This window comes from Dipteris shenzhenensis, chromosome 28, assembly GCF_047967505.1.
Source record: "Dipteris shenzhenensis isolate YYH24624 ecotype China chromosome 28, Dip_SZ_1.0, whole genome shotgun sequence".
Lineage (NCBI taxonomy): Eukaryota > Viridiplantae > Streptophyta > Polypodiopsida > Gleicheniales > Dipteridaceae > Dipteris > Dipteris shenzhenensis.
In genome coordinates this window covers 33,089,859-33,161,947 of record NC_141623.1, presented here as the reverse complement: position 1 = coordinate 33,161,947, position 72,089 = coordinate 33,089,859, and the positions used below count along the sequence as shown (strand labels likewise).

General features: G+C 43.6%; 2 protein-coding genes across 2 annotated transcripts in view; one reads left to right on the top strand and one right to left on the bottom strand.

Moving 5' to 3' along the window:
- Positions 1 to 24,970: 24,970 nt before the first annotated feature.
- On the top strand, positions 24,971 to 55,209 carry LOC147883472 (nucleoid-associated protein At4g30620, chloroplastic-like). The gene is made up of 7 exons (XM_087399710.1): positions 24,971 to 25,223; positions 25,490 to 25,632; positions 44,406 to 44,506; positions 44,663 to 44,702; positions 44,954 to 45,025; positions 51,088 to 51,144; positions 54,502 to 55,209. Exons 1-7 carry the CDS (start codon positions 25,163 to 25,165, stop codon positions 54,574 to 54,576), a joined length of 549 nt encoding a protein of 182 aa, XP_087255836.1. The 5' UTR covers positions 24,971 to 25,162; the 3' UTR covers positions 54,577 to 55,209.
- A 9,168-nt stretch (positions 55,210 to 64,377) lies between these two features.
- LDL3 (LSD1-like 3) overlaps positions 64,378 to 72,089 on the bottom strand; it is an 11,399-nt gene continuing 3,687 nt past the window's right edge. The window contains exons 3-9 of the mRNA XM_087399218.1: positions 71,446 to 71,587; positions 68,590 to 71,280; positions 67,836 to 67,929; positions 67,124 to 67,665; positions 66,108 to 66,875; positions 65,745 to 65,819; positions 64,378 to 65,599 (exon numbers count right to left, since the gene is read on the bottom strand). Coding sequence (XP_087255344.1) covers positions 65,552 to 65,599; positions 65,745 to 65,819; positions 66,108 to 66,875; positions 67,124 to 67,665; positions 67,836 to 67,929; positions 68,590 to 71,280; positions 71,446 to 71,587 — 4,360 coding nt within the window. The 3' untranslated portion in view covers positions 64,378 to 65,551. The remainder of the gene's footprint in view (positions 65,600 to 65,744; positions 65,820 to 66,107; positions 66,876 to 67,123; positions 67,666 to 67,835; positions 67,930 to 68,589; positions 71,281 to 71,445; positions 71,588 to 72,089) is intronic.

Here is a 72,089-nt window from a genome sequence, read left to right as displayed (position 1 = left end):
ACATAGTAGGAAGTTTGATTTATATGACTATTACCAGGCCAAATTTGAGCTATGCTATTGGGTTGGTAAGTCAGTTTATGCAGGCTCCAAGGAAATCGCATTTGGATGCGGCTAGACGCATACTGAGGTATGTGAAGTCCACATTGTAGTATGGACTATTTTATGAGACTGGGGTTCAGATACAGTTGCATGGATACACTGATGCTGATTGGGCTGGTGGTATTTCTGATAGACGATCTACCAGTGGATATGTGTTTTCTTTTGGGAGTACTGCAATCACTTGGAGTAGCAAGAAATAGCCTATAGTTGCCTTGTCAAGCACAGAGGCTGAATACAGGGGTGTAGCAATGGCTGCATGTGAGGCAGCTTGGTTGCATAAGCTGCTTTATGATATGCATTAGTCTGGGCCAGTTGTCATTTATTGTGAGAACATGAGCAGTATACACTTGGGAAATAACCCAGTCTATCATGCTAGAACAAAGCACATTGAGGTACATTACCACTATGTGCGAGAGAAGGTTCTAGTAGGTTTTATTGATCTAATTTATGTCAACATAGAGGATCAGGTAGCTGACATATTCACGAAGGCATTGGGCACAAAGAAGATGTGCAAGTTCAGAGACATGCTTGGTGTGCAGGAATTGGGATTGAGCTCAAGGGGGAGTGTTGAGATATCGAGCTCCACTCATGATATGCTAGGGTGACCGTTGTGCATTTATGTCACCGACTTGTTAGCTGCAGATGCGGTTGGTACACCACCCATGAATAATAGCTGGATGACAACTATCTTTATGTACTCTAGTTAGTGGCTCAATTAGTATGCCACCTAGGTCAGCTGAGTTTGGTTTGAGACCCACATATAGGGTTCATCTATTCCTTTTGTACGAAGAGAGAGAGTTCTTTTGGCTTTCACAACTAAGAAGAGGAAAACTTTTTTCAGCCACCACCTTTGCGTGTATTCCCCCATTGTGTATGTGAGAAAGCTGCAAGTGAGACTCCTTACCTCTCTCCCACTCTCTTCACAAACACCATGCTACGAGGTATTTTTCCAGCCCATTTCACACCATTTTGACATCCCTAGCACTCGCTCATTTGCCTCCTCATGTGGGCCTAGTTTCACACAAATTCGCTTGTATCTCACGTTGTGACCTCCAATTAATGATCTGTCTACACCGGCACAATTCGCTACACACGTAGGACAATCTTAGTCACATTATTAACACGACAGTCCCTACACAAACTAACACCACTCTAACCCTCCCAACAAAACTACATCGACACCCGCACTTGCAACAGAGACACCCTTTGCAAATCTCAACCAATCTTCATGCAGCTACATTTCGACCAACGCCTCTGACTCCAACGCTCACCAAATACGCATACAACTCCACTACAACCACCGCCTCCGACAATCCTCTACCCCGAATCCCCCCCTAAAATTCAATCACTCCCTTTGACTCCTCCATGCCACAACATGGCTGGATGCCGTCGCGACAATGATGGGGATATCGACCTCGATGCAGAGGCTGACAATTTCTTTAATCAAAGAAATAATAACACTCAAGGCAGGCACCCCTTGGAAAAATTGGAACTTCCTAAATATAATGGTAGGAGAGATCCAGCCTGATTCCTCCAACATTTTGTGGAGATCAATCCCATGAAACCAAAGTGGCTTGGTTTCCCATGGCCTTAACTGATGAAGCGTCTGAATGGTACCTAGACCTTCTAGTGGAAGAGCGTGCCACATGGGACCTACTTCAAAAAGAATCTAAACGATGCTTTCAAATGGAGAGGCTACAAGATGATCCCGCTCTCCAACTAAGCAAGATCGAACAAGGCCATCGTGAAGATGTACGCACGTACCTGGGTAAGATGAAAAGATTAATTGCCAAATGTGACCCATGCCCCGATGCAAATTACCTCACAACCTGGTTCATTGCTAGACTAAGAAAGAAAATCTGAAAGGATATGAAAAAGATAAGCAGCTATGAAACATTTAGTGTTGTTCATGCGGCAACCATTGATATCGAGGATGGCATGGTCTACTCAAACACTAGCAGTGATGACAGCAGATCTAGTGCACGAGATAAGTGCACGAAAAAGGGCAAATCAAAGTCCACTGCCAAAACATCAAATGAAAATCACTTAGAGGCCATGACCATGAAGCTGAAAGAAGACATGATGCAGGCCATGGAACAAAAACTTCACTTGTCTCAGTCGCCAACTCAGACATATCCATGGCGAGAAAATGTCTGGTATCCACACTGCATGCAACAAATGAGTGCCCGGTCCTAAGAGCCAGGATCACTGAACAAGCAAATCCACTGCCAAGGTTGTGGTGCCATATCTGCATCATCAGCGACCATGATGAAAACAGTTGCATCTTCAACATGCGCAACAACCTGCCTCGACCTCAACAATACCAAGTGGCACCCATGCCAGTGTACAGGCAACCAACACTTGCACAAGCACCCCCAGCTCCAAGGCTAAATCCTATTCTCGTTCGAACACAAGTCCCACAACTACTCAGGAATCCAAATCCAAGACTATGGATATCCAAGAGCACCAAATCCAGCTCCTCAGACAGTTCCAATCCATCAATTACAAGCCGAGGAAGTAGACTCATCATTTGAGTATGAAATAGATACCCAGTGTACTATGTAGAAGGTGCAGAGGGTCTAATACCAGTTAATGCAAATCAAGTACGTCCCAACACATATCGAGCACCTATCAAGTGCTACGGTTGTTGAGAAAATCACCAGATCACAGAGTGCCCTCATCGTGGTAGCCTTACTACATTCCAACCACTCTGCAGAGATTATGGCATAGGACATGCTTGTATGGATTGTCCCATGAAAAATAAAGTCCCACAACAAACAGAGGTTAAGCCTGCTGACATCCCAATCGGCATCATTGGGGTAGACCATCAAAGTTTGGGTTCGGCAAGTGTAATATCACAACCTGTAAATGTAATTACACGCCAACAAAAGGATGCCACCAAGGACCCTAACATTCCAATCCAACCAAAGCGACTTCTTAAAAAGAAAGCACAAGTGCCTCCACCTCCACCAAGCAATGAGCAGTCGAGCTCATCCACATCAACTCCCGAGCCTCAAATAAAAGATGCTCCATACCCAAATGCAGAGGTGGAGAAGGCTCGTTTTCAGGCACTTCAACAATGGGTACTAAAGGAACAAGCTCAATCTGATGCTGAGAAACAAGCTCAATTTAAGGCTGAGAAACAAGCTCAAGACCCAATCCATGACTTGGCCCCACAAAGTATTGATACTGTACTCGAGCCTCTGTTCCAACAACAGACTCCACAACATAATGTACTGCCACATCAACTTGAAGGAGTCGCACTCTCTAGCATCTTGAGTTGCCCTATGTCAATTCCCATCGAAATCCTCCTACGAAATCATCCCAATCTCTAGGAGAGTTTCAAAGGATGGATTGAACTCACAAATCCCCCTCCACCTATGAACGACATCGAAATAATCCCTGTGCGGATGGGTGAGAGAGATGACATACGCAACATTACTATGCCTTTGATCCACAAAGCATATAATGAAGTCCAAGCCATAGTGGATCATGGAGCAGGTGTAAATGTCCTATCAAAGGAGCTCTACGAAGAATGGGGTCTCCCACCAATGCAAAAGGCTAATTTCAACATATGCCTTGTCGATGATTCACAAGCTAAACCCTTGGGAATAGTAAATGGCATGTCCACAAAGATCATAGGAGTCCACTTTTTCCTTCAATTCACAATTTTGGATCCCCCCAAAAAATCCTATCAAATCTTACTGGGACGTCCTTGGTTATGGGAAGCATCAAGTCCTCCATGACTAGGGAACTGATAGACTGACAATCCAAAATTGTGACACTACAGTCAGGGTGAATGTGGGGACAAGAGCTACCAATTGTGCCTAGAGCATTGGATGACACATCTTCAACAACAATATCAAGCAAATCATCTCCCTTGTAACAGCATGCCATAGCGGGCTATTCACAAAGCAATGTCAATAACTGGATGCAAACATTGGCAACCATCAACAACTGCCATTCATTAGACCCCATCTTCTCACAGATAGATGCTAAGGTGCTACAAGTAGATCCTCCACTCACACATGAAGAACCAATCGATCTAGAGATGCCATTCTTTATGGCTAACCTCGAGTGGAATAATGAACCTAAAGAAGGTACCCATACCAATGATGACTCAGATTTTCCTTGGGACCTTGAAACAGAGGTTGAGAATGCTGAATTGAAGATCAAATCTTTGATAATGACTTAGCCATTCTGCATGCCGTAATGGTAGTCAAACTCCCAAAAGTTGAACCTCCAAAGTTGAATAACAGCAGAAGATCCCGCAAGAAAGCTAAAGGAGGAAATCGCAGAAAAGCCAAGGTCGAACACTTCAATGAATTTGAACGATTCCAAACAAGGATTGTCGAATTGTACCTTGCAAAGACAGCTCCCTCAAGAACCACTGCCTCTTGAATGGTCCCCTGAGGGACTAGAAGGAGTATGCACAGCCAATAAACCCTTACTTGGAAACACCTTACCACCGGAAAAGTTACCCCACAATTCCCAATGTAAGAAGCTTTGAAAATATAAGCCACATGTGAGGATGAAGCTCAATCAAGAGACTTCAGAAAAACAAAGTCAAAAAGAAACTAACAAATTGGTAAATACAACTATGCCACCCAGTACACATGGCATATGTCAGGCTAGTTCAACACCATCAGAGGCCGATCTTCGAGAAGTGCTAGAATACTTCAAGAATTACACAAGTGGCAGTGCGCCAATAGCAATGCCAAAACCACTAAGGGAATCTAAAGTTCAAGAAATCGATAGCATTGGAGAAACTCCAATCTATGAGGGACCGGCAAAAACATGCACAATAAACCTCGCCCTTGAAGGGGAGGAAGAAAAACTGGTTTTCATTCGGAAATAGCTTCGATAAGAAGACGAAACTAAACTCAAAGCACTCCTAATGGAATACCATGACTGTCTAGCATGGTCATACAAAGAGATGAAAGGAATTTCACCAGTCATGGCAGTACCTTTCACCAGACGTGGCAGTACACACGATACCTCTATAAGGGAAGGTGCTCACCCTAAGGTATGTGGACCAGGTATGTGGACCTTATTGCACAAATCCTAAATATGGCACCATGGTTTATGAGAAGAGCTGAAAAAACTCCTAGATGCCGAATTCATCTATGAGATAGAGCACACTGATTGGGTTTCACCCATCGTCATTGTGCCTAAATACAACAAGAAGCTCAGAATATGCATAAACTTAAAAAATGTGAATGCCGCCACAATTAGGGATCACTATCCCCTACCCTTAATAGAAACAGTGTTGGAAAATGTGGCAGGCTCTGAAATATATAGCTTCTTGGATGGCTTCAGTGGCTATAACCAAGTGCAAATTGCTCCTAAAGACCAATCAAAAACAGCATTTGCTACAGAATGGGGTATTTTTGCATATAGAATCATGCCATTCGGCCTTTGTGATACCCCGACCACATTCCAGTGAGTCATGTTCACATCTTTCAAGTCATTTCTAAATAAGTTTTTACAGGTATTCTTGGATGATTTGTGCATCCATTCAAACAAAAAAGACCACTTCAAATGTCTTGAAGTAGTACTAGTCAAATGCAGGGAGTATGGCATCTCCCTAAATCCAACAAAATGCCAGTTCATGGTCACCCATGGAGTTGTTTTGGGACACATCGTCTCTCAACATGGGATTGCAAAAAACTGACATGGACAAAATCAAAATCATCATGGAATTGCCTCCTCCTACAAATTCCAAAGGTGTACAGGTCTTTATGGGGCATGTCGGCTATTATAGAAGATTTAGATTGCAGTATGCCATGATAGCTAGACCACTTTACAAATTATTAGTGGAATTCTTATGGACCGAAGAGTGCGACCAAGCCTTTGAGCTTTTAAAGTGGTGCCTAATCACAGCACCCATCCCTATATCTCCCAATTGGGATATTGATTTTCATGTTCATACTGATGGATCCAAGTATGCAATTGGGAGTGTGCTTTGTCAACTCGGTGAACATAAGACTACCCATTCTACTTCACCAATCGACAACTCAATGATGCAGAGATCAACTGTACCACCACAGAAAGAGAAGCGCTAGCAATGGTGTATAGTGTAAAGAAATTTCGGCACTGTCTACTAGCAAATGATTTTGTCTTCTACACCGGCCATCAAGCATTGCTTTATCATGTGAACCGTCCTTGTACAATAGGAAGAATAACTAGATGGCTCCTCTTGATTCAAGAATTCAACTTCAAAATAGTGGTCTGCAAAGGTGCCCAACACTACATTGCTGATCACATGTCTCATGTCAAGTCGAGAGAAGAAGCCAGTGGAGTAGAAGACGACTTACTAGATGCCACACTATTTCAAATAGATGATGTTCCAAAGTGGTATAGAGATATCATTGGGTACTTAATGGCAGGAAGACCACCCCCTAAAATGAAAGCAGTAGATGCCAGAAAACTAATTCTAAAGGCTGCACCCTATCAACTCATTTTGCAAGACAACTGTACAAGATGGGCAAGGACCAGATATTAAGAAGATGTGTAATGCCTCATGAGATCATGCCAATCGTGAGTGAAGTCCATGATGGCATTGCAGGAGGACACTTCCAAGGGTAAGCCACAACAAGAAAAGTTCTCCTCGTAGGCTACTGGTGGCCAACACTGTGGGCAGATGCCTATGAATATGTAAAAGGTTGTGATGTATGCCAACAGACTGCTAAACCACAACACAAAGACTTCAATCCCCTAACAACAGTTGTTGCACCAAAACCATTTGAAAAATGGGGGATTGACTATGTGGGTCCCATACATCACCAGCTGCAAAAGGAACACAGGCATGCTACATCATTGTGGCCACTAATTACTTTACAAAATGGGCTAAAGCTAAAGCAGTTAGAAAGGTAGATGCCAAAAGCATAGCAAGATTCTTATATGAAAATGTGATCACCCGATTCGGATGCCCCATTGAAATTGTGTCAGATAGAGGCACACATTTTCTCAATGAGGTAATCCAAGAACTCTTGTCTGGCTTCATGGTAATCCATAGAAAAAGCACACCCTACTACCCCCAAGGGAATGGACGGGCTGAATCCACCAACAAAATAATATGCATTATCCTCACCAAGGTAGTAGAACCACAACGTTTTGATTGGGCAGAGAAATTGAATGCAACCTTATGGGCATATAGAACCACACTCAAGGTCAGTACAGGGAACACACCTTTTCAATTGGTGTACAGCCTTGAAGCTATGGTCCCACTAGAATTTGTGATACCAAGCCTATGCATCGCAATACCGGAACACATGGGAGACCATGAATCCTTGAAAGAAAGGCTCTATCAGTTGGAGAAACATACGGAGACAAGACTAGTCACTTACCATGCCATGACAATAGAAAAACGCAGAAGGAAGGCATGGTTTGAGAGAAATCTTAAAGCTAAAGACATCAAGGAAGGCGACTTAGTCTTGTTATACAATGCCAAAGTACACAAGAGGAAACTGAAGTATCTAGGTCAAGGACCCTATCGAGTGCGAAAGATGAATCCCATCAGAGCTGTGCTACTAGAAACATTGGATGGAGTCCAATTCAACACAATAATAAACAGGAGCCGACTGAAGCGCTACTACATCAACACACAAGCCATCCCTGACAAAAACGAATATTTGGGAAACCAATCTTCCTTAGTTAGGATTAGATTGTATCACGAGCGTGCTCACTTGCATATGTACGTCTTTGCACATATAGGTAGCATCAATCGATTTTAACCTAGGGCTCAGAAGTGATGCCTGAGTTCTAGCTGCCCTATGAAAATCCCAGCAAAACAAAAAAAGCATATAGTTAGTCCCTACCTAGCTACTAGGTCACGTGCACTCACACGCTTTCACTTAGACACATAGATGATTGCATGAATAATTTTACCACACACTTTCATTCCACACTCTCAAAGCATGTATAAAAATAAGATCTCACACACACAAAAAGGTCATACCAGCATGCCAACCAATCTAATGATCAATGGTACACCACACGCACATGGATGCAAGTTCAAAAAGATGCCGCCACTAAAGAGGATGCGCAGAAAGAGCCCACTACCTCAACTACGAGACCCCCTCCAGAGTTCACAGCCATCCACATCCTCTCAACCACGACAACCATAGGCATTCGTGGTCCAGAGCGATAGCTTCGAAGAGGATTCAGTGCATGACCAAGAAGAACAAATGCCACCCTAGTCACCACCGGCCTACACAACCATTGACAGGGCCCACTAGTCATTGGAACTTGTTTGGCCACCTACATCGACTTATGCTCTTTCCCAGGAAGCAACATCAATATTTGAAAAAAAAATGTATTCAATTATTATATTCTTCCTTGCTATATGAATGCTCTTAATGTATCCAAATTGTAGAACTACTTCAATACTACTTCTTAGTTATATTGTATAATAACCTCCATATGTATGCTCATGAGACAACAAAAAAGAGACCTGGCAACCCAAAAATGACAGAGCCTAAAATCCTTGGAGGACAGTCCTACAATGACCACATACATCAAGGACTTTCTCCATTCTTACCACTCCAGCAATGCAAAGGTTGGCAAGTACAGTACAATCATTGTACATCAGAGCCCACTAAACATTATCCTCGATAGTGCAGTCATTCAAAGGGCTTTCTCACTACCAACACATGGTGCCAAATACCCTACATGGCCTGCCGATGCAAAGTTTCTTGAAGCACAGTCTCTCCTCACCAACGGCACACTGTTCCATTGGGATGGCATATTGCTTTGCATAATCCTTAACCATCACCCCAAGGAAGCAACACAATTCCTATCCACAATACTGGGGGTTAAGTGCAGCAAGAATCGATCCCTTCCACTCCGCACATTTGTTTTGCTGAGTAGGAAGCTAAAACAAGACTAGGTCCAGCACTTAGTCATCTTCTTTACAAAGAAACTAGATGGTTCATCAGGCCAAAAATGTAAAATTCCACACTTATTGGCTATAATAATCAAAAAGAGCTACAAGAAAGAGAAATGACTCTGCCCCAGTCACCAAAACCAATTGAGGAGTTGGACATACCCTTCTCACCAGTATGGGAGCCGTCACCAACTTCTACTACTATCACATTGATGATTGCAGATGCCTTAGAAGAAATACCTATTCTGGAGATCGAGATTGAGGAATTGCCCCACGAGATGCTGCAGCTCAGTGCACAACTGCAACCAATATAGCTCCAACAATAGCAGCAACCAGAGCCTGAGGCAAGATCGGCACCAGAACCTAAGGAAAGATCGACACCAGAGCCTGAGGCTACATCATCACTAGAACCGCCCACCGATGCCATGCCAATCGATTAGCCACAAGGGGAGCTAGTGCCAAATCAACAGTATGACTATTGTACATAAGGGATTGAAATACCATTGGAACAACCTCCCCCAAGTACTACAAAATCATCGAGATGGCTACATGGGCACCACTTGTATCAGCAGTATCGCCAAACCTCATCACCGTCTGTCATTCTCCAACATCAAGCTAGCCAAATGATCCAAATGTCACAACTATTCACTAGCTTGGCCAAGGAAGAATATGCAAGAGAATTAGACCGACAAACTGCAACAGAAATTGAAGACCAATTCCAGGCAATCGCCATAGAGGTCAAGGCACTTTGGGTGCAGATAGATGAGAAGGAGATAGAAGAAGTGTGCATGAACCAAGCTCTCCAAGCTCAAGAGAAGGCAGTGAGGGATGTGACCTCCAACCTCTACCAAAGTCAAACACAATTGACAGCAGCAGTACAAGCAACGGCAATCCTACAGACCTACTATAACTCCCTGACATCTGCACATGCTCAACAGACAGAGGTAGTGGCACAAGCTTGACTCACTCTAATTCATAAAGAAGAAGAGCTCCAGGATTGCAAAGACAAGCTTGAAGATATGAAACAATCTTTGGCAGTACGTGCCTTCAGCATTGACGAGCTTACAAGGGAATGCAGAATCTTAAAGGACCAACTTGCTACCACTCAAGAGGCCAGAACTTCACAAGCACAAGTCTTGGACCAATGGTCCAATACCACTGAAGACATTCCTCAATAGGCAAAGGTCTCCTTGCAAATGAGAAAGCTTAAGGAGGCATATACAACCATCTACCAGCAATACAAAGAGAAAATGAATGAGATGCACTCCCAAAAGATAATCTCCAAGCTTGAACTTCAATTGCTAATGCACAATAATGAGGCATTGGAAGTCTTGGACCAATGGTCCAATACCACTGAAGACATTCCTCAACAGGCAAAGGTCTCCTTGCAAATGAGAAAGCTTAAGGAGGCATATACAACCATCTACCAGCAATACAAAGAAAAAATGAATGAGATGCACTCCCAAAAGATAATCATCTCCAAGCTTGAACTCCAATTGCTAATGCACAACAATGAGGCATTGGAAGACAACACCATTCAGCCCCACTACAATGCACAACGGTAGTGTACCAAGAGCTTGTGGCTGCTCTACAAGTGGAAGGTCACCTCAACACACGTGTGCTTATCCAATGGAAGCAACTCCAAATCAAGATCATATCTACTCATCCAACAATCAAATGGGAACGTTCCATAGGGACCAAAACCCTGTGCATAATGTGCCAAGACTTGTCCGAAGATGAGAAAAATATCTTTTGCCTATCTACACATGCCGGGTTTATAGGACGGATGCTTTCATTGCACATGTATGCCTCATGGGTAGTCCTCCCCTTAGGGTTATTGCAGGTCTGTTGCCATTGCTACAAAGGCCATCACTATTATTTGCAAGGCACAACATAACCGACATCCCACCCATGTAGTTGATCATCCCATCGCACCAGCAAAAAGAAGTGTCGGAAGATGACAGGGCCTATCTCACATCCAACTTCCCATATCTAACCACTCTTTCTGCCAACCTCATAACCTCACTTACCCTTGCTGCTACCACCCTCTTAACCTTCCCCGAGCTCCATCGTAACATCTATTCCCTCCATCGTCTCTTTGCTCATGCCTCTCACCATTTTCAACTAACCAAGCTGTCACAAACTTACGAGCCCCTCACACCTAGCTTCTTCCCCTCCCTTGCTAATCCTACCCCGAGCTGCTCAAACCATTTGCCCAGTTCTTCCCCCCCTCCCCTCTGCTCCCCCTTCTGCAACTCACACTCTTCCATATTTCTCCCCCATGTCCCCAGATTCTCTCCCTACCTTATCATCACCTTCGACACTACTTGTGCTTCCATCAGCAGAAAATGACACAGTATTTGATTTTGAACATCAGGATCCGGATAATCCAATTCGTACTCCCATGCCAAGTTCCAATGATGGGTATGATTTTGATGAGATACCACTTCCCAGTAACCCCATCAAGGAATTTTGGAGCAAGTATCCTAATATGAACACTCGAGGTGGATGGACCGTGGACAACTTTCCTACCAACCTTCATCAGCGTCAAATTAGTGAAGGTTGGATTAGTAAGTTGGATCCACAACCTGATTAGCACCACCCCAAGCTCTTTGATGTAATCTTCTTGAAGGAGTACCTATGTGCACCTCCATGTCTCAGAACCCATCCCAAATTCTATGCAGTTCCACGGCATCAAAAAGGGAAGCCAACATACACACTTTGGATGAAGGTCGAACCATTAATTGGCCAACGATCGAACCATACTCTGGTGTAGAATGGAATATCTAAGGCACAATGGTCCAAGCACTTCACCAGCATGAGCAAATAATGCACGGCAACATTGATCGCTTCCTTTGCCTAAGTGCTATATTCTATAAAACATTGGAATTCATTCTGGAGGTCCCATGTTACCTCGATTCCCATTTGCCTCCACTCAGTTTCAATCCCAATGAATGGGTCAATTCTCAGATTACAAGCCGACTCTATCAAAGAGTGATCTTCTTAGAAGCATGCCACATATCTCTGTTCGAGCAAATGGTGGATACAGACTACCTGGAAACTGAGCAAAAATTGTATGGTGCCAAGGCTTTACAGGCAGGATCGACTGGCATGATCGACTGGCATGACACAAGTTCCACAGCCACTAGACTAAAGGCATGGCAATCCAAGTACGTGCTCGCAATAAGCCATAACTTGAGGATGGGTAATAAAATGGATCCGGGAGTATGTTGTCTCTATGCCAACATGGACTTAGGTAGAACAAAATGTGTGTGTAGAGTAGCGGCAAAGCTCCACTTGTACTTGCATAAGGCTAGAAATAATCCCTCTTAGAAATCCAACTTGCATGTTCTACATGCAAGTTCTACATGCGAGTTCTACATGCAACTCCTACACACGAGTTCTACATGCGAGTTCTACATGCAACTCCTACATGCGACTTCTACATACGAGTTCTACATGATGCAAGTTCTACATGCAACTCCTACATGCGAGTTCTATGTGCGAGTTCTACATGCAACTCCTACATGTAACTCCTACATGCGACTTTTACATGTGACTTCTACATGTGAGTTCTACATGCAAGTTCTACATGCAACTCCTACATGCAACTCCTACATGCAACTTCTATGTGCGAGTTCTACATGCAACTCCTACATGCAACTTCTATATGCATGAGTTCTCCACCATGTACTCTACACTAAACCTTGGAACCTCTTCTAAACTCTGGAACTCCTTCTGAACTTTGGAACCTCTCTCTAAACCGTGGAACCTCCTTCTAAACCTTGGAACTCCTTCTAACCCTAGAACCTCTTCTAAACCTTGGAACCTCCTTCTAAACCCTAGAACCTCCTTCTAACCCTTAAACTCCTCCTAAACCCTACAACCCCCAATGAAGATGAAGCCTTCATTACCTGGGTTTGCTATTGACCACATATAGACAAACTCAACAACAACCAACAATTACTACCAATTATTTTTTATATATTGGCCAAACCACTCCCTCGTGTATATTTCAATACCCTAACATTCCACTATGTGCATATATTTTCACATGCCTCTCGCTTAAGCTATACAAATAGTGTGACCCCCCAAAATGGTGACTAGAGTAAACCCAACCTCATCCGAAACAAAGAATCCAACCCCCAATCCTCTTTTTTGTCTCTCTACAAGTCCAAGGAAGGCCATAAACTTTGTTCATGTTGTCTTTTGGGAAAGTGCTAGCCATATATCATCAAAAATGGTGGAGGGGAGGGGGGGTCATTTGGGACAAAGAAACGGGATGAGGGGGATTCCCCAAGTTGTTGAGAACCTAAAAAAATACCCAACCAATCATGGCAACTACCCTTAGCCTATGTGGCACGCGATGGCTAGAAGTCCATGAACATAGTGAGATCTCAAGGATACTCTTATAATAATGGGCTCCTATATACCTAACGTCATGCCAAATCTCTAAGGTCGCTCTTCATGGATGCCAAGATTGTGGATTCATGAATGCAGGCTATAAATCTTTCTGAAATACTCTTTGAATCATGTGGTCCCATACCATGAGAATAATTGCAGATCGGATGTACTGCCAAAATACCCCCAATATCTATGGGAGGCCTTGTGTGTCCCCTATAGTGAACATCTCCAATTCGAGCCCTGGAAGAACTTGGCGGACTCCATCTTCTTCCACATTGCCCTTGATAGTGGAAAACTCAAGAAAAGATGTCGTGCCATCTCATCTTTGGCACAAAGTGCACAAACCAAGCTAGCTGGCATATGCTTTGCTAGTTTAGCCTTCACTAGTAGCCACTGTTGACCAATATTCCAAAGGATAAAAGAGATTTCATAACTCTTTGCAACCTTCACCCAACAACCTAGGCTTCATTTGAGTGCTAAAGAGATGGAACCTAAGAGGGAAGCCATAGCCCTCAAGGGCTTTCCTTTGCTTGAACTTCAGCTCCTCCTCCTGATCGTCATCTTCTTCCTCTTCTTCTTCTTCTTCTTCTTCTTTCTTCTTTCTGTGTTGCTTCTCGTAAGCTCCAAAAAAACCCTTATCCTATTTTACTCACCCCACCTCAATTGACTTGTATCATGGGTTATCTATCTACATAGGCTTTAACGCACATGCGTCTCTCTTGTATAGCCTTTATGTCACTAGAGTTTAGCCCACCCAGCCATAACTTGTGGGTGTGCGCTTAGCCCACGTGGCAAAAACTTATGTTCGTGTGTGTCGGCCTTGAGTTCAAGCCCTAGGCGCAGCTCAAGATGGGGTGTTGTTAGCACTTATCCCAAAAAACCCAACAAGAAATACTAAAACTAAACCCCTATGGCATCCTCCAAAAGGCAGTGTGAAGGGCTGCCATCCTAGCTGGCCCACTAGAAGCGACAAGGTTGAACACTGACATAGAAGATTTGTGTTCGGCCCATGAAGGCCAGCCCCTCCATGACCAACACCTCCAGCTGCTACATGATTGGCCGAATTACGCATTGGTGACATAAATTAGCAGCCTAATGACCACAAGCTAGTGTGAACCACCACACTCACTGCCATCCTCCAATTCTATTTCCTCCTCCATGGGTAGACGAGTGGTTTGAACCCACTGTAGGAGAAGGGCTTTTATCAAGAAACTCATCGGGTTTTCATAACTCTTTGCAACTTTCACCCAACATCCTGGGCTTCGTTTGAGTGCACATTTTCTGTTCAGGCACAGGCACTGGAGAAGCAATTTTTGAAGAACCATGCACCTATACACTACTTTCGTCATGATCTTCAACAACAGCATATTACTAAGCACCCAATGCTTGCCTCTCCATGCTAAGGAATCCACAATATTTAGAGGGCCAGCCCTCTAGTGTTCTTTCCAAGAGAGCCTGAAGCATATCACATTTGCCATCATTGAGCTTGAATTCGGCACGTAGATACTCCATCGGCTTCCAATTATGGACCATGTAGCTTCGGATCTACCAATCCGATGAGGAAGCGTGGCAACAATCATTTGTCGTTCCTCTCATGTGGTTTGCAGTGGGAGGTGTTTGATCCTAAGGATGTAATCTCAGAGGGATTCCTTATCATTCTATTTCACCTCATATAACTGATTAATCAGGCTCCATTTATGACCACTGGGGGCGAACCCTACCATGAAGACCTTCCGTAATGCCTCCTAGTTGACTTTCTCCTCTAGACTGAGGGCCCTATACCATTGGCTTGCCTTGTTGTCCAGGTTGAGGCCAAATGCATTAATCATTTCCAGGTCTCCAGGAGCACCAAATGCTTCGCAGATCTGCTCAAATTGCTTCACATGGAAGACCGGATCTCCTTTCCCAAGAAATTTAGTTAACAATTTGGAGATGGCTATGGGTCAACTCCTAGAGGGATTGGTGACCCTTGCTAGGAATACAGGTGCAATCAGGGGTGGGGCGGCCCCCTTTCCTAGTGCATTCACCAAGATGCGCATTGCCTCATCCAATAGCACCCTTTGAGAGGCTTGTGAAGGCGGTGTTGTTGTGGGCCTAATGGGTCATAGAGGCGGCCTCAAGACTTGCCCTGGTACCGACGTTGGGGCTATAAAGCTTGCTCCCCCATACATTGGAGCTGCAGTTGCGAGAGTAAACTATCAACCTCTAGGAGGAAGCGGGCTACCACAGGCATTTTCATGGATGTTCCTTGCATCGGTCAGTAAGGTGGATCTTGTGGGACCACATAGCCGGCGAATGTTGGGGGCACTTGGAAAGTCAAAAGCTCATAAGAGTTTCCCCCTTGGAAGTCTCATGCATTTCCACAGCCAGGATTTCATCCTGCAAAGCCCCTCATCCATTGGTCTTCATCCTCCATGCACTCAGAGTCCAAGTGACCTATGAAGACTCTGGGTCCTGAGTCCACCAAGGTGGCCTCAGTCCCTACCTATGGCTCAGGCATTGGTTGTCGCTTGGCCCCCCTTTCCCTAGACATATTGGCAAAGGTGTTCTCCACATATCTGCTAAATCCATTCGGCCGAACTATCCAAACATGTTGGATATCATACCTCTTAACTTGGAGGCTACATAAGGGGCAAGAGAATGAGGTCGAGCTAGGTTAGTTTAGGGGGCTTTAGAAGCCCTCAGGCTAGCGGGGTACTGCATTTCCTCATTCAAGCTCTTGGTCTCATCGGAGCTAGAGGGTTCCCCATGTTGAGGCCCTAATACAGAGTGAGTTGGGAATTGAGCTCCCTATTGGAGCTAACCGCAAACTTGGGCGAAAGGTGGGTTGCGCATAGTTTGAAATACTATCCTCAGGCTCGGGTTCCTTGGTCAAAATTCTTCCAAACCTTGGGTGCATGTATGAGGTCTCTGTGCGGAGGTACACCCACCTCGAATTCAATTATGTATTTTTGACAGAGAATCTGTTCCTAGAGCTAAGCTGATGGTATGGGGATAGACTTATGGCGATGGGCATAGGGATAAACTTAAGGTGTTGATCGGCGGGTTACACTTATGGCGATGGATTGTTGGAATAGGCCCAAGGCCACGGACGTAGGGATAGTAGTTGACACATGTTGGCGGGTTAGGTTGAGATTGGTATGTCAACGATCATTGGGTTAGCATTAAAGCAACGGGTAGCGGGATGATCAAGTTAGTGGGATGTGTATGGCAATGGTCGGAGGGTTCATTGTAAGCCGATGGGGCATGGGGATATACTTATGGTGACGGTCAGGGGGTTAGTTGCCTCAGAGGGATACCAGGATGGCAACACTTGTAGGGTTGATAGTATGGTGATGGATTGTGGGAATAGGTTCAAGGCCATGGGTCAACACCTATTAGACCGGTAGGATAGCAGTCCCTAACACATCATAAATAAGACAATTTCTCCTTTCAAACCAACTTCAAAATTCACTCAAAGCATCATTTTTGGGTGTTTTTGTTGGAGTTTGCTATCAAAATAGTGAAAAACATAAAACACAAGCTTCACATGATCCAAAATGCTTTCCAAAAAGAAAATGACAGCTTCATATTTTTTCATCCAAAACACACACTTCTTCACTCATTCCTCTCCTAGCTAAGCTTGAAGCAACGAGTAATGGGTAAATGATGAGAGAAATCAAGTGCAATGCAAAAGCATACCTTGAACTCCCTGACAATAGAGCCAAAGATGTGGTGTCAACGGTGACTCACGTGTCATGGGGATCGTTGGTGTATGAAGTTATGCATGAGGGCTTAGAAGACACGTGCAAAGCTTGGACATATGCAGTCCCTACAGTGGGCCTTATGGTTTAGATCGATGATATAGCTGACCCTGTGTGGGATTATGCCAAACATGCCTAATCATTTTCTTTCCAGGTTGCATGCCTGTTGCTGCAGACCCCACCATCTTCATGTGGAGAATGTTAAAGTAACTATGAAGATTAACCATTTTGCCACCACAGTGGTCCCCTTTTGGTTATGGTGGATCCATCTTAGTGTCTTGACAAAGGATAAGTTTAATAGAAATAGACTAAATGTCTATGATTATTTTGTAATCAAGGTGGTTGCCACAATGTAGAGACCCAGAGACAATTGTGCACTAAGCATCTTAACTCCCCCTACTTCAAATCTACAGAGTGTAAGATCTGTGTAGGTCTCACTAAGGAAGAGAGCAATTTGTTGGCTTGGGACCACAATAATGATAATGAATATAGGTAGGACATGGCCTTTATACAGAGGATTCATTTTCTCCACAATGAATACCTGGATTTTATGAAAAACTAATGAAAAGGTTACACTTCAATTTAGGATTTATTGTTGTTAGGAAACATGTTCGCTTTTTTATGAAAACAAATGCTTAGATGCTATGAGGAGGTATGACTAGTTCTTCCAACTGCCATTTAGACCAGGCCCTATGTGGGATATCCCAAGAGGAAATTTTGATATGTGGGAAAAGGGAGAGGTGAATGAAAGCCAGGGATGATGACCCCAATGTGATTCTTAAAGGGTAGAAAAAAAGGACAGATGTCATCATCCCTTTCAAATGATATGAAGATCATAGTGTGGAGATCCATGCAGGGTGTCAAGGATGAAAGAGTCATCCTATCTACATTGGCCTAGGTTAAGGCACGAGAGCTCTCCCTTGATGAGATGTCTTTACTTTTTGAAGAGTAAGCATCTATACTCTTTCTTGAATGAGTTTATTTTTCATTTCTATTTATAAGATGTTTTTGTATGATTAATCCAATATATTCTTATTATTGTCATTTCTTTTTATAAGATGTTTTTGTATAATCTAATATATTCTTATTATTGCAGTCATGAAACTTATATGAGAATGCAAGAGCAGATGATGGTTAGACTCAACGTACAAGCCTGGGAGCAGATTACTCCACAGACTATCCATTGTCTAATGCATTTGAGTACCCTATTACTTTTTGCAATTGTTGTTGGTTTAAGCCTACATAGTAGTGATTTAAATATACATAGCATTGATTTATTTATTTTTTATTTGAGATGAAGAAAACTAGAGCAAAATCAAACAAGTTGGACTTCCCTTGTCCAATAAATTTTCCTGCCCACATTGAATCAGCAAGGCTTGAAAAGGAGAGGTGAGAAGGGCTAGTCCTTTTGGAGAAGGATGATAGTATGAAGAGCTTCAGCCCTTGCTATGACCCATTGAGACTCAGTCATTATGTATTCTGTTGTGATATGAAAGATTTTGCTGCCAATATTCCCACGTGGCTACAAGTTAGCCATTGTGGACATTCCCTATGGTTTCAAGCTAAAGGGAAGTGTAAATGGCATTGCTCTGGGACATTAGCAAATTGATGCCATGGTTTCATCATTCAAAGCACATAACACAACTCCAATCTAGAGCTGTATTATTTTTCATTCCACTACCTAGGTACCATCAGTTGCAAAGGCACTTATGGATCACAGCCATTCTTGGGAGAACATGATGTGGTAAGTGCTTTGTAACTTGCTCAATAGTTTATACAGAGATTTGTCTTGACACATTTGAATATATTATTAAGTTTCCTTTCATTGATTTGATTAACAGGGTGAAGACTAATCTGAAGCATGTTCCCAAAAACAAGATGATCCATTCTTTTGAGATGATATCCATTGGCCACTTCTCTTCATTTGAGAAGACCAAAATAGTCTTACATTGTCCATGCAAGAATGTTGATAATGTATTTCATTTTCCTGTTGTGACTAGAAAACTTAGGTATAGTGATGGTAATAAAGCCATCATCAACCCATACCAGAAGCCCCAATGTTTAATCAATGAGCTTCTTGATTTGTTCTCACTATCCAGTGTCCAGGATCATTGGGTTTATGATTTCTTTGTAGGGACTAGAACAATCACTGTTTGTGCTCTTCAAAGAAGAGGAACTGTATTGCTACAGAGAAAGACCCTTTGCAAGCTGCATTCATCTTGCAAAGGGTCTATGCCATCAATGATCTTCTTGATGATGATCTCACAAAGTTGGCACTAAATCCTATGTAGATAATGAAGTAGTACAGATGGCGTCTGGAGAGCCCCATCCTGCCTCAATAATGAAGAATCTGAGCTAGCAGAGTTGTTTGAGGATGCAACAGTGGTTGGGCCAAATCGTGTACAGGAAAGAATCACACAAAAAACAACCCAACAAATCACCTGATAGACAAATACTAGACATTTGAGATGTTGATCTTTTTATCTATGATCTTTGAGACATTGAGTTGAGATGTTGAGCTGATTTAATATCCATTTGAATCTCATGTAATGACAGTTCTCTTTTATTGAATATGAGATATCTTTTCTTTGTTTTATAGTATACAATTGTCATGGTAATTGCTTTGAAAATTATTATTATTCTTTAGTTTATAGTGCTTATATGTTATTACAATCAATATATTTTACAAATCTAGATTATTTAAAATTTTCTTATTTTACTGTAATGTTATAACTTTATTTTGTTAGGCTTCCAAATGTAGAAAGTTTCAAATTTGAAAGATTTTAATACATTAATCTAATTATCTCTCTTTGAAGGAGAGAGAGGAGATCAAGGTAGCACTGATTAATTCAATGAAGAATGACCTTGAAATATATAGTGATTCTCATCTTAAAGAGAGTCTCCCGGTGAGAGTATTAAATTTAGATTGTCTTATTATATGCTTCTATATTCATTTAAATGTTCATCACACTTGTACAGTAAATCATGAATTCCATGAAATTAAGAGATCTCAAGCAAACAATCTTATCATATATCCAAAGTCACAGATATTAATCTATAAAAAATAACGATGTTAAGCAAAAAATCTTATCGTCTATTTCAAGTCAAAGATAGCAACACTATCAGATAGCAACACTACTAGATAGCAACACTATCAAATGAATCTTAACCATGCATTGCAGGTGAAGGAAGGACCTGATAAAGTTTTGTAGGTCATCTTCATTTATTTGATTAATGTGGTCATGGGAATTTTCCCCATTTTTATTATCCCTAAGACAAATGGCAAGTTAATAGGTTTCCAATGATTACCAAAAATAAATGTCATAATAAAGACAAATCCATTTCTTTTCCCTTCATTGATGCCATTGTTGGCCACAAAATGTTCTCCTTAATGGACTTAGTGGATGTAATTAGATATAAATGGCTCTAATAGATAATAAAATGTACTCTTTAATGGACTTAGTGGATGTATTTAGATGTATTTTTCATAATAAAGACAAATCCATTTCTTTTCCCTTCATTGATGCTATTGCTGGCCACAAAATGTACTCTTGTAATTAGATATAAATGGCTCTAATAGATAATAAAATGTACAATGGACTTAGTGGATCTATTTAGTTTATAAAATGGCTCTAATAGATAATAAAATTTCAATGGCAAAGAATAATTACCGACAATCAATATGGGAGCCCAAGAATTAATATACACTATTCAAAATTTGCGACATTACTTGCTAGGAAATCCTTTTAGTTTCTTCCACGAATCATAAAGCATTGTTTTTCTCAATAAACAAAACATTTATGAAACAAAATTAATAAGGTAGATGCTTATATTTTAGGAGTTCAATTTGAAGATAATCTAGAAGCTTGGTCGGTCTCATTATAGGAAAATCACTCACCCTACATTGGGTCCTACACCAAAGAGGAGATAGATGATGAGCTACCGTGATGAGATCCAAAGAGGATATTGATGATCAACTACCTGATGCTAGTTTATTTGATACGTCAATTTATGAAGAGAAACACAAAGAAATAATGCAATATCTCTCCATAGCAACATTCCCTGAATAAGCATAAATAAATGAGAGGCAAAGAAGTGCATGAGTATGTTGTCCTAAAGGTCATTTGTAATAAAAGTATGGGTATATGATTCTAAGAAGATGTCTCCTTGCACTTAAAGGAGAATAGTGACGGCTAAAGCTCACCAAGAGTGGTAATGCTCCAACCGACAAGCAATAGGTGTAGCATGCAGTTCCTCTAGGACAAGGCAGTCATGGGCAGAATTGTTGGCCTCTCACCCACAAGGAGACATGTGAGAGAGTGGATCCAGGCGAGCTTGGCACTAGAGGGCGACCACTTTCAGGAGGTCACCATCAACGGAAGAGGAGTCTTCCTCATCTAGATGAGCTCCCTCGGTACTACCTTGACACTTGTAAAGTAGAGCCCCATCCTCCTTAGCCCGCATTTGGTGTACCTCTTCCCTTGGTACCATGGCTCTACAGTGGAGGACATGGACATGACACACCATGTTCCCCGATTCTCAATGACACTTTGCTTCTAGGGCTCCCAAAGGAATACAGAGCCATCCTCCCATCCATTGATAGAACGTTTGGCATGGTGCTAGAGTCCCTGCTAGATTCGGCTGCATCAGTGGTAGCAGATGATGAAGCCCCTAGGATCAGACTGGTGGTTGAGAGCCCAGAGTCCCTCCCATAGTTGATCCTTCTCGAGATACTTGGGGGGGTACACTTCGTTAGAGAGTGGAGATTTCTGGGTGACCAGGCCGGTGTCTTCGTTGCAAGCACATGGGTCATTTAGCCATAGACTGCTGCCCTCATGGTGGCTAGAGCTGGGCTCCTCCCCCCCACCCCCGTAGGGTGGGTAGAGTCAGGAGGCCAAGGCCAACACCCCCTCGGATAGGAGCAGCAGGAGCTTTAGACCCCCTAGGTGACACCTTCAGAGGGAGAATGGGACCCAGGTAAAAAAGAAAAAGAAACCAATCAAACTGGCTCGAAAGCGCCACAGGCAATGTGCTAGATGCAAGGAGAGAGAGAGAGACACCCACGGAGGAGCAACTACAAGAGCCCTTGGTTGGAGACCCCCCTAGTGGTGGCAGTGGCCACTGTCTAGCCAGGCTAGCCTTTTGTAGTGGAGGTCCAGTAATCGCAGTCATCTGCCCTTGAGGTAGTATTTGGGAAGTGTTCAAAAAGGTGAAAGTGTAGGGGTCACTAATCTAGTGAGTGGCCTAGCAAGCACAATGCTTTGCCTAGCTATGCAGCTACAACTTTGCACATGGTGGGTTGGAATACGTTCGGTAGCTCTAGGTGTATTAGAACAAGCAGACCCAGACCAACATATACATCAGGGCCTTCTTTTGCAATAACTTGAGAATCTTTCTATGGGACTACAACTAGCACTAGCCTTAGGCCATCGAATAGATCTTCCTCTACCCTCCACAGATGAAGCATAGATACATCATGCATGGTATCTATTTGCAGCTCCAATCCAAATAATTTTAAATAATAAGAGATTTGAGTTGTCCTTATAAAATCACAATGACCATATGTTTGTGTGGTAAGACTAGCACTACAAATTTTGTTTAACTCTGAAGACTATTGCAATTTTGAATCCACATTTGACCCATCTTGATTCTCAGGTCGTTAATGGCAAGCTTTACTGTGGTAAGGCTAGCAATTCAACAAAACACTCAAGGAACTTGCTGTGCAAAGCGTAAAGATTACACATGTGTCACATGCTTTTATGAACAAAAGAGGAGTCGGGCCCCATTTTAATGCTCTTATTTCATGCTAGATAGAGGATGACCGAAAGCAAGCATGACGTGAGAAAAAACAAATGCATAAAAAGTTAGAACCGGTAAGGCTTTTAAGGCATGAAAGAATCGAACTTCTTTTAAAATGTGAAAGAATAGAAGGCTTCTCTCTCTCTCTCTCTCTCTCACGTGCGCACACACACACACGCACACACACATTTATATTTATGTATGTATGTATGTGTATATGTATGTATGTATGTATGTGTGTGTGTGTATGTATGTATGGGTGAGGATGGACAAAGCACTCGTTCAGCACTCGTTTCTCTCTATGTGCTCTATCCTAGAAAGACTTTGAGGTGCTTGTGATGAAGATGCTATGTCTTAAAGAGCTTCCCTTCCATAATTGGTCCACAAGGCTTCATATTGGATCACCAATGCTATGTGATCTCCCAAGATTTGAGATCGAATCAGTGGTCCCTTGGGACAACTCCCCTTCGCAAACTTTTTACTAGGGTAGTGTATTGGCCTCTTGTCAATGTTTAGTTTCAAGTTTTGGACCTAAATCGAAAATGGGTCTTGAGGAAAGGCCCTGTGCGGTGGAGGTCTTGATTAGAGAAGTTTGGGGTGCCTGTGGTGCAGGGAAAGCTCATTTCCTCCTATGGAAGATTATCAACATAGGGCTGTCCTGTTGCTAGTGGTAGACTTGCCAAGCGCCTCCCTGTTTCTTTTGTGCCCCCAATATGGAATTGCCAAGTGATGCATGAAGTCTGGAGGAAAGTGGAATTGGTGATCCACCGCTCTCCATCGATGACGAATTCCTTCTTGGGATCCCAATGGAGGATTTCCTACTGGGGGATACCACTTACCTGCCATCCATGATGGTCGTATGTTCTCATATCAGTTATGTTAGCTACGTGGGAGGTAGTGTTGCCTTCTAGTGCAGGATTAAGTTTGGATTCAAGGAGTCAATTATCTTAGACTTGGTTAAATATAACCTTAGGGACATGAGTTGGATCACACGGTCAAAGGCCCAATTATTAGCCATGCATTAATGGAAATTGTGGTTTGGGGTTGAGTTTGAACTCGATGCGTGTAGCATTAGCCAAGAGTAGTAAGCCCACATGTAGGCCACCTTTTATAATTGGTCTTTTTTTGCTTAGGGTTGACCGCCCCTTGTAATAAATCTGGCATTAAAAAAAAAAACACATTATCTTGCATTAAATGATGGTTTTTGATTGCCTTGTCTTTAAAGGAAGTCTAAATGCCTTACGACATTGTGGTAGTTGCATGGGGAATATGAAATTTAATGTCAAGGTGGCATGAGGCCCACATTTTTTTACTATCTTTTTTCCACAAAACCATAGAGTTTTGAGGAAGAAAGATCTCAAATGACATAAAATCCACAGTTTCACCAAACAATATGATATTTTCAACATGTATCCTTGTAGATAGATATCTCCATGCTCCAATTAGTATTTCCCATAAAAACCCTTTTCCCACCATATTATTAGGTTTCTCCACCCTTGAGTTAGATATCTCCACCCTCCAATTAGTTTCTCGATAAAAACCCTGTTCCTACAGTGGGTTCAAACCACTCGTTTGCCCATGGAGGAGGAAATAGAATTGGAGGATTGCCGCGAGTGTGGTGGTTCACACCAGCTTGTGGTCATCAGGCTGCTAATTTATGTCACCAATGCGTGATTGGGCCAATCATGTAGCAACTGGAGGTGTTGGTCATGGCGGGGCTGGCCTTCATGGGCCGGACACAAATCTTCCGTGTCAGTGTCCGACCCCGTCGCTCCTAGTGGGCCAGCTAGGATGGTAGCCCTTCACACCGCCTTTTGGAGGATGCCGTAGGGGTTTAGTTTTAGTATTTGTTGTTGGGTTTTTTGGGATAAGTGCTAACAACACCCCATCTTGAGCTGCGCCTAGGGCTTGAACACAAGGCCGGCACACACGAAAGTAAGCGTTTGCCGCGTGGGCTAAGCGCACACCCACAAGTTGTGGCCGGGTGGGCTAACCTCTAGTGACGTAAAGACTAAACAAGAGAGCCGCATGTGCGCTAAAGCCTATGTAGACAGATACTAGAGACCCATGATACAAGTCAATTGAGGTAGGGTGAGTAAAAGACGATAAGGGTTTTTTTGGAGCTTACGAGAAGCAACACAGAAAGAAGAAGAAGAAGTAGAAGAAGAAGAGGAAGAAGAAGACGACGACCAGGAGGAGCTGAAGAGCAAAGTAAAGCCCTTGAGGGCTTATGGCTTCCCTCTCAGCTTCCATCTCTTCAGCTCCACGATTTCTCCCCCTTTCCCCTTACCGTGAGTCCTCCCCTTCTTCATCTTCTTTCTTTGGTCCCTCGTTTCACTCCCTTCGTAACCTCCCTCCAGCTCAACCCACATCTCGCTTCCTCCTCATTCTGATTCCTTCTCCAGAGGTCTAATTCGCAGCCTTGTTCATGTCAGTCTGCGCCTGGCATTTGCATCTCTCTTGATTGCTGTGGTTGCATATGATCGACCAGGAATTAACAAGCATTTCCAAAACTAAGACGTATATCAAAGTCTGAGTTTTAACTCCCATTTTGCAGATGCAGAATGTGCATGGGGCCCAGCTAGATGCCGTGTCTCACATTCGGGTCAGCAAGGCTATCGCAAGGGCATTCTGAAAGTGACGAACCTTTTTGGAGGAAAGAAGGAAAGCACCGATAATCCAGACGACGCTTCTAAGAAGGTCTGTTTTGACCCAGCAATCTTTCCCTACAAAGTCCTTTTATATTATGTCTTCCGGATTGGTAGCAGAATTCAGCTTGTTTGATCTTGAAGCAAATCATGGCAGATTCATCTAGAGTACGAATCATAGTGTAATTGAAGATGTCCATATGCGGGGGGACGCTTCACCAGCTGCCTCTTTTTGGTTTGTCCTAGAAATTTGTCGTTTTAAGGAACCTTTCATTTACATCTGACTGACTATATCGTTTTTAGCACTGCCTTCCAGGCAGTGCTCTAGTTACATTTTTGTTAAAAAGTGTCCCACACACTTTGTTGCCATGTGGCCCTCTTCTATTTTGCTCTCAGACTCGCTCACACACACTTTCTTTTTGGCCTGCCCTAGGAGGGAAGGCTTTAGTAAAGGTGTTTCCCTTTAAGAAAGGGAAAATGATGTGGATTTATTGCTATTTTGGTCCCTATTTTTTTCTCCCCTTTCTTTCTCCCCATTTTTTTCTCCCCCTTTCTCTCTACCCCCTTACTCTCTCTCCCCATTTTTTGGCCTTCCCTTGGCTAGGCCTTAAGCAATGGTGATTTCTGCAAGAAGCTAATCCCATTATAGTAATTTCAAAAATTTGGCCATGATTTTCTCCCCTTTCTCTCTCTCTCTCTTCTTCTTCTTCTCTCTCTAAGCTTCTTCTTCTTCTTCTCTCTCTCTCTCTCTCTCTCTCTCAGCTTTCAATTTGCCAGGGCAGGCCTCTTGAATGTATTCACTTGTTTTAAGAGCTCTCTCTCTCTCTCTCTCTCTTATAGAGTTTAATCATTCGAACTTTCCTATACACGGGCTTCCATCACAGGTGTTGCAAATTAATCATTCATTCATCTTGACAATTGTTTTCCTTTGACAGAACCAATTGAAGGGAGTGCTCACGAGTACTTGTACTCACTTGTCTATGTTTAGAAACTACGGTTTTTTAAAGCTTGGTTAGGCAAGTGACACTTAGGCTGTTTACACACCAAATGGTGTCCAAGGTTGAATAGAAAGCCACGATTTAAGGTTTGGGCGGGCACCTCTTTACACATACACTGGCCAAGCTTAGACCTTTTAATCCAACGTGGAGTCCACGTTATGAGAAAGGCCTTCCTTGCTTGGCTGCCCACCGATGGGCAGGGCTGAATTCAGCCAATCACCATAACGATTTGGGTCCCCCAGCTCCACACCCATCCGGGTCCTCATTTTTACAAAAAGGGTTTGTACTTGGGCGGTGTGTAAAAGGGGTGCCCATTCGTGCACACCTAGTTTTTAATGATCTCACAATGGGTGGCCGGTGTGTAATGGGAGTGCCCATTCAAGCCCGCCTGTGAATGTTTTTGGGTGTGAGTCACTACAATTCTATTGGTGTAGCTTCATATTTTAAGTATCACAGTATCTTGTAATGTCTTGACGAACACATTTAGTTAGCATGACTTGGATCGAGGAATGCTTAAATGATTTCCATAGTAAACTGGGCTTGGTTTTTTTCTGAAGCTGTTTTACATTTTTTGAGTTGATGTCGTCGTGTTTTTGCTTTTTATGGATGCATCCATGCTAATGAGCATCGATTTTGTGGAAGGTGTAACATGTGTAACTCGTAATTTCATACTAACGATCATTGTCTGTTTGGGAGGGTGTATTATATGTATTAATAATTTTCAGTTTTATAGATGTCACATCTTTAACATGTGAATAGCATCTTCTAGAATAACGCTCTAGTTACATTTTTGTTAAAAAGTGTCCCACACACTTTGTTGCCAAGTGGTCCCCTTCTATTTTGGTTCCTCTCTCTCTCACAATACACACACATACACACACACACACACACACACACACACACTTTGCAAATCTCTTTGTATTTGCAAGTGGTTGCATCGTTCATTCATCTTGACAATCATTTGCATTTGGAAGAACTTAAAGCAGTGCTCACGAGTACTTGTACTCACTTGTATATGGAAGGTAAAAGTTGAAGCTGGTCTATTTGTGCTAGGGTTGAGATCGTGCTTTTCATAGTTGCATTCACACTATTGAGCTTTGAATGTTCAATTGCATCGGTGCACCATTGGTTGAGTTTATGGTTTTCGGTCTATAGTTCCTTCTAAAAGCTATAGGCCTATCAAAGGCCAACGTGTGGCCATAACACAACCAAATTCTTGCCTAAGGTTACTTTATACATTTACACAAGAAATATAAGATTTTTTAAAGTGTCCTTGTTCAAAGTAGTTTTGTTATCCATCTTTTATTTTTATTTGTATTTTAACAGAGGGAGAGAGGTAGTGACATGCTCATCGGACAGAGGCTCTTATTATGGGGGGCTTACAGCTCCACAAGCCCTAGAAGAGCATCATGATCAAGAAGTTTATTAATAAGGGAACCATGTGCCCATTTGGAGAAAAGGAACTCCTATCCTTTGTCCAAACCAAAGTAGCAAAAGTCATTTGGTTGGTCCCACCACCAATCAAGTCCTCTTTTCCTATTCTACAGGAAAAAACTTTTGACTTTGATAGCAATGTAATATACAATGGGGCCTACATATTTCTCTCATTAGCAGTGTTCATGCGATCTAGTATAGCGGGAATTGTGAATGTTGGAGAAAGAAAGAAAGTTTATTTACATCTACGAAGGACCAAAGGATCCGTGAGATTGAAAAAAATCAGATACAATAAAGCTAAAGGTGGGTCCGGTAAACGAGCACCCATATCCAAGGGTGATGTCTATGACAAGAAAAAAGTAATACATCAATTTGTCACTGCGAGAAAAACCCAAAGGGGAACACCAAGGGGAAAGCCCTTGGTGGCCTACCAATCGGTCATGTGTTCGTGCGAATGGTTGGACCTAGTATGGTGTCTATGGGACCAACTCCACCAGACCACTTAGGAGAGACAAGAGGAGCTCGTTTGTCAGTGGCTCTGGATTTGGTGAGGGCTGGCGAGACGAGGAAGAAAGTTGGTGATAGATTGTTGTGGACGCTCGAAGTTGGTGATAGATCGTTGTGGACGCTCGAGCTGTCCCAAGTCGATCACTCCATGAGTCAGCCTATTGTATGACAAGTGCAGTTGTCACTTCATCGGTTTGTCGCCTCGCGTTGAAAAGAGAGGATATGTCTGCAGTCCTTACTCGGGTCATTGGAGGAAAAAACCACGATCGTGCTCTGGTTGGGCTTAGCAAGTCTCTCCTGTGCTGTCCTCTGTGCTCGTATAAGTTGATCAAGGAGAAAAGTGGCCACATGTCGTGATCAGGATGTGCTAGAAACTCTCTGAGTGGGCCAACCGCTATTTAAAAGACAATGATGTCGTCCACGGATCTCATCGTACACTAGGCATTTGAATGCAAAGTGAAATTTTGTCTCGGCCTTCTACATCTCACATAAAGTTCAGATTTGTCTCTCACGTGGCATGTCCTATGCCTATCCTGTCTCAACTTGTAGCGTGTGTGAACATACTTCGAAGTGACCAATCGAGATCCCTAGTGCATCTAGAAGATGAATTTGTGTGTAGCCTGGTGGGTTGGTATACGCCTGCCTCAAGTCTATATTGAAACAGTGGCAGAGAGAGAGAGAGAGAGAGAGAAGCAGGGAGGGAGGGAGGGTGACACATGCTCGTTCAAGCCACAAAGGGCTGAGGCAAAGGGCTCACTAAGACCCTTTGCTAAGTATACGATACTGGACTAAAATAAGAAGTATAGAGAAAAGACCTCATGTAAACTTCAAAATTTAAAATTAAGGACAAATAGCTAGACTTAGTCTCGGGGTAGGATTCAGATGTCAAGTCTTACTTACATAGAAGCGTGATTTCCAGTCGAATAACTTAATAAACTTAGAGAAGACTTTGTATGAATGGATGCTCAAGTATGTGTGGGTGTGTGGATTTGTATGTGTGAGAGCATATTTTTATACTGTGGTCTACACCCACTGATGACATCAGTGGGGATTACAGATCCTTGGACAAAACCCCCTCTGGGAAATCCGGAGTTTTAGACCAAGAATCAAATATAGGACTATTACAATGATCTTTCTTTTCAAAGTGAGACTTAGATGTACAGTGATTGAGAATCATTCAAGAAAGCAGCCCCTGGCCCGGTACCAGGTGGAGAAAGCCGCATAAAATGTCTTGGTCCTCCTTATCCCTGAAACACAAGAAACTCAAATTCTACCTGTTAGGGTTAGTATAGAAACCTTAGACTCTGGAAAACATATCCCACAACTGAAGTAGCTAGTGTTTTCAACCTAAACGAGGTTAGAACCTTTTGAAAATGAAGGGAACAGGTTTAGTATAAATAACATCAGTTTTAGAAAGCCCCATGAGTGAAAAACGAAAGCTGAAAATCACTTTCTGGTAGCCTGAAAGACAAAAAGCGGAACTGAATATGAGAAAAACAGCGCGTAAAGAAAGTGTAGTGGTTGATAAAAGTGAAATATGTGAAGAATACTTGCCCCGTGACTTGTCTTGCGCATTGGAAAGGAAGAAAGGTAGGCTGAAGCAAAAAATTACAGCAGGAGGATGGCTAGGAAGAGGGCGAATTTGCAAGGAGAGGGTGCAAATTTGCAAAGAGAGCAATTGTGACTGCTTAGAATTGAGCCCAAACTTTATATAGACCTTGGGTGAAAGCAGAAAGCTAATAAAAGCTGAGAAAGCACTAAAAGCAGGCTGAAAAAGCTTTGAAAAGCTGAAAAAACGATTTCTAATATTTTATTTTCTAGTTATAGTATTTGATTTGTTATAATAGATTTTAGGAGTTATTTGAATACTTTAAATAGGTATCTTAAAAAATTTGCCCGATGACCCCTCTACCCATGCACACAATGAATTAATCTACGGCCTAGGACTTAGTTAACCCTAGAACTTAAATTGCTTGTATCCAACTAAAACAACTTAGAATTCTACCAAAGTGGAACTATCTTTTAGCTCTTAGAAAGCCCTAGAAACTAGATACTCATGGATTGGGTTTTGAGATCACTTCCAACTCACAAGACTATGTGATCTAGATCTGTCCTCATTGACTAAGTATCATAGCCTAACACACCAAGGCTCACTCCCAAAGCCATTGAAGGTGTTAGGAGTAGAACAATCCGGTCTAGAGAATTCTTGTGGATGTGCGAGGGGTCATCAATCTCGTACGGCATGTTGGTAATTTAATACCAGGTGGAGGGTGATTCGGTAAGAGAGTCATTGGACTCGTAACTTCACTAGTGTGAAGTCCACCCCATGCACTAGCTTTTGGCATCTTGTCACTGGATGTGACTATGATGGACACTAAAGATCCATGGCCATATTGAAGATGGCAAAGAGAGAGACCGTGTTGAAGATGGTAACAAAAGACCATACTAAAGATGGTAAACATAGGCCATGCTAGAGATGGCAAAACAAGATTGTACTAAAGACGGTAGATCATACTGAAGGTGATAGAGCCATGCTGAAGGTGACTGGTCCTGTTGAAGGCGACAGATTGTACTGAATGCGATTGACCGCTCTGAAGGCGATAAGAGCTCTAATGTCCGAAAAGGGTCACACTGAAGGTGACAAGTGCTATACTGGAGATAGCAATGCATGGTGATTAGCCATGAAAAGAGAGTACTCTGAATTGCCGATGAAGATGTGCACATGGTTGCAGAAGATGCCCGGCCAGGATGCGAAGTCCTATCACAAGAACTCACATAGAAGGATACACACATGCGTGGTCAGTAAAAATGAGATCTCAAGAAAGTAAAAATAATGATTAAAAAATATGACAGTGAAATAGTCATTGTTACATCAGAAGACATATCCAGGTGCCATGGTGGCTCAATCTCGAGGTAAAAGTCAAAAGACATATCTAGGTGCCATGGTGGCTCATAAATACAAAAAACTTCAAATCCAAATCCAAATCCAAATCCAAAACTAAGGACAAATAACTAGACTTAGTCTCGGGGTAGGAGTCAGAAGACATATCTAGGTGCCATGGTGGCTCTCCTGTGAGCTGCAAAAATGTCTCGTATCTGTGTCTGTTTGGTCGTCTCTCGCGATGGTGGAGGGTGTGGTCTCTGAGGCTCGAGCTCTTTGTATCTGGTGGCCATATCAATGGTAACGCCTCTGGTCGGGCGTCTCCTCCCAATAGTGCTGTAATGGGATGGACCTCCATCGGGCGTGCTCTGGTCCGTTGTTGCGTCACAGGTATTAACCTCGCAAGCCTATGAGACAAAGTACAATCCAAAAAGTAACTCATACAAGCCATTGTGGGTTGTAGCAAAGGGCTCGCAAAGGCCCTTGCTGGTGATAAGCTAATGCTAAGCTTAAAAAAAAAACCTCACAAACTCAAGCATGCAAAGCTAGCGCTCCGAAAACATAACCAGGTGCCAAGGTGGCTTTCCGATGAGACACGGATATGTCTCGTATCTATGTCTATTAAGCTGTCTCTCGTTGTGGCCAGGAGTGTGGTCTCCATGATCTCTTTATCTAGTGGGCCATATTAAGAGTTACACCTCAGCTTAGACGGGCTCCCCTAGTAGAGTAGTGATGGGATGGACCTATATAGTGTGTGCTTTGGTTAGCCTCTGCATCGTGTGTGGTGGCTTCACCGCTCCGTGCCATCTCTTCCCGCTGATCCATGCTGCCCTCATGTTAGCTATCTCCTCCTCCTCTACCCCACCGTGACCGGGGTTGACTCAAGGCATAGAAGTCAGTGACATGTCGCTGTGCTCGATCTGTCTCCTGTGGCACTGTCATTTGTTGCTGTTTGGTTTGCTGCAGTAACGTCTCTCTAACCCCATCCCCATCAGTAAGGCCAACTGAGACCTGGTCATGGAAGTGGATTAGCCGAGAGAGTGGCCCGAATCCATGTCCCTCCTGAAAGAGGCAGTGGTATCGTCCTTGGGACTCATAGTAGGTGGAGCAAATGCATAGGAAGTGCTCCTCTGTCTCCACCTCTGCCATGTGCATAGCGTGCAAAACCGTTGCTCTTCTAGGTTTCCCTATGGCTCTCCCTGCCTCGATCCTTAGGTGATGGGATGAGATTCGGATCTGCTCAATGGCATTCCTCAGTGCATGTGAGACCAGCAAACACGATGGCTGTCACACATGTACCAAATCTCTATGGGCTCCATGGATACTTCCCATCTCAAGCATGTCCTTGACCCTCGTCTATTCAGCTATGAGGCTGTACCAAACATGTGCCATCTGCCTAGCAACCATTGCCTATATGTACACTATCTCCTAGGGAAACCTAAGCACATTCTCTACTGAAAGATTCCTCCATCAAGCAGAGCAAAAGAGCATCCATTTCAGTTTCAAAAGGCTTATACTCAACCTAGGATTGTTGCTAGCAACCAATGCGTGGTCACACAATCCCTCCACAACTGACCCAAGTGTCCACCTAGCAAAGGGAGAAAGCATAAACATAGGGTCCATATCCAAGGACACTTGATCACAGAGAAAGGCTTGTGACTATAAGTTCTTCTACGCAACAAGAGCAATAGAATGCTTAACCAGTGCCTCTGAAATCAGCATTAATTGCAACTATTCAGGCATATTCATACACACTCAGCCATACAAGGGCATGTCAGTTGAGCATATGGACTTGATAGCCCTCCGTATTGCCTTCTGTATAGTCTCCCGTGCATAGGCCGTACACAGACCGTACGTTGGTATTTTGTATAGACTCCGGTACACATACCACATGTTGGTCTTCCTTATAGCCTCCTGTACCACAATCTGTACAAGGACCATACCTTGCAAGCTGTACTATGGTGAATGGTACAACGGATGAGCATCCGTACACTCGTGCTAGGCGATCCGCACACAGCGTGTAAGCTTCTATACAACAGTCCGTACGGGTTCTGCTCTGAGACCATACCAAGGCCAGTGTACATCCGTACATTCTCATACAGCCTACGTACACTCAATACGTACAACGCATGTAGCTCTCGCCTCAGCTTGCCGTACCAAATCTAGGCTCGTGAGCTCATGTGTGTGCCGTACGCCCGTCGACTAGCCCTTCGTCTATCTGTCTAGGTGTTACTTTCTTAGTCCCAAGTGCTTCCTCCTTTTCTTCGACGTCCTCTCGAAACCCCTCTTAGCCACCCTCCCATGCATGCATGTATTGTGCTTGGGAATAGTAGGTGCCATGTGATAGTCCATGCCCCTTGGCCCCTCTTGGACCACTCTATGAGTCCTCTGATGACTTCAATTCACCCCAAGGCACAATTAATCATAGGGGCCGTTTGTTCACCTGGCAACCCAAGGCTTGCCCCCTATTTTTTCCCAGGGTCTTGCCCACATGCAAGCCCACATGCAAGCTCAAAAACTCATGCCCTCGATACATACCTCGTGATAGAGATAGCCTATAGTCTCATCTGTAAGAATTCAATAAAAATTAAGGGCACTCTACCAAGCAAGACAACCCTCCGTGTCTGAAAAAACTAACTAGCTGGTTCCAAGTGATTAAGTTCCCAGAAGTTAGGCAATAAACATGCTATAGAAGTCTCACCCTCATCGGGTTGTTAGTTGAGCACTTTACAAAAAGGTGTCATATGCAAACTTTGAGTCCAGCCCATACAACTGTATTTTTTGTAGGGCCAACAGCTCCGAGCTATGAAAGACGACGTTCCTTTGATTCCTCTAGGCTGAGTTGCAATTTGGAGACTAGGCACTACAAACTTCATGGGGACCACATCCTCCAATCCATAGGCTAAGGAAAAGGGAGTTTGTCTTGTAGTAGTCTTATAGGCAGTCCGAAACGTCCATAAAGCAGAATTTACAGTCTAATCCCAATCAGTCTTGTTTTGATTCACAGTTTTCATCAATATCTTGATCAAAATCTTATTTGTGGACTTTGACTGCCTATTTGCTTTTGTTTTTTTTCTCCCAAAGAAAGGAACCTTCTATTAATGCTTGAAAGATTTCATACAAGACAACAGCCCTGAAGGTGCTGAGTATGAAAAAACCGAAAAAGGCAGAAAGAAAAACCGGCTTGTTCCAAAGAAGCCTAGCTCACTGCCTAGGGGATCTCTAGAACTGGGGCTAACAGCCAAGTGGGGGGACTATACAGACAGCGAATCCCTCGCGGAGTGAAGATGTAGAAAACACCTGCAGGCCAAGCCTTGCAGAAACAAGCACGCCTCTCAATAGTCGCCTTGGAGCCTGGAGTCCCGCGCTCCCAGGTGGACCGTAGAGTGTAAATGATATCCTGCCAGATGGTAACCAAGGTAGCCGAGGGTGGAACCGGGTGCTTTCCCATCACAAGACTGCACCGAGCCACCCAAATGTTCCAAGCCGTGATGCTGGCTACCACCTCCCAAACACTGTCTATTCAGCAACTAAGCAATCCCCAATTTATGGGGCAATCAAACAGCTCACAGGCCAGCCAAAAGGCCAGCCATCTCAGCCAAACAAATGGCCAGAAAGTCCAGCTGGTCTGGCCGACCAGAACTGGCCGACCAGTTGGCCGACCAGCTGGCAGGCCCACCGACCAGCTGGCCGACCAGCTAGGTCTGGCTTATAAAAGGCTTCTGCCCCCACACTTCCTCTGACAGGACAGGACCTGCAGCTGCTCCTCATCTCCTCCATCTTTTGCTGCAGGCCCGCCTGCTCCATCTACCTCTCCTCTTCAGATCTGCCTTCACTGCTGCCTCCTCTTCTGCCTCTCCTTCTTGCCTCCTGGCTGCTCCATCCTCTCCTCCAGATCTGTCCCAACTTCTGCTCCTCTGCTCAGATCTGCTCCTCTACTTCAGCTCTGTCCCTTCTGCTCCAGATCTGTCCCATCCTACTCCAAGATCTGTCCCCTTCTGCTCCTCTGCTCCAGATCAGCTCCTTCTGCTCCAGATCTGTCCCATCCTACTCCAGATCTGTCCCCTTCTGCTCCTTTGCTCCAGATCAGCTCCTTCTGCTCCAGATCTGTCCCATCCTACTCCAGATCTGTCCCCTTCTGCTCCTCTGCTCCAGATCAGCTCCTTCTGCCCCAGATCAGCTCCTTTTCTTCATCATGTTGCTATTCCAGATAGCCTGAAGGTTCCTTCCTCAGAGCATGCTGGTTTTCAGCCATTTCCTAGGGCAGCTCCAGCCCTTCATCATCCTCGTCATCATTGAGCTACACGGAGGACTGCGTTACGCTCCCTCTGCTACTATCTTTTCTACTGTCTCTCTACATGGAATCATCTTTCTGATTCACCTCAGCCACGGTCCTTCAGACACGACGGCTTGAGGTTCTTGTATTCAGTTTTTCATATTACCGACAGGCACTATGTTTTCTGAGTTCTGTTCTTCAGTTGTGTCTGAGTATTGTCTTACTTTTTGATCGCTCTACTGCAAACCCTATCGTTTCTCTATATGGTATCAGAGCCATGGTGATCTAAAGACCCCAGATCTCTGGTGATCTAAAGATTCTGATTTTTCATGGAGACCATAGGTACGGGGAGCATCACTCCTATGAACATATCTTTTTCCTCTTCATTCCGTTGCGCACTAAGGGAGAGAACTCCATCTTCTACTCCCATCCCTCCCTCCCTTTCAGAACTCCATCCTTTACTCCCATCCCTACCTCCCTTTCAGAACTCCATCTTCTACTCCCATCCCTCCCTCCCTTTCAGAACTCCATCTTCTACTACCATCCCTCCCTCCTTTTTCGGTTTCTGGCTTGACATTCCCCATTCCTTCGAAAGAGGGGGTCATGATCCTTCACCTCTACCACCATCGGCATCGACTTCCAGTATCTACAAGTTATCCCTAGGCGGGACCCTTTCTGTTCAGATGTGTCTAGATGACTGTTGTTTCGAAACTTCTACCTGCATGGAGGCGGGGATAGACTCCTCTCTCCTGAGGTCCAAGATTGGACACACACTGGCTCACTGTTCAGCTCCGGCCTCTCTAGATTATCAGTCCTGCTACGACAAATTTGTTCTTTACCTTTGCTCTTTCCTCCACCTTTCGGCGGTGAGAGGGGGTGGCTTATTCTCTCAAACTTCACAGTGTTCTTATTTCTATCTAGTATCATACGTGTAACTACGACACTTGAGGAAGTGAACAATTCCCTTGCAAGGGCACTCCTCTTGTGATCTTCTATTGGGCATTTCACAGGGATAGCCAACACCACCATCGACATCTCTACACGAAGCTCCAAGCACACAATGTTTGCCCCTCAAAATTGGCAATTGAGAGGGGGTATTCAGCAACTAAGCAATCCCCAATTTATGGGGCAATCAAACAGCTCACAGGCTAGCCATCTCAGCCAAACAAATGGCCAGAAAGTCCAGTTGGTTTGGCCGACCAGTTGGCCGACCAGCTGGCAGGCCCACTGACCAGCTGGCCGACCAGCTAGGTCTGGCCTATAAAAGGCTTCTGCCCCCACACTTCCTCTGACAGGACAGGACCTGCAGCTGCTCCTCATCTCCTCCATCTTTTGCTGCAGGCCTGCCTGCTCCATCTACCTCTCCTCTTCAGATCTGCCTTCACTGCTGCCTCCACTTCTGCCTCCTCTGCTGCCTCCTCTTTTGCCTCTCCTTCCTGCCTCTTGGCTGCTCCATCCTCTCCTCCAGATCTGTCCCAACTTCTGCTCCTCTGCTCAGATCTGCTCCTCTACTTCAGCTCTGTCCCTTCTGCTCCAGATCTGTCCCATCCTACTCCAAGATCTGTCCCCTTCTGCTCCTCTGCTCCAGATCAGCTCCTTCTGCTCCAGATCTGTCCCATCCTACTCCAGATCTGTCCCCTTCTGCTCCTCTGCTCCAGATCAGCTCCTTCTGCTCGAGATCTGTCCCATCCTACTCCAGATCTGTCCCCTTGTGCTCCTCTGCTCCAGATCAGCTCCTTCTGCCCCAGATCAGCTCCTTTTCTTCATCATGTTGCTATTCTAGATAGCGTGAAGGTTCCTTCCTCAGAGCATGTCAGCTATTTCCTAGGGCAGCTCCAGCCCTTCATCATCCTCGTCATCATTGAGCTACACAGAGGACTGCGTTACGCTCCCTCTGCTGCTATCTTTTCTACTGTCTCTCTACATGGAATCATCTTTCTTATTCACCTCAGCCACGGTCCTTCAGACACGACGGCTTGAGGTTCTTGTATTCAGTTTTTCATATTATTGACAGGCACTATGTTTTTTGAGTTCCGTTCTTCAGTTGTGTCTGAGTATTGTCTACTTTTTGATCGCTCCACTGCAAACCCTATCGTTTCTCTATACTGTCCTCCCTAGGACGAGGAGGAGCTAGGGTGTCAGGGGGGACTGCCTCGTGGAGTTCAATCCTCTGAATGCTCTGACCCTGTATCTGGTAGGTTGGGGAGATCTCATCAATTTGAAACGCGTGTCCTCCCTCTATCATCCAAGCCACCATCCCCCAGGTGTAATCTCTGTGTATACTCTGCATGCGTGTCATGATCCTGAGGGCTCTCATCTAGATCCTTGTTGCGCTACGACAGCTCCATAGGCAGTGTGGGATAGTCTCCAGAACACCATTTGAGCACCAGTGGCAATGCCCCTCCACTCGCATCTGCTCCAACCATGGGCCGATGGGCAAGCCTCTGTGGGCTACCAGCCAGAAGAAGTATGAAATCTTATGCGGCCGCAAGCTGGACCACAACCGCGTCCAAAACCTGGAGCGAACATCCCAGGGCACTCTCTGGGTCACCTAGTGTCTTTCCCTCGAGGGAGTCCACCTCAACGAGTCCATCTGAAGTCTCCAGCCAATCCATGTGGTGTAGGAAAAGAAAGGCACCTTATCTGTCGTCTCAGCTAGGCCGTCTTAGGAGGGCCAGAACCACTCCCCCGGGTCCCAGTGGGCCTCCCTCATCCCATAGCCAGAGGTGCCATCGAGAGGCGTCCTGCTCTGAGATACTGGGATCAATGTGCCACTCCTTCCCCAAGCATCCTACCACTCTAATCATCTGCTAGTGTATTCCATCAAGACTCCCATCCATCTCAGGGTCACTCCCAGTGAGGGGCTGAAGCAGGCCTCTAGGTCCTACATGGAAGAAGCTGGGGTGCATGCTGCCACGTTGCATCAAAATCCTCAAGGGAACACTAGTACGGGAAAACTGCCCCAACCATCTGCTATCTCTCCAAATGTGAAGTCCTTCCCACCAGGACTCAGGAATGGCTAAGTCGATCTCGCCCATCCGTTGCCCTGCCCCTCTCAGATGCGCTATGGCATCAAGCCTCGCCTCTGCCTCCATAGGTAGTCTGCTCCAGCGACCGAAAGACCCTGTTGGACCACTGTCCCACTGTGCCTAGCCAATGTGAGTCTGCTGCCCAAGCATACGACCCTCCTGATCTCTGACCTCTGGGTGCCACATAAGGGGTTGGTGCTCAATCTCCTCTCTGCATTTGGGCAGAGCACAGATGAGGTCCCCCGCTAGTCTCTGCCAAACCCTGTGGAGGCTCCTCATCAAGGGGGAGCCCTTTCCCGTAAGGGGGGCCTCTGAGAAGATCCATCTATGTGAAGGCTGCCACTGTCCCCCAGTGCGTGGGGTGTTCCTCAGAAGCTCTCTCTGTGAGAGGAGATTCCAAGGCTCGGCACTTGGGGTGAGACCACAAACCACCAACTTGCCCAGAAGGGCCTTGCTCTGCATCTCTGGATCAATGATACCCAAGCCTCCCAGTGCCTGCGGCATGATCACTGTCTGCCAAGCTACTCGGGCCCTAGTGTTCCTCGTGCCGTCTGAACCTGCCCAGAGGAAGTTTCGTACCAACCGTCGGAGCTGCCCAATGCATCCTCTGTGAAAGCACCAACAAGAGGCAATATACTAGGCAGTGGCAAGAATGACTTGGTTTGCTACTAAGGCACGACTTGCGAGGGAGAGTTTGGCCGAGCTCCAACAGAGAAGCTTGCGCTGAACACTCTCAAGGACCGGGGCAATGTGTTGCTCTGTTGTGATGTCAATACCCACTTGGCATCCGAGGTATCTCGCTGTCTGGCCCCGCGGTATCCTTTTGAAACCAAAGTCACTCCCCCACTCACGGATCTCCTATGTCTCCTCAAAGCTCGTGAAGAAGCCTATGGATTTCGTCCAGTTGATCCGTGTTCTTGAGGCCTCACAATAGATAGCCAAGGCGCCTCTGACTCTCTCTAGACTCACTGTGGTGCCCTCAACATACAAGGCCGTGTCATCTGCAAACTCCGAGTCAAGGAGCTCCTCCTCCTGTGTGATTGGGAGCCTCAACCCTGTGAGACCCGCCACCTGTGATCTCAAGTAGTAGCCCAGAGCCTCCGCTACAAACAAGAAGAGGAAGGAAGCGAGTGGGCAGCCCTGGCGGATGGAGCGAGAGAGAGGAAAGGCCTCGCCTGTGTGTCCTCCGATAATCATCTGACTAGAGCTCCTTGCGTATAGCGCTGAAACTCCTCTGACCCATCGGTCTGAGAAACCCAATCTCCTCATAGTGCCCTCGAGGAAAGACCACTCCACCCTGTCGTAGGCCTTGGCCCTTCTCGAAGTCCAAGAGAAGGATGGCTAGTGGCTGTGACTCCTCCTTGGATCAATCCACTGCCTCCCAGAATGTGAAGATGTTGTCCAGGATGCTCGCTCCTGGACAAACCTAGTCTGTATGTCATGGATGATGTCGGTAAGATGAGGCCATAACCGCAAACTCAAGACCTTGGCAAGGATCTTGTATGCAGTATCAAGCAAAGTGATCGGTCTCCACTGTTGGATATCTGACCTATCTCCCCCTTTCGGGATCAAACAAATCCACCTCCTGCGCAAGGACTGAGGGAGAAGGCTTGTGTCGAAAATCTCCTGGCAAGCTAAACAGAAAGGGGTGGAGATAATCTCCCAGAAGTTTCGGAAGAAGGCTGGAGTCAAGCCATCCTCCCCCGGGCATTTTTGGGTCGGGAGAGCCTTGAGGGCTTCCCAGAGCTCCTCATCTGTGAAAGGCTCCTCAAGTCTGTTGCATAGGTCCCGCGAGACTACTGTCGGAATGTGATCCCAAACAAGCTCTCGGGCCACAAGACCGGTTGGGGTCATCCTCTTTGTCTGAAAGAGCTGGCTATAAAAATCGGTGTCATGTCAAGAATCTCCTACGGGTCAGTGTGCATGATGCCCTGCGAGTCCCGGAGACGCTGTAGCTGTGTGCTGGTCGATCGGGGCCCAGTGGTCTGAAAGAAGTGCTTCGTCATCCTATCCCCCTGCTGTACCCATCGGGCCCGAGAGGAATGATAGGAGAACTCAGCCCGCCGCAGCTTGGTGAGCTACGCTCTCCAATCTATCACTAAGCCATTGAGACACTGGGTCCTGCTCCCTGAGCCTCTCGATGGAGGCGAGGTCTCTCCTCAAAGCCCGCTTGCGCTCCTGGAGGGTCCTCCTACGCCTGAGGGTGTGAGCCTGCAACTCCACATTGCTCCTCTGAATCGCATCGGCAACCCATGCCGCCCAGCCCTCACTCGGTGCCATCTCTGAGTGCTGCCAGATCTCTGCCATAACCTACTGAATCTCCTCATCCTGCAAGAGGTTCTCTGGGATGCGGACCCCCTTCTCGGGGAGACCTCGGCGGGGCTAATCCAAGTGAAGTACCACTGGAGAGTGCTCGGACATCGTGGTACCTACCAGAATCTCGGTAGCGCCGCCTCTGTGTAATGCCCAGTCCCCAACATAGAAGCGATCTAATCTCTCGAGCAATCGATTGTGTCTCCTCTGTCCAAAGGAGAAGAGAAGGCTGTCAGGAGTCCTGTTGAACTTTGGCTCTCTCCATGGATCTCTGCCACTGATCATGAAAATGAACTGCTCCCAGGTACTACGCTCTGCTGCTGGCATCTCAGAGAACGAGGCGCCGCCCTGCTTGTCTTTCCCAAACTCCAGGTTGTTGAAGTCCCTTCCAACAATCTAGGAGTCAACATCCGAAAAACACTCTGACAGCCTCCTCCAAAAGGCCGGGCGATGTTGTCTACACGTTGGGGCATACACGTTCAGGATTCCAATCTTGGAACTCTCGTGTCTGAACTCCCATCCAAATTGCCCGTCCTAGAATGAGCTCGCCCTGATCGTATACCTCTACAACCAAGGTCTGTGAGATTGAGATGTAGACCCCTCCGCTCCGTCCTACTGTGGGAGACCACTCCTCTGGACCTCTTCCTGGAAGAAGGTGATGGCGTCGTCTGATGTCTGCTGCTGAAAACATGTGCTCCTGAATCATGAGGATGTCCATTGCACGCCCTACCAATGCCCTCTGCAACTCTTGTCGGAGCATCAGGTACTGCGGCTGGCTACGAACACGGTCGTGGAGCCCGTGTACGTTCCAACTCACTATGGTCCAGCTTATGAGGATAGGGGAGTCGAGAACAAGGCTCTCCTGTGGGTGGGTGCTTGTCCTAGAAAGATTGACTTGTGTGATTTTGCCGGGGGTTTGGAGGGCGAGTAGTCAGTGTCTGTGCGGCGTCGTACTAGGGTGGATACCGGCTCAATACCGATCTTCCGTGCCCACTTCATCATGAAGGAGGCTTCCACCCCGAACAAGTCCGCACACGTATGGAGGGGCCAGAAGTGTGCCTGGTCCACCTTTGCCTCTATCGGTAATTTGATCACTCCTGTTGCTGAACCACACACCGGCTCCTCGCACATGAAGCTCAGCTGAAAGTTCACCTCCACGCCATGGGCGTACCAAAGATCTAGTCCCTGTGGTCCCATCGACTCGTCCATCATGAGCATAAGTTGATTACCCAAAATAGCATCAAACACCTCTGGGGACCACTTCTCCAACCTTGTGGAGGTAAACGGAAATCTCCAAACGGGGTGTGTCTGAGATCCCACTGCACTGATCAAACCCCCCTTGCGGGGCTGAAGGACCATGAGCGTGATCTCCAATGGTAGAGGGTATGAGTCTTGAATCTTCAGATAGTTCCAGGGTCCTAACCTCCAGAAGTCCCGTGGTAAGGGACGCTCAGGCTGGAGGTTGGGAGTTGCTGATCGGGAGGACGAGCCTCGACTCTTAGGATCCCTCTTTGAATGGACCCGCTGCTGCGATGAGGAGGCAGAAGGGAGCGTTGTTGTTCCCTTGCCTGATGACAGGGGTGTCGAAGCGGAAGAAGCTGCTACTGAAGCGGAGAGGGGAGCGGCGGGAGAGGAAGAGGTCAGGACGCGAGGGACAGAGGGTGGGGGACGGGTGGTGAGAGCGACCATCGGAGGGAAGACCGAGGGGGGGGGAGGGGGCGGGGCCCGGGGGAACCCTGGAGGGGGAGGGGGAAGTGAAGAGGAGGAGGGGGAGGGGTCGTTGGGGGAGGGGGACGAGGAGGGAAAAGGGCGACCTCAGGCTCCTCTGTTGATCAGGCTCGTCGGGGCTCTGGATTGACTTCTCCACGGTCCCCGTCGGGCTAGCGACTTCGGATTCCGCCATTGCCGCATCTACAGCTTCCGGGGCTCTCTACTGTTGCAAGGGTGGGTGCGGAGGCTGGACTTCCGAAGTTGGAGGATCGGCTGGATGGGCAGAGGCTCCCGCTTCTGGGGGGGGCTCTTGCCGTTCCTCTTGCGAGGCCTCTCGGTCAACCATGTCCCTCTCCCTACAGTTGGCCTTCTGTCTGCGGCATTTGCGGGCCTGCTTGCTTGTTTTCTTTTTCTTTTTAACCTATGTCGAGTTCCCTTCTGAGGGGGTAACCCATGGGGTCTGAGACTCCTACTGCTCTTGCTTGAGAGGGTGCTGAACTTGGGCCTGCTGACGTAAGTTGTTGATGTTTATCATATATATCATTCTCTAATCCTATGGAAGATTGAGATTCTAAGATATAAGAAAACACAAAAATCTGCTCTTGAAGTGCAGTTAAGTCCACAAGAGTCACAATGATAGATCCCTATTTGCTTTTGTAAAACAGCGTGGACTTCTTGTGTAAGCTGGGTAAGGTGCTTTATGCCAATAGTAAGGAAATGATCTTCTTGGTAATTGGGATTTGGAGGGCTCCATCCTAGGGGCTAGGAAGTACATTGGATGGGCATAGTGGGACAATGGGGCTGGGCATGATTTTTGGGGTAATGGACAAATTGCTAGAGATGTTTGAGGAAAAACGGCTTGACATGCCTTGTCATGGATGAGAGGAGTTGGATGTGGGATTGGCGAGATTGATGGAGCCATGCTAGAGCCTTGGTAGGAGGGCTACACGATGCGCACGATAATCTTTTAGGGAGGTGGTAGGGGTAGATCTCCAAAATTGGATTCCCAATGAGATCCAATACTATCTATGCAGATCGCTCACTTTGCAAGGTGCAGTGGGACCCTAAAGAGTGGTCTTGGACTGGCTCTTCTTTTTCTACACGACTCGCATTGCTGGTGACTTTAGCTAGCGACCTCTCGTTGGACCCCATCATATGAGAGGCATTGGCTTGAGGAGCAGGTTTCGTTTGCCGTCCTTGGTCATGGCTTTGAGTCAGTCATCGCTAGCATGAGATCTCCTACTTCTTTGGCTAATTGCACTTACAGGCCATTCGATAGGTTTGTGGATCCAACAGATGAGGAGAGATGGCATATATCGCTGCTGCACGCAAGGGTTTAGAAGATGATTTGACATTGTTATCAAGCTGCCCATGGCTCAGGTGATGTGTCAGTGTACACTTGGGATCATCAGCACTTACAGTGCAGTTGACAAGTGTGCACTTGGGGGGATGGTAGCTTGGGTTGGCATGCCTTCTAAAAGTGTGGCAGGGCCCATCATGCCATCCAAATACTTTTGCTGCTTTATCTCTCAGTTATTTGATCCCTTTTTGCTTTCTCCTAGTATAGTGTCCTTATTAGTGACGTGTTCTTGTGAATCCTTCTTGCTTTTGACATGTGGTACTTATTCTGTTCTACTGTTGAGGTGCAAATTACTCGGACTTGGTTTTGCTACACAGGCTGGGTTATTTGGCAACATGCAAGGTCTGTATGAGACTGTCAGGAAAGCTCAGCAGGTAGTACAAGTAGAGGCTGTTCGTGTGCAGAAGGAGCTTGCTGCGTAAGCTTTTTGTACAGTATATTCCTTGCACTTGAAAATTTTCTCTTTTTCGGAGGCTAAATGGCCTCCCTCCTAAATGCAAGTGGCATAGTCATGCGTAAACGGCACATTTTTATGCAGGGCCGCTGGTTGAACTTCTCTCTGTGGATGTTGCAGTGCAGAATTTGATGGCTATTGTGAGGGCGAGCTCATCAAGGTAGGCAAACAAGGACTTGCTCCTAAGCATAGAACAAGTACTCTCAGCCTTGCTTGCAGATGCTGGCCTATAAAGTGAGAAATTTGGCTGGTATAGTAAAAGGGTAAATTGTTGGATTTTTTGGATTCTAATTTCTAAACACCATTCCTTCTTAAGGGTATATGCTCTTTTAAGTCTCCTGGCTTAGATGGCAGCAGCTGGATGTAGCTTGCCAAAGATTATGTAAGTGTGTTTGATTCTGTTGCAAGTAGGTGACATTATCTGGAAATCAAGAACCTGTTCGTGTAGAGATCACTGAAGCTGCTATGGAGCTTGGAGCAGAGGTATCAAGAATTCACTTTGATCTGTTCTATGTAGATTGCATTTCACATTGAGTTTGGGTTTCAACGTTTCTTCAGCATCTATTTTTTGTGATGTGTCCATGTTAGAAATGAGGGTGAGTAATAATTTCTTCTTTTATAAGTCATACTGCTGAATCCTATGCTCTTTTCTTGTTTTAGATTCTCTGCCCTACATACTTCGAAGAAAAGATGCTAGAATCAAGATCAACAAATAAATTGTATTGTAAGTTTTGGGCCCAATCCCAATATACAGGTCCGGGATAAATCAGTATCTTGTTGGCCCTAGCTATGTGGGGTTGGAGGGAATCTTTTCACAAATATTTTCTAAAGAATCGAAGTATACCTTAGGACAAGCCATTTTTAAAGGATTGGGGGAGTTCTACAACCATGGCGAGTAGTTTTGTATCATTTTAGTAATATGAAATAGTGCCATCATGAGACGGGAAAAATGATCACTATTCTGTTTAAATGTGTATTTGATTGAGGGGTTAAGAAAGCACACCTTAACCTCGGTGAACCTCGCCAATCTTTGTCAATTGGTGAGGCTTGGTCAAATATAACTTGGTTGACTCTAGCGTCAGTGGCAGTGTTGTTAAAATAGGAAAAATTGACCATGACTCACCACCTTGGAATAGGGCCCTAATAGCTCTTCCACAAGGCGTTCTAATAGCTCTTCCACAAGGCGTTCCAAGGGATGGTTACGTTATTTCATTCAAAACTAGCTCCCAGAACATTGGAGGGATTTCGTGCCTCAATAGGTGTAGAGAAGGTTGTGAAAGTTTATGTATTACCTGGTGTAAAAGGACAAGGGTTAATACAAAGTTAACGAGTTGAAGAAGGTATTGTATTAGCTAGTTGCCATGTTTCAAGAGGTATTGAAGAGGACCTTAGAGCATGAGGATGACTATCTGAGGGCAAGATTCACTTTCATGTTGATTCAGGAATTAAAATTCACAATATGCAGAGTCATCATTGTGTTTTGTACTAAGGAGGGACTTATTGTGAAGATGGTTGTGATGTGATGCCATCGCAATATTAAATTGGAACCTTCACAAAAAGATTGATGATTAACCAGAGGCTAATTTGATTGAGGCCATGAGGTGCCAACACGTCGTAAATAATACAAGGATGCACAATGAAATGCCGTACCAAAGGATGAAGGTCCTACTCTAGTTGTGAGAACAGGTGTTAGGTAGGCATCGTACGAGATGTGGGATCTCTGGGTGATGTAATTTAGTAGGCCCCAGTATTAGAAATTTTACTTGTTGCTGTCATATAATTGCTGTAGTCTTATATTACTTTTATATATGCATGACCAACGTGACAAAGCTGTTGGATGGGAGTGCAATGGAAGGAAGTTGGAATGCAAGAGGACAAGCAGATGGAGTGTACTTGCAGATGGATAATGAGAAAGTACAATAGTGGCCAATATATGGCCCAACTAACTTAGGACTAAATGCCCTAAGTGTAGTAACTAGGACTAACTAGTCCTAACTAGCCTGCATGGCCATACCAAGGCTAAAGTGGCAACAAATCCCCCTCTTGGTATGGCTGAAGTATCTTGGATATATCTCAGGAATACCTGGAAACTAAATCATGGTTGAACATGGTCATCGGGGATGGATAAGCAACCTATGATAGTACAAGGAAAGCAGAATCACATAAAGTTACCAAGTGTAAAGCTTGCCGAAAACTTCAAACTTGGGTCGCGATAGAGCCTTTGTGAAGAGATCTGCAAGTTATCCTCCGTCGGAACATAGGACAACTTTATTTCTCCAGCTGATGGTCACTCTTGAACATAGTGATTGCTTGGTACGTGCAAGAAACATAGGATTGCACGCAATGGCCAAAGCGATCTGGCTGTCTATGTAGATGATAGTGTACGAGGTTTGGCAGAGTCAAAATCTGTAAGTAGCTTATGGAGCCAGACACACTCCACAATAGCTGTGAAAGCTGCCCTATACTCAGCCCCACAACAAGAAGTAGTAACTGTAGGTTGCTTCTTGCTGAACCAAGAAATCCATGAAGAGCCAAGCATAAAACAGTTGCCACTATGAGACACCTGCATATTGTAATAACAAAACAAATCACTGTTCGTAAAAGCATGCTAACTAGTGAAGACTTATCATCACACAGAAACCTGAAATGCTGTGTGCCTAACAAGTATCGGAAGACACATTTCACTTCTGACAATGCGGTGACTTCGTTTGTGCATGAACGTGCTGAACTGAGAAACTGCATACTGCAGATCAGGGCTAGTGTGACATAAATAGATAAGGGAGCCAACGGCCTGCTAGTAAAGAGTGTCATCAAATAGGTCACTCCCATCCTCTGAGGAGAAATGGACGCCTGCTCCAATGGTGTTGAAAACGGCTTACAAACTTTGAACCAGAAGTGATGTGAGAGCTGTCCAATGTACTTAGACTTGTTCATTATTGGTGCTCCATGCCAAGATAGTAATGTAACTAGACCATCTCTGGCACAGAAAAAGATTTCTGCAAATCAGCCTTGAAGGCTGCAATTTTCTGAGTATCTGGCTCAATGACAACTTACAAGCATGTCATCCACATCAAGAATTCATATGAACAAATCTGCTCCACCCTTCTGGACATAAAGAGTTACTTTTATGGCGCTGTTCTGAAAACCAAGGCATATCAAATGTGCATGTATACCATGCCTGGGGTGCCTGTTTCAAGCCATAAAGGCCCTTGCGCAGCTGGCTTACCTTATTTTCAGACTCCTCAACCTCAAAACCAGGAGATTGGCTAACATAGACGTCCTCCCCCAAATTTCCATGAAAAAGGTCTTAATGTCACGTTGATGAACCTTCCAATGCTTGCCATTTCAAATACACATTCGTGGCATGCGAGATTAGGACAGGTCAATTATGTAAGTTTGGTGAAAATTCATTCCAAGGACATGGTGGTAGACCTTTCATCCATGCATGCACTTAAAAAACATCTTTGTGAGGGGTGGTTGTTGGGAAAAATGCATTGGTTCTCATTTTCAAATGTTGGTGCATTCAAGAAGTTGCATCCCGTGCATAGTGATTTATATGCGGGCCGATACGGACATCATTACTTGGGGGCTATTTATACGTTACCCTTGTGGATGACTTCACTATTTATCTTTGAAGTCCAAGTTTGATGTCTTCTCTTGTTTCAAGAACTTTCTTGCCATGGTTGAAACAAGAGGAGAAACAAGCTCTTGACCCTTTGCAGTGGCAGGTGGTTGAGTATATGTCCCATGAAATTTCAGATTTCATAGCGGCTAGGGCATAATGCATTAGTGCATAGTGCCATACATGCCGTAACATAATGGAGTCGCAGAGAATAAAAATAGGACATTGATGGGAATGGCAAGATGCATGCTTAAGGGGAAGTCTTTGCCAAACAACTTTTGGTTGGATGCCATTGTGTGTGCCAACTATGTGCTCATAGAGTACTCACATGGGCATTGAAGATTGTCACTCCTTATGACTCATGGATGGGTGGGAAGCCTATGGTTTCACACGTGGGTATTTGGGCCCTTGGCATATGCACATATTCCCTCTCAATCGGGGCATGAGCTGGAAGATAAGGCAATCAAATGTATTTTCATTGGTTAAACTACTCATAGTACTATAAGCCTAGCACATGCAAGGTTATTGTTAGGAGAGACGTGGTTTTTACTGAGAATGCAGCTTTACCTTGGCTGGATTGTAAAAAAGCAGCCATCAGTAGAAGCCTTTGATGTGTTTGATTCCTTGCTTTTTTTGGTGTAGTACGGGACAGTATTTGCATATCCTCTCTACCTCACTCGAAAGGTGATACTTAGTCTCGATTTCTATCTCACCTCTCGATGGAGATCGTCCCAATGAGAGATGATCTGTATAGTACTGCCGCTCCTCTTGATCTATGCACTCCACTTGTCTCACCAGTCTCGTCAAGAAATGCTGCCTTCCATGTGGAGGCAAAGAGCATTCAGGGTTCTGATGGGTTTCTATATAAAAGGCTATACCTTGTCTTGTGGGAATCTCCTTGGATTTATAGTTCCAAACAATGCATGTCAAGGTCCTAATCTCATAGACCCCGCCCCCGTATGTAGGGGAGTGGCCAGATGCCTGTTGTTGAGGGCCTATCAGAAGCCGCCCGTTTTGAATTGCTGCCCATTTCCTGTCCTTGCGGGCAATGTCCCGTGGCTGAACGAGAGTGCGCCTCTCCTCTACATGTAGAGCGGTGAGGTCCTCATTCAGGTAGATCTATGCAGACGATCATTCACGTAGATCTAGGCAGCAGCTCTAGGGCTCCTACCCGAGCTCCGTACATGTTCCTGAAACCAGCTGTACAGCAGGCATCTATAATCCGTACAGATCTGCCATGCTTCCGCACTATTCTGGTCCTTTGATCTGCCCATAACAGCTCTAGATGTGCTGCCCACGTGATAGCCATGATGCTGTCTATGTGGCAGCCTCTTTCTCTCCTTTTCTGTGGGGTGCTGCCCTAGGTCATTTGGGTGTGAGAGCAGGGCCCAACAGGGCTAGTGTTTGGAACTCTGATGCCTACTGAGAGTGGGAAGAGCACTGAATGCAAGTGGGATTGAATTCATTGTGTATCCTATTGAAGGCTTTGGCAAGTAACATGTTCCGTATGGGAATATGTTTTTGGTTTCTCTAGGAGATATGCCACATACAGGCAGTAGTTGCTAAGGCAGATGGCTCATTGTTGGTACACGGGAAGCCATGCGTGAGGTGGAAAGTATTCCTGGAACCCTGAGAGGGATGGTACATGTGTACTGCCATAGTGTTTGCTATGTTGTGATCAGTTCTCTTATGGGGAACAAGTTGATGTATCAGGATATGTGCTGCCCATAGGGTGAGACTATAGGTAGTGGCAGTCCTGGACAGTTGGGAAAGCTTATGTATGTTTTTTTTCTCTGCATTGAGCAGATGGATGGCTAATTGGGCACTGGTGACGGCTATGGGGAACTGTGTGGCCAAGTGTGGTTACGAGTGACAGTTCCGGGCTGTGCGCAAGCTTCCTGGATTAGGGATGGAGAACTACTGCCAGGAGTGGTGAGATCAGTGAACAGTAAAGGCTATGCAGGGTATGTGGAATGCCCAATGGGATGTGGAATGCCCAAATGTAAGAAGGAATGTGTCCTTTATGTACCCTCGAATTTTGGGACTCTCACGTAATTGAAGAAATACCGAAAGGGGCGCCAAGGTTTGGGACCAATCCGTGTCTTTGTCTTGGTGCAGGGGCACTCTAGTTCCCATTTTGATAGTTGTATATTTGTTGAATTCTTATTGTATCAAGTTGCGGCCTGCTGGTATTGTGATAATTCTTTCTATCTTAAATGGTGCGTTGCCCTATCAGCTAGATTTAGATTTAGATGCTCGTTGGGGAGAGACTAAAATGAAAATGTTTAGACTTCACAAGCAGTTGTAGCTTAAATGAAGAGATTTTGGACTACCTTTTGATTAGCCTTCTCCTTTAGTGCTAGCCTTCATCATAGCTGAGTCTGCCCTTCACCTCCGGAGTGCCGACAGAAACTCAGTACGAAGACTTTGTATAAATGGATGCTCAAGTATGTGTGGGTGTGTGGATTTGTATGTGTGAGAGCATATTTTTATACTATGGTCTACACCCACTGTTGGGTGCTGATGACGTCAGTGGGGATGTCATAGTAGCTAGTCCCTGCTATGCATGATGGAATTTATGGTTTTCAACCTTGTGAGTGACTATCATGAGATTGAAACTGCACTATGTTGTGTTTTTAGAGGATGAGTTTGGGAATGTTCCTGGATTCATCTAGGTATATGTTATTGTATCAGTTTTGGCTGGTTACTTGTTAGCTTTACTGCCCTTTAATTTATTGAAGGCCGGTTTCTCCTATGGTTTCCTATTTGCCTGCATAGATAGCCAGCCATGGAATTACATAAGGCCCTTTTTTTCCCTTATTAAGTTGTTTTTTGCGTTGGGGGGGGGGGCGGTTATACCTATTCTACGCATTGAATTTACACTTTCTCTAGTAAACACAAGTTTTTCCTGTATTTGGTGCAGAGGGTTTCAGATTTGGTGACAGAAGCCTATAAAGATGCACATCAAAAAAGTGTTTTGGTAATCCTCATACTCTTATCGTTCAATTTGGTTTTTGCTTTTTTGCAATAGCCTGGCCAGTGTCTCCTGCTTTGCTATGTGGAAACTTCTGGAAGTAAGTCAGATGCATTTCTGGTAATAAGTATATGCTCCATTTATATATCAAATACATGGATTACGAGTGACTTGGTGAGTATCAACTGTAAATTTGGGTGGCATTGAGATGACAGTTGTAAGCAGAGCTGCCAAAGTTGGTCTGTGCATCATATGTACATTATAATCGAATCAAGTTAATACTGTACTGCATACTACTGACTGATCTGTTTTAACACAATCCTTGATTCTATGCACATGAGAGGCAGTAATTCTAATCCTCATCAAATAGATACATAAATTCAAATACATAGATACAAACACATGTATTTAAGTACTTAGCCATGTGCAAAGGTATTTTTGGTCTGCCCTCAAGGTAGCCTTAGCAACGATGCAATTTTGGCAAAGCAGAAATTAGGCATTTCTTGAATTTTTGGAAGTGCATTTTTCGTATTGACTCTTCTTCATTGGACTTGAATGCAGACTTTAAAGTGGTTGACTTTCTCTCTCTCTCATCCCTCTCTCTCTCTCTTCCCTTCTTTATCTCCTCAAGTCTTCTTACACACGATCTCCACCTTTTCTCCCACACCGCCTCTTCTCTCTCTCTCTCTCTCTCTCCCCTTTATCTCCTCTTCCTTCACGCCATTTTCAGTGGATTCCTTTTTGTTTATTTTTTTGATCTTGGGCAGACCTTATGAATGATTGAATATCATTCACCTTGTTTAATGTATTTAAGATGCATTTTGCCAACAAGATGCTACTGAAACTCTTTATGTGACATACTGACTCCACAAAAATAAAATTTTATTAATTAGTTCCCTCTCACAAAAAATTAAGTTGATTAACCTAAGTTAGTACGCACCCTCTCTCAATTAGCCAAATTAAGCTAAGCCAATCAATGCTCACCCCCAGTTGCTCTGTCGCTCCCTGCCGCGCCCTCAGCCTCCCCCTCCGCTGCTGCCCTCTCCTCCGCCGTATTGAGTCTCCCTCCTTTGCTGCTTTTCCTCTCCGCCTCCGCGCCATCTCCAACTCTCCCCTTCTCTCTCTTCCCTCTTCCCTACTTCCCTCCCTCATCTATCGCTCTCTTCGTCCCCCTCTCTCCCTCTCCATCCCTCCCTCTAGGTTGCTCAGCCCGCCCTCGCACTCAATTGCCTCTCTCACATCCACCAAGCCTTTCCCCCCTTCTCAACCGACCATGGTCCTCCACGACCTCACCATGCTCTCCATTAAGTCACCTCCCTCCACCAAGCCAGGCAGCTCAAACAGCTATAATTTCCTGCTCCGCCTAAGAAAATACAGCACAACGTTGTCCTTTCGTTTGAAGAGGGCGAGCCGAGCAAGGCTAAGGGGCTGTCAGGGGGGGAGAGAAGCAAGAAGAGGCTAGAGAGGGGAGAGAAGCGAGAAGAGGCCAGACGTGAGAAGAAGAGGGACAGACCAGAGAGGTCAGAGAGAGGAGAGAAGCAAGAAGAGACCAGAGAGAGTACGGAAGCGAAGGGAAGGGAGGAAGAGAGAGAGCCAAGCCGCAACAAAGAGGAAAGGGAGAGAGGAGGGAAGCAAGGAGAAGGGGACAGACAAGCAGAGGGGAGAGAGCCGAGCCAGGAACAATGGAGAGGTAGAGGAATGGGTGGCGAGGTAAAGAGGCCAGAGAGGGGGTGGAGCGGCAAATATGTCCCCCTAGAGAACTTGCAATCAATCTACGACTCAGTCTTGCTGATCGGAGTAACTAGTATCCTGGGAAGGGAAGGGAGAGAAGTAGGATCGAGAGCAGCAAGGAAGGGCAGAGAAACAGATTGTGGGGAGGAAGGACCTAGAAAAATCAAGGCACTGAAGGTGGCAATTAAATTTTCCTAGAACTTGGGCTAATTCGGGATTAATTTCGTCAAGGGTCCCATAAGTTAGGTTAATGGCAGTGTTTAGTGAAGGGGGGCAAGGCAACTAATTAATTGAATTTAGATTTAAAGTTCGCTAGGGGCACATATTGCCTACATAATGGAACATGTCCTTGTGGCATCACATTTGTGTCAGGGACCACCTCATCTGCCCTTTGGGTCTGCTGAGAGCTCTTTAGTAAGGAGTTATCTTGGGCTTTAAACTTTCACAAGCAGCTGTAGCTTGAATGAAGAGAATGTGGACTACCTTTTTATTAGCCTTCTTCTTTAGTGCTGGCCTTTGTCAGGGCCGAGTTTTTCCTTCACCTCTAGAGTGCTGACAGAAACCAGTAGGAAGACCTTTGTATAATTGGATGCTCAAGTATGTGTGGATTTGTATGTGTGAGGCATATTTATACTATGGTCTACACCCACTGTTGGGTGCTGATGACGTCAGTGGGGATGTCATAGTAGCTAGTCCCTGGTATGCGTGATGGAGTTTATGGTTTCAACCTTATGAGTGGCTATCATGAGATGGAAACTGCAGGGTGTATGTTTTTAGGGGATGAGTTTTAGCATCTTCCTGGATTCATCTAGATATATCTGCTGAGAGTTCTCTTGCAATATTTTCTCCTTCCATACATGCATCATTTGGGCGTTTGCCCTTTTCGGCGGCTTGCTGTTTTGAGGCTTTCCTGGACTGACGAGTTGAACCAGGAGCTTGAGTTGTTGAACTTGAAGCTGAGGCATGACTGTGGAGGGTTGTTCTGACTTCAAAGCTGTGCATTTATCCCGTCCCTGCTGTCCCCCTGCCCCTTCCTAAGCTTGCCATTGTATTTATGTGTCTGGAATTAAAACAGATGTATTTTGCACCTTGGTCCTTTCAAACTTCTGTGCACTTAACATGTCTACTTAACACGTGCTGCTAAATGCAAGACATGGCCCAGATAGCAAAATGCATTGATCTGAAGTAAGGAGTTATCTTGGGCTTAACTCTCTTAGCAGACCCAAAGGGCGGTCCCTCATCATCATTGTTTTGATTCTTTTTCTGATCTTGATTGTCTCTTCTGATGAAGCCCTCTGTACAAAAAAATCCAAAGCGTCCCCCACCCCCCTATCCCTCTGCAGGTGGCTCTGTGGGCCTCTTCAAGCATTGTGGGTTTCATTGGACTGTATGTATTTTAGTCTTATGTGTGTGAATGTACTTCTGCACATGTCCCCGCTAGGTTTTGGTCAGCTCCCAGATTATTGTGTTTGGGTTTGTGCTTTTTTTTCTGCTACATTCATTGGGGTGAGGAGATCTTTCAACTGAGCATGTGAATTCACAGTCAATGTCAAGAAGGGAATTTTTCCTATGTTACCATTGTATCTGCTTGTGTATGGTAGATGTTGAGACATCTTTTGTTGGAACCTGTAGGCTATGAAAGAACGAATGAAAAATCTTGCTGAAAGTTTGGGCATGCCTCCGGGGCTAAGTGGTGGACCGAATTGAGGACTCGAGATCATGTCATTCAACCACTCTTTGTACATTGAAACCAGTTTTGTTCCAATTCACAGCTAAGTTTTATCAGTGTACGTTCAAGATGAGACTCTTTCAGAAGGTAAAGGGCATTGTTTGATTTGTGTAATTTCAAAATCGGACTCAGGAAGCTAGGAGGACCACTGTTTTACTCAAGCATCCTGTTCAGCATTCAGGAAAGGCAATGCACGGACATGGATCTTCATTTATAATGTAGCACTTTGAGAAGTTTGTAACCCTCCTGCTACTATGAGCACAACATTCTTTTATGCCTCGGTTGGATGTTGACAGGCAAAATTGTAACCTCGCAATGTCACTGAAGTTGTTCGCTGAGATCATATAGTGAGGGAAATTGATAAGAAGAATGTCAAGCTCATTTTTGGGGTTGTCTTGCTGTATAATCTTGTATGCTGGCTGGACCTTTGGTAGCTAACAAAAGATCAGCAGTAAGAGCAGAATGCACTTGGATGGGAAATGTAGTTTTGGTGTCATGGCCTATCAAAATAGTTTTCCTACGTTGAAAGCATAGAGGTTTGATCTTTGGCTCTTGTATGGTGCACTACCCTGGGCAGACTGTATGCTGCACTTTAAAACTTCAATAAATAGATCTACAGACTTCTGTTACATCAAGTGGTTCTGGCATTTTGTGTGCGTAGTTGCATACTCTTTGCTTTTGGGTTGGCCAGGGCACCCTTGAAAACTTGTTCCATGGGAAGGCATAGCATGCTGCTGTAGTACTTTTCTGTTTCTGTTTCTGTTTCTCTACCTTGGTTCTGTTGTTGATGATGGAAATGGTGCAATCTTCGACTGAGTTGAATTTCTTTAGTTGTTATGATGATGTCTTTTAAGGCATTAAAATATGTAATTCAAATGCTTGCCCTCTTTAGTCAGTCGAGCAGATGAATGTCTGCCTATTTTAGTAACTCAATTAAATATTTCCTTGTATTTTCATAATCTCTTTCAAGGATTTGTGCCTCATGCCCTTTCAAAGATTATTTTAAGACCGATTATGGATATTAAAAATTAAATTAGATGTTTCCTTGTGTCTGTGGGATTGTCATTCTCTATTTCAAGGCTTTGTGCCCTTTCAATATTCATTTTAGGACCCGCTATGGATAGTACAAGTACAAAGTACAGCTTCCAATTGAACCATAATGATTATAATATATCTCCAAAATACTATTAAGTGCTTTGTTGTTTGAAATTGTTTGGGATCTCTTTGTCATAATGAGCTGGCAAGCTGCACGGTTTCAAGGTGCAAGAAAGGTGTAAGCACACATGGAATTGGAAAATGATGAAGCTATTATTTGCTATTGTGTGGTGGGTGCCAAGCATGTAGGCTCGGCACCCAAATGCAAAAAAAGACATTTTGAATTGGAAAATCAAAAGTTTGCTAGCTCAAGAATGATGTTGGAGGTTGTAGTTCCATTCACCAATTTGGTCTTTGGTGTAGTAGAAGGTCTCTTGTGGTCTACGTTAAGCTTTTGAAATGCTCATAAGGAAGACACAAGCGTAAGTAGCTTATCAGTTGTCATGGGTTATACTCATGACTCAATGACTTTTATTGTTCATTTCATTGAAGTCGTTGACTTATGTATACATTTCAGTATAAGCCTCGTAAAGTTGGTTGTTAAGCACTCATGTCTAGTTTTTAGATTGCTCTCGAACCGCATTTAAGTTGAGTGTAAGAGCTAATGTGCTTGCCACCAGCTTGCATCCCCTTTGACTAGTGTCTTCACTTTAGATAAAGATTTGAGCTTGTGCTCCAGATTTTGCAAGGTCACCTCTTGCTTGCTGTAAGTTCACTATATTATTCAGGTTGGGTGTGAGTTGAATGTCTTTTCTCTTTTCAAGAGGGTCATTTTGAGGTTGGGTTGTGGTTGATCTATTATTTTATTTCTTCATGAGAATCTTTTAACAATAGTGAAATAAGAATTATGGCAGCCATCAATATCGACATTAACATTCAAGCAGAGAACACATCAAATTCATCCATTAGAGGTTCACTATGAAAAAATGAGAATTCTTCAAATAGGTGTATACATATCAAAATTTTAGAGGAAGAGGAAATTATCATGGATATAGTCGCAATCAACATCTTTATTTTAGCTAGCAATACTAAGATTGGAATGATGATGGTGCATGATATGTAGAACCTAATTGTTTAGAAGTAAGGTTACTATTGTGCTTATGATACCGACTATACTAATCAATATCATTGGTACATTGGAGTAGCATTCCATAGAATAGGACATAGAAAATGGTTTATTGAAATTAAGCATTTAGAAGGTTCAAAGAATGTGATTTGCATTGTTGACAATGCTCCGAATTAGATTCAAGGCCACAAAATAATTCCATTGGACATTCACACAAACGCAAGAATATATTGACGATGTTTGTATGTTCCTAAACTTAACATATTTTGTCATTAGTTGCCAAATCATAGAGAAAAAAGTTAAAGATCAGTGTTTGCTTAGAGACAGATCCAAAGGGTTTTCAATAATTGGAGAAGCAATTAAAGAAGGTTGATTGTCTGATTGTCTAGAATGATTGCACAAGTTCCCAATTTTCATTAAATTATCAAACTTATGCCACTTGTAGAGTTATGGCACAAGAGATATCATCTTAATTTCACGAATTTACATAGCTCAAGAACTTCAATCATCTTAATTTCATGACTTTTACATAACTCAAGAACTTGTTCTTTTCATTAGCATTCTAAAATTGAGGTTTCTTAACAAAAAAGTTGTGAAGCTTGTTTTTTGGTATGCAATCTTGAGCCAATTTTTGCAGAAGCACCACTAGGTGGAGGGGAATGCTTGATTAGATTCACTAAGATGTTTGGGGCTATTTACATATTAAGAGTGTTAATGGTTCATTCATTTTATAGCATATATTGCTAGCTTTACTTTATGAAAGAGAAGTCAGAAGTATTAGAAAAATACAAAGGATTCAAAGCCATGGTGGAAAATTATACTAGAAGTAGGATTAAAATTCCATCTATTAGAGGTGGTGAACATATCATCTACATTGACATGCAAATTATCTATTGAATATGTTATCAATAGATTCAGTATTAGGTATGACACCTTATGAGGCTTCCATCGATTTTGAGCCAAAGATTGGCTTTATGATACAAAGTCCTTAGCATATGCATGTTCATGATGATCATAGTAGGAAATCAGCTTTTAAAGGAAATGTATATTGGTTGGGTATAGTAAGCAAAAAAAAACCTACAAATCGAGAGAGAGAGAGAGAGAGAGAGAGAGAGAGAGAGAGAGAGAGAGAGAGAGAGAGAATGTTGAATTAGAATATAGAAATATTTTTTAAACATGAAGCTTTTGTAGGTAATATGTTAATCAATAATGATATGGTGGATAGGTAGTTTTTATCAAGGGGTGCGCTTTGGGTCCTCGTGTATATCCATGGAATAGGTGGCTTCTGTCAAGGGGTGCACATTGGGTCCTCATGTATGTCTGTGACAATTGATGTGTGTTTTAATATAGATATCGAACTTCCATTTCCAACAATTGGTACACACAAACTTGCTGACGAAATGGGAAGCACTACCAAATAGGAAAGAAGATTTGATACATGTAGCATGGGAGGAGGAAACTTACGGATGGAGAAAATATTAGTATGTAAATGTTGGAACATGTGGACATGATGTAGGGGGGGGGGGGGGGGGAGAGAGAGAGAGAGAGAGAGAGAGGAGGGGGAGGGGCTGCGGGGGGGAGTTCTATTGTGGGAAAATGATAGACAAAAATACCTCAAATATTCTAATACAACTCTATGAGGTTGCAAACTTTGAAGAGATGGGTGAAAATGTTTTGGAGTGATAGTCAAAGATATATTTGACTCACAAAATTTGAGTAATGACATAGGTAAACCTTACATTACAACTTTATTGCCATGTCTCATAGACCACATCATGTTTGAGGATGGCTTTGATGTTGCAAACCTTGGTCTATGAAGAATGCATGAATGAATTGATCTTTGGAATTTTTGAAGGGTTCAAATTTCATCAATTTTGACTGTCATCGTTTAATGCCATATGAGTCAGACTTCTTTCCTCACTGTTGATTATCATCCTCACTTCCAGATTTGCTACTTTCTCTCTCCAAACCATTTCAGATTTGCTACTTTCTCTCTCCAAACCATTTCAGCATCTCTTTTGGATGTGCCTTCTGTTTCCATGTTTTTTGGCATGTCCTTTTTCTTTCACCTTCTCTTTTTTTTTTCTCTGGGAAACATTTACTCATGCTTGACATTCCATTTCCAATCATTGGCTATTGTTACCTCTCTCCATTGTGCCAATCACCGGTTCCCATTCCATTGTTTAGCTTTACCTTCCCACTAACTCTTACTTTACATCATTTTTGTTCACCTTAGAGTTCGAAGGGTCATTGTGAGCGCGTTTTATCTTCAAAGCCTTGTTCTGCCTACCCGACAATTCTTGAGGCTCAATGCAGTAATTGAAGGAGGTGGAGGGAGCATTGATGAGAACCTATCTTTACAATGTGACTTGGATGGAAATAAGTATTATCTACTGGAGTCATCTTTGTCTAAGAGATATGCCATTGCTCACAAAGCATTTGTGGTAGAGATGATAGGGCAAATGGTTCTAAAGAGTTGTTCCCATCACCGCCTGAGAATAAACATGCTAGCGAGGTTATTGAGATTGATGATGACATAGAAGAGGCTAATATTAAAGAAGGCAAACTTCATTTTAATGTAAGTTCTGATAGCATCTCCTAGGATGATAATGGAATCTTTGATAAATTTTTGCAGGGAGACTTGGTTTCAAAAGTTGAACAAGCAAGGGTTTCGACCAATAGGAAAGGGGTATTAACATGTTGAAATCCTAGATGCTAGTAGCAAAGATAGTGGTGACAATGGTGGTGATGTGGCTTGCATGCAACGTAAGAGTGGCAAGGGCATTGAGGATGATGACTTTTAAATTGGCCAAGTATTCTGACATGGATCATGAAAAACACGAATACCAATCTACTAAAAACTAGGATTTAAAACATCAAGAATAGGCTTCGAGTCACAGAGTTACCATAGCACTACAATGGAAATCTTTTTATGGAATTTTCGCCCACCTTTGGAAAATGCGAAAGAATGGATGGCATGGATCAAAAGTTTGATGGTCACATTTGGACTAAACCTCAGACCACTAATATGTCTATCCAATGTACTGTGAGGTTAACCTATTGCGTTGGGGCTTTGGAATGCCATAGGGTGACTTGTCCTTACCACATCAATCAAAATAAATTCAACACAACTTTCTTCAAAGGGTCTTTACCAAAGAGAGTGGCATTAGGATTGATGACTATGGATGGACATAATAAAATTGTGCGCCACTATTGCAAAAAGCTGGCATCTTGAGTTGACATTTGTCAATGTATGGTTTACTATGTAATGCCAGATGATGGAACATTAACACACATAATTTTGTATATTGGTGAGCATCATCATCGAGTCCAGTCTAGAACCTCAAAATCAATGATTGAGAACGGATGAAGTTATCTTTTAATGCGTGTTTTAAGCAAAATTTCCAAGTCTCCGTTGCCTTCAAAGCCTCCAAATCAACTTTGCGTAAACTGAACATCTTGAGTCCTCCATGATAGCGGACAGAAATTGCTTACTTTTAGTTATTGCACCTAAAACCACTCAGCATCATCAATAGGTCCCATCAGCAGCACCAAATTACAACAGAGCACTGACTTATGCCTAATTCACGAGGTGAATAATATTCTTATCATTCAAAAGGCTTGCCCAAAAAGAGATATGGTGAATCCGGGGTACAACCCAAGCGCAAGGATAGAGAACCAAGGAATAGAGGGATCATCCTAATAAATAAACATGGGACAAAATTAGGTCCCTAGGAGTTAGTGGTATTCTAACGAGATCAACTTACATGGCTAGAGGAAGATAGACTACAAAGTCGATATACAACATGGGTGATTCAGGCACATAGACATTCATGGACATGCATGGTGTGCTGACGTGTCGCCTGCACGCCAATAATAGTGCGCGAAACTTTCCTATCATTTGCATGTCATTAGGTTATGATTTATGCACTTATCGATTGTCGGTGATTCTCGAGTTAATTTTTATACGCTTAAGGTTCAGGGTTGTTATAAAGTTCACATGTCGCCAAGTTAATGTTAAAAAACATATCAAACACAAAAGATAATTCTATTAGCACTTAAGGTTTAGAGTACTGGCAACCGTTGCAAAATCTCAGAGAAAGAGATTCCTATTTCTGCTACCAGTCTCATCATTTCGTTCCAGTATAGAGAATGTCGCTGTGCGCTACACCCAATGCAACCCCGTCTTGAATCACCTCATCCTACTCCATAAATGGGCATTGAAACTGTAAATGTATTGCAACATTGTTGCCAGCACGCGATATCACTATACCACTCCTTTTATACATCTCCTTGCAACGGAACAAGTAATTCCAACTGTTCCATATTGAACCACACATCCCTGGGTCAGCGGATGTATGGAGCATCGTGCGGAGTCGCTCTGGAGCATGTATCGTGAGAAGAACTAAATGCAGGCATGGACTGCAGGAGTTTTTAGATCGGTTGTGGTCAGTTCTGTGGGGGTACATGTGGCTGAAAAAGCTCACCAAAATTCTTAGAGTGCTCTAAATGCTCATGACAAAAAGCTCACCAAAAGATTTCCCCCCTAAAAATGCATATTTAAATTTAAATCCCTTTTAGTGTAGAACACAACCATTGATATGACTAGATTTTATATATGGCATATTTTTTATGCATGAAATACTCAAAATTTTAATATAATTTCATCCTAAAGGGAGTTAGCACCCAAGGAGAAAGAGCCACAACTACTTATATTCACTTCCCATTGTGATTGCAAGTTTAGCTTTGCCTGAGCTTTATCTTTTTGCAATTGTTTGTGTTGTTTGTGCAACAGGATACATGAGCTATGTTTGGTGTGGTAGTGTCACTACTTGTGTGTTGATTGTGTTTGTTATGTGCATATGTAACTTGTGATGCCATAAAAATTCCCTTCTCATTTTCTTGTGATGTATGTGACCGCATTAGTTGCATGGCAATGTGTACATATTGCATTCTCCATCTTACTTGCCTAGGTGTAACTATAAGTTTCCCTATATCTACGTTTGGGTGTCACATATTTGATGCTTACTTGTGTTATGTGATTGCGTGTGAGCTTTGATTGAGCATTGTGCTTCTTGTAATTCATGTTTCATCATTGGTTTTGGCTGTGTAAGGCAAGTCTAAAAAAGCTCGCAAATTTATGAAGAACCATGTCCTCTTGAATAGATTTTCAAATAAAATTAAAATTACATGGATTGTGAGGTAGAAAATTCAATATAGAGTCCCTAATTCCCCTCTCTTAAATGGAGGATTATCATAATCCTAGGAGGGGAGGGTTACAGAGGACATGGCATCACTCAATTGACCTTTGGTATTAGTAGGCTTTAGCAAAAACAAGGATAAATAAAAATGCATTCCCCATAGAAACACAAAGGAAAAGCAAAAATACATTCACCATAGAAACCGATAAGGCCAAACAAAAAGCATTCACCATAGAAGACCAAAGGACTAAAGGAGCCATGCGCGCTCCAAGAAATCACAAATTAAGGCTTGCTAGTATATGATTGCATATTTTCCATTAGAATCATCTCTTAATTTGATATCCTCCACTTTGAATGCTCGTCAAACACTTCATCTCTTGAAATAATTGCTTCTCATGTTGATTCGATGATATAGTTTGCAAGATTTGTTGCTATGTTCATTAAATCCAAACCATAATGCATTTTCTTAACTTCATATCTATTTTTTTTCTTTGATTATCATGAATATGTGCATAAGCTAGGCATCTGAAAATTCCAGAACGTAATCTTGGCCTTGTACCTTATAAATTCTTCACAAGATGCCACAACTTGTATTGGTTCCATCACTAGCCTATTTAATAAATGATTCGCAATGTCTGTGGCATTAACCCAAGCAAATGCTTTTAATTCCATGATCTTTGCAAAAATTGAACATTGAAGACATATGGTTACCACCTTTGTCTGATCTCAATACTTTATCTTTCTAATTATTTGGATTGGAACTATTGCTTTGAATTCTTTAAATTTGTCAAATACTTCAAACTTCTCTCTTGATGAAATAGACCTACCAATATTTGCTTAGTCATAAATAAATGTGACAATGTAAAGCACCACTAATGCTTCTACTCCAAGCATATCACCATACATGGGAGTATCATCAAATCATCATCTCGCTCAATTTGCTTCTACCAAAACTGGCTCTAACGTGTTTGCCAAAAGAACATGCTTCAAACATTCCAAGAAATCTAATTCTTGACCTTTTGCCATAACTCTTAAGCATGGCATGGACTTCTCTCATGACACAAACATAGGATTGATGCTATCATTTTGAATTTTGAATAGTTGGTGTTCTTTGATTGCTTTTTCCACATCCTTTAAATTTGTATTTGATCCTCCATCCATGTCCATCAAAGATGAGTTTGTAGTAGTTCTTTGACATTCATCCAACTAATAAAAGATCCTTGAAGAGTTTGGCAATGCATAAAATATCACCTATCATTCCTTTATTTTTTGAAACATATGATTGGCATACCATCATGGCACAAAGCTTAGATCATACACTCTACTACATAGATTTCAAGGCAAGGACAATACCGTTGCACTTTTGTATATAGATGATCTAATAGTGGCATGAGATGAGTTCACTATTATCCTCGTATAATTTGCACATTCATGGAGAGAGGAGAGGTAAAGAGAAAAATTTTAAATGACGAGAAATTGTGCTACATGCATGTAACGCCTTAGGCTTAGGGTCAAGGTTAGCGCAAGAACTAGGGCTAAGGCTAGGGCTACAATTCAAGTTAAGGTTAGGCTTGAGAACAGTCTTTGGCGTACCCAATCTCCAAACATAAAATGATATTGAGATCATCATCTTGAACACCCTCCGCGAGATCATGATTAAACAATGAATTATACTAGGCTAAATAGGCTAAATATCTTACTCTGTGTATCATCGTTCGTTCTCCTTTCTTGACTAATACTTGAACATATGGTTGCCTATGGTTGCGTATAAATATATATAACTGCACATCATAAGGGGTTTCTAATCCAATAAAGTTACATAAATAGACATAGATAAGGGATTTTTTAATTTGAAAATTTTTAAATTTCATATGTTTATAAAGGGGAGTATGTAGCTTTTTCTAATAGTGTATCCCTTAGGTATGGTTGCAACAATGTCCTTTGTTGATAATAGACCCCTTGCATGTGATGTCTCAACCTTGTGTTGCTACTGTTGCCGCTGCTATGCTCCCTAAAAACTGAAGTTGTGAAAGTCATTGACTGAAGATTTAATTGATGTCTTCTAGCTCATATATGAGTGTATTGCCTAAAGAGTAGAATCAATCTGGTGCTTCATAAATAAAATATGCTGCAAAATCAACTAATGATATCTCAAACATGATGGGCTTGTCCTCCTTTTTTGTGAATCTGGTCTTTCCGATACTTGTTACATGAGCCTTGCACATGAGAAGTGCATCAGCCAATGCATTTTTAAAATCCTTAATAGAGAACTCTGCTTCAAGACAAGAAAGCTCAAAAGGTCATCACCTGTTATGTTGGGAGAAATGGATACTTTATTACAACCATAATGACAAAGCAGGGGAATGGTGATAAAATTCAAGGCAGTTTTGCTAATAAATTGGTCAAACCCGCTAATTTACTAGCTGCCATATGGCTTGACACCACCACAAGACATGCTGATGTGGCAGACTAATCTCCCATTTGAAGTAATCAAAAAAAGAAATGCAACAATATACAAGCCTCGCATCCCTAAAGGTGCCAACATTGAAGCAATCTCTCACCAAAGCATTGAAATAAGCAACTTGCGACTGGCTTGGAATAGAATGAGCTGTTCATCTGTCGAAATAATTTTCTTCAAGACATTGAACGCATCTTAACGGGAAACCGAAGCAACAAAATCTGTAATAGAAGTTGCTTGACTGAAAGGAACCTAAGATGTCCATTTTATCCCAAATGATAATTAACTATGTCAAATAAATTTTGTTGATCTACCCTTTCATTAAAGTTGCCAAATGTGACGATGAAACTGAGCATGGCATCTCCTGGTTTGGGTTGTCTTCTAAGGCTGCTGTACAGAAATCATATATTTGAGACTTTAATAGAACATACCTTCCAAAACTAAACCTTACCATCTCTGAAGCTTCTAGGACAAGCAACTGTAGGAATCCGTCAATAAAAATGTGGAGAGCCTAGGTAGGAAGACCTACCACCCGAGTACCAACCTTGTTACCCGAGAAGATGTCGTTTCAGAATAATGAGAGGAGAAGCATAAACCAGAGCCACTGCTTAGACATCTTCCAGGTCGTCCCAACACTTTTTCCTCACCTTTCAAGAGCACTAAATTTGTAATTTTGATGTCGGAAAAAAAATTATGCTGCTTGGAATTCAAGCATAGGCCCATTCCAATATGCCCCATTGGTACCACAGGAAAAGGAAGGGCTTTGCCTTTTAAAGGGGGTCGCGGGTGCCAGGGGGAGGGCTGTGGGGGTGGGTGGTAGTGGTGGTGGTTTTGGGTGTGCGGGGGGGTGGGGATGTTTCAAGTCACACCAGTTATTGCACTTCCTTTCCTGCCGCCACCACCCCAAAAAATCTTGCTACAAGTCGGGACATCAGACATTCAGGGTGTTCTACATGGGCTTGAAATGCACTTTTGTATAAAAGGTGCCAACAGTGAGACTCATTCGGCTTCACACAGGTAAAACCTTCCTCCAGCTTCCCTTGATAGACTCCATATCCAATCATGAAAAGCTGACATCCGAGCAAATTAAGTATATTTTTCTGTAAGATGACTCCAGCTATCATTATACACTGTCAACTTTCAAGGTAACGCTCTACAAGCTTGTCAACAAGGGAACGGATCTGCCATGCCCCAAAAAGATGGAGGCAACAAGGAAAAACATCAGGTACTTGAACTTTATGGTACAGAAAGCATTCAGTCCACTGCAATGGCATTTGGCTGTTTATGTATATGTTAATATTTCAACAGGCATAATGAGATTCTTACCTTATTCTTTCGCTTGATATCAAGAAACTTGGGAACCTCCATTGCCATCTCATACTCACTACTGCGTTCCATCACCTGAAAATGGTCATCGCTACTTATCAATGCAGAACTGTGTGTCTCTCAAATCCAGTAGAAATAGAGAGACAGAAAATCAGAGTCTAACTGGAAAGATCTGTAGCATTCAATTTGGGGGAAAAAATTTACGATAATGGTTTGAACCACTTGATCAGGTCTTAATACATACATAACCTTTCATTAAAACCCCAATAGATATCATCATGTGGAAAGTTTGTACTGAAATATCAAATCAATCAGGCCAATAATAATTGAGACTAGAATTACCACATAACATATGCTGTTTACCTTGGCAGTCGCTTTCTTGACAATGTTCTTGTAACCATCCTTTTGAATTCTCCTGGTCTTGTATAGAGGTGCGAGTAGCTGTCCCACGTACTCTGAGACAGCCTTCTTGATATGCTCTGATCCCTTTAGGCTGTCCCTACAACTGTCTGAACTCGTTGGCTTTGCCAAGAAATCAGCACTGCCTTGGTTTGGATCTGATGAAATAATTGTGCAGCTCTCCAAGAAGCTTTCATTCCTCTTTTGGTTCCCTGTTGAAGGTACACTATTTAATGATAACATACTGCTGTTAAAAGATGCCATGCTTTCATGAGCATATCCTCCGCTTGCATCATCAGCAGCCTCTTTTAATCTGATGGCAGTGGCATCCTGTTCCAACCAATGTCTTTCTGGCTGTGAAAAGTGACAGTCGTTTACCTCTCTTAGATTCTCTGTACAAATCGTCGATAGACCAGGCAAGTTAGGAACTGCGAGAGACAAACCATCTCTGCTGCTAGTTCCGATATCTGGCACTGCCAACATACTCGGACTGCCTAGGTAGCTACAGCTATCACTGAAGTCTATTGACCAATCTCTAACTTTACAGTTCCGTGCATCTACTCCTGACGTGATCTGCTCTATTCCATGCAAAACCAGCTTTTCTCGTTCGAGAGACTTCCTCCTGTTTGACTCAGTTGTGACCATGTACTCTCGTTTAGCAAATTTGTGGAATGATAGGATTTTTGGAAGTTCTGGTTGGGTACTTTTTGCAGCCTCAGCTGTCTCATAAGCCTGCAACAAGTATGTACAGAACATTAAAAGGCCAGCTCATCACTTGACAACACTGTATAGCTGTTTGATTACACAAGGTAACATGACTCTCAATCGCATTTGTTAGTTCCTATCAGCAGGTGCAGACCACAAAGCTACAGAAAGAGTCAGAAGCACAGCATACACAAAACAACAGCCCTAGATCTACTTAAGTTTGAACAACAATGCAAAGTACCATACAATCAGAAAACATGGAATTCACAATTGACCTTTGTGGCAGCAGCTGCTGCAGCTTTAGCTGCTTCTGCAGCAGCAAGAGCAGCAGCTTCAGAATCTGAGATAGGTCCAGCTGGCTGTCCTCTTGACCCACACTCTGCATGCTGAATAGTATCATCTTTCATTTCTCCCTCTATAGCAAAAATTTCCTTTTCTCCGCTCATAGCATGGTCATTACTATCTCCCTTCGTACCCATTCCGTCTGTATTTGGAAGACCTAGCATTTGGTTCTCTTTTTCTGTGCTAGCATGCAGAAGATTTCCATCAGAGACCAGAGGAAGCGATGCTGTTTCCTTGGGCTCCAGCATCGAGGCACTAGGTGACAAAACCTTTTGTTCCTTGACCTTTGCCTTTGATGAAACTCCGGCACCTTGATGACTGAGAGGACCGATTGACTGCCTTAGTGGTTTGACAATTCCAGCAGCTTTTTCTTTACGGAACAGTTCCATCCATATGTTGACGAGCTGACTGGCCACGGCACGAATATCCCGACTAGTATGAACAAAGACCTTGTCTTTCACAGTCCGTCCAATACCTGCAACACACAAACCAGTTCTGGAATAAGTTAATTCAGCTCTCGAAGAGTTCTCCTGGAAAAAGCTACACTGTCAACTAGCTACACAAAGCCAAATTCAAGCAGCTACTTGTATTAATACAATACAAATAGCTTTTGCACAGTAATTTCCCAGAAAAAACAGCATGTACCTGACTGGCGTACAGGTGACAAATCAGTTCCTACAACAAGCAGTAAGCGTACACAGTGCCGTAAAAGTTGAGTTCCATCCTTGCCCATGGAATCCTGATCATACAAAGAATTAAAAGAACATCAACCCTTGTCTCATGCCATCAATGTCAAAAATGAAAGAACGGTACTCCAAATGAAGGATACCAGCCAATCAGTCTCCAAACATACAAATACATGAAGCTATGTTTGGCTGGTTCTCTATACTAGAGAGTCAACCTGCGTTTATTTCATCTACCAGAGGTTGGCACCATGTTTATGAACAGAAGAAACTGGCAGGACCTTTACATCCCTGCTAAAAGGCAACGGTTGGACAAAAAGAGGTATTTTTTCACTCATGATTTCCCACAAAATCAGGCATGGAACGGTAAGATACATCGTGGTTGACCTTAAACAGGGCCTCCCTTCTCTAAAACAAATATCTGTGAGCTTCCCTACAGCCATAGAGACTCCTCAACTTCGAAACAATTCCTATCAACGAAGATACAGTAACGCATGAAATAACAGCTAGTTACTATAGTGATTCCTCTACTCTATCGTTCAAAGGCCTCCCCACTCCCAGGGGGGGGAATTTACAAAGTTTTCTATCATACTTGAGGCACTACTACTATAATTCTCACCGACATTCTCTAGATATCACATCCGACAAGTTTAAAAGTCACATACAGAAACCTTATTGTACAAAAATAGCATCTTCAGGATGTTGGATCAACAAACCAGAATCCAATTGTTCAGGACTGTAAGACCCTCTTTAGTGCCCGCAAAGCCCTTCAAAGAAGATGCAGGCAGCTGCAGCATTTCCTTAGCCAAGAGCAAACGTCCAGAAGTTGTTTTTGCATTCCCAAACATGTCCTGCAGTAATGTAGCCCTGCTGAGCGGTTGCTCATTACGAGCTAGCTTTCCTCCATCTTTCCTAATAGCATTTGAAAGCTCTGCAGCTGTAAGCCTCTTAGCCATATCCCTGACCTCATTTCTCTCAGTGTCTGATTGTCTCTGTGCCGCAGCCATTGCTTCAGCTTCCGCCAGAGAATCACCTCTGTTATATAAAATATCAATTATCCTGACTGCCTCTCTAAGCCCACTCATCATGGCTCCACCCACAGTATCAGGATGCTCTTTGCACGTTGCCTCCCCTGCAAAGAAAACACAATTCTCAAGCGGCCGTCCTATTATGTCATAATCCTCACCTGATGCTCCAACAGCCACATATGAATAGGCACCTCTACTGAATGGATCACTACCCCACTTCGTCACTGCAAATGCTGTTGGCTGGGGCACTGCTGCTTCCCCAAAGAGTTTCCGGAGGACAGTAAGGGCATGCCCAACCAATTCCATACCTTCCTTCTCCTCCTCCTCAATGGCAGCCTTCCCTACTACTAATGCAGTCAGGACAGGGGCCCCCACTGTTCTCTTTAAATTCCAAAACATGAAACACCGGCCTCTGATTTCTGTCCTGTCAGCTGTAGCACCAAAGTAGTCCACAGTTTCATCCCAAAAGGCAACAGGAAATTCCATTACTACCTTATTCAGCAGACCAAATCCAAGCCGTTGAATTGAAGAAACTTTCCAATCAGGGAGAGGTGGGACAAACTCCAGCATGCCAGCTTTTAGACAGCCAAGAGGAACTGTAATAAGCACTGCATCACCCATGAACAAATCCCCCCTGTTGGTTTGTACCTTCACTCCTGCTTCACCTTTACTCTGCTGATCTTTGCCACAATATTCAATTTTTGTAACTACTTGTCCCAACTGGATGTTCAACCCATCTCCTAAGGCTTCCATGACAGTGCTGTAGCCTCCCTTTATCATACAATGGGGCCCAGCAAAACCACCATACACATCATCCTGATTCCAGTAAGGAAGAGAGACTTTCTTCAACTCGGCTGCACAGCCATATTCGAGATTTGCAAAATGCCAATCCATGACTCTTCGTTCTAGAGATAGGTTGTTAGCTGTGTTCTTTACTGACAGACTGGACTGGCTCGTTTCTGTGGCACTAATGTTCTCTTCTTCAGCATAGTGGCCATCTTCGGCAATTCTCTTTGATGAATGGTCCATCCCCTTTGGTGAAAATACATCTTTAGATCCTTGTGTCCTTCGCTTTCTAAGGACAAGCTCCAGTCCTTCTTCAAGTGACATTTGCATTGCAACGTCCCCCTTTTGAGCAACCAGCATCACAGTGTCATCCAGAAGGCTATTGTATTGGGCTTCAAGTGCCTCATCTATGTCAGCAGGAACCTTCACACCAGTGACAGAATCAAACAAAGGACAGTCTCCCCTCAATGTTGTGAGCTCTAGGTTCAACTGTTTGCACAGCAACGCAGTAGGATCCGGCCTTCTTTCAGTGGCCACGTCTGCTTCAACCCCTGTAATTATACTTGCTCCCAGATCTACTGGGCCTGAGAAAGAAGTACGATCTGTAAAAACCCTTCCTCCAACACGTTGCCGTGCTTCCAGGACAGTCACCTCGACATTCATGTGCTGAAGATGTCTGGCTGCAGCCAAGCCGGCTGGTCCAGCACCCACAATGATGATTTTTTTCTGCCCAACCTGCTTTTCTTGATCAGATGTCGACAAATCAAACACAGTCTTTGTTTTCAATGCTCCCTCAGCTGGCACATTACTCGACTTGGAGTCACACAAGCCAGTATTATGCACGACTTCTGTGCTATCAAGTCCACTACACTCATCAGCCAGATCAGTTGCTTCTGTCTGCTTGATTTTGATAACTTCTTTAAGCTCTCTCTGATTACAATCTGAAACTGGAAATCCGATCTCTGTTTTAATATGGTTTACTTCACTGTTTGTGGCCTCTTTTTTAACTTGTAAAAAGTGGTCCTCGGGGTTTTTCATTTCCTCAGTCTTTGTGCCATCTTTAAGTTCTGCCTGACCAGCAGGCAATACCAATTTTTCAGACGTTTCCTTTTTCTTCTTCCCTCTGGCTTTTAGTCTTTTCTTTATGTCTAGTAATGACTCTTCATCCGCAATCTCAGCTGGAGAGCTGCCTGTTTCTTCCAAATTTACATTTTTGTCAACTTGTCCAAGCAAGCTTGGATCAAGGGAATTCAATTTTTGTTCTTGCACAACAGGTTTCTCATCTATATCCATAAGTTCAGCATCAAACTCACCCATGCCTTTTTTGGATGGTCTCATCATGTCCAAGCCCTGCTCTGATCTCCTCTTTCGTCCATTCAAAATGTCATTTTCCATTAATTGTAGCTGCCTGTGAGTAGTAAAATCTTCTTGCTTAACGTCTTCCGCTTCTCGCATCTGACTAAAGATTGAAGCAGCTTTCTCATGTCCTGTGAGAATCTTCCCAATTTTTGCTTTATTTCTTCTAGAATATGTGACTTGTGCCTCAGACTTCAGTTTCAACTTCTTTTTTGCAATACCAACATTTATGTATCCCTAGCAAGCCAGACACCAAAATAATTAATTAACTCATCGCAACCAAAACGGAACCATAACTTGCCCTCAAACCATAACAAGAGACTTAGTTGAGCTTGCTCCTTAAAATCAACAAAGAACAAGACATCCGAATTTCTATCCAGCACTAGCATGAGAGAAGCATACATGGGAATTCAGAAAATCATAAATTTCACGAAGAAGAGAAATGCGGGGACTCTCTTCCACAGAAGCCATTGCACTTATTCCACAGTCTGTGATAGACAAAATATGGCACACATCCTTTTCCCAAAAACCCAGAATTGAATTCCTGCAAGGTTCAAGTCACATATCAGATACTCTGAACGCTTCCAATGAAGAGCATTACCTACTCCCTGTGACCTTATAGAATTCCATATTTAGAACGAACTTGCTGCAAGTTTAGGCCCAATTTGAAGCATGTGACATAAACAAAAGGAAGGGAAAGCATCCAGAAAATTTATGTGTTAATAAATTTTTTAAAAAAGTGGAAAATCATTGCTTAAACAGTGTGATACAAATCCTTAAAAAGCAGGCCAATTCGACACCAATGGAGGGGAAATCAGCCACTACAGACCAGAGAACTCGTAACTTCTTTCCTTTCTCTGAAGAATGCATCCCAATGCAGACTGCCCTCTCACCACCCTGTGCTGGTTTCACCAGGCATGGATACTAAGAAAAGATGACAAACACACATACATCATGCAATGCAGCAAAAATTTCTACTCAAGCCTTACCCAAGGTTTCTGAATTCTGAACAAAAAAGCGCTTGTGAAAATAGACTTTGTAACGAA

What these genes read in the sequence shown, in the direction of transcription:
- LOC147883472 (XM_087399710.1), top strand. Translation starts at nt 25,163, where the DNA reads ATGGCTTCCCTCTCAGCTTCCATCTCTTCAGCTCCACGATTTCTCCCC. An exon ending in GTGCAGAAGGAGCTTGCTGC is followed by an intron (nt 44,507 to 44,662) that starts GTAAGCTTTTTG and finishes TGGATGTTGCAG; the next exon opens with TGCAGAATTTGATGGCTATT. An exon ending in CACATCAAAAAAGTGTTTTG is followed by an intron (nt 51,145 to 54,501) that starts GTAATCCTCATA and finishes TGGAACCTGTAG; the next exon opens with GCTATGAAAGAACGAATGAA.